At 35.7% G+C, this 72,089-nt stretch overlaps 1 non-coding gene across 1 annotated transcript; it reads left to right on the top strand.

Moving 5' to 3' along the window:
• Nucleotides 1–40,049: 40,049 nt before the first annotated feature.
• Nucleotides 40,050–40,213, top strand: LOC115526982. The gene has a single exon (XR_003972818.1). It is a non-coding gene; the product is annotated as a U1 spliceosomal RNA (small nuclear RNA).
• The last annotated feature ends 31,876 nt before the right edge of the window (nucleotides 40,214–72,089 follow it).

Below are 72,089 nucleotides of genomic sequence, written 5' to 3'. Positions count from 1 at the left end.
CCAGCGAAGAAATTGAATCGGTTATCAAAAATCTCCCAACAAATAAGAGTCCAGGACCAGATGGCTTCCCAGGGGAGTTCTACCAGACGTTTAAAGCAGAGATAATACCTATCCTTCTCAAGCTATTCCAAGAAATAGAAAGGGAAGGAAAACTTCCAGACTCATTCTATGAAGCCAGTATTACTTTGATTCCTAAACCAGACAGAGACCCAGTAAAAAAAGAGAACTACAGGCCAATATCCCTGATGAATATGGATGCAAAAATTCTCAATAAGATACTAGCAAATCGAATTCAACAGCATATAAAAAGAATTATTCACCATGATCAAGTGGGATTCATTCCTGGGATGCAGGGCTGGTTCAACATTCGCAAATCAATCAACGTGATACATCACATTAACAAAAAAAAAGAGAAGAACCATATGATCCTGTCAATCGATGCAGAAAAGGCCTTTGACAAAATCCAGCACCCTTTCTTAATAAAAACCCTTGAGAAAGTCGGGATAGAAGGAACATACTTAAAGATCATAAAAGCCATTTATGAAAAGCCCACAGCTAACATCATCCTCAACGGGGAAAAACTGAGAGCTTTTTCCCTGAGATCAGGAACACGACAGGGATGCCCACTCTCACCGTTGTTGTTTAACATAGTGCTGGAAGTTCTAGCATCAGCAATCAGACAACAAAAGGAAATCAAAGGCATCAAAATTGGCAAAGATGAAGTCAAGCTTTCGCTTTTTGCAGATGACATGATATTATACATGGAAAATCCGATAGACTCCACCAAAAGTCTGCTAGAACTGATACATGAATTCAGCAAAGTTGCAGGATACAAAATCAATGTCCAGAAATCAGTTGCATTCTTATACACTAACAATGAAGCAACAGAAAGACAAATAAAGAAACTGATCCCATTTACAATTGCACCAAGAAGCATAAAATACCTAGGAATAAATCTAACCAAAGATGTAAAGGATCTGTATGCTGAAAACTATAGAAAGCTTATGAAGGCAATTGAAGAAGATTTAAAGAAATGGAAAGACATTCCCTGCTCATGGATTGGAAAAATAAATATTGTCAAAATGTCAATACTACCCAAAGCTATCTACACATTCAATGCAATCCCAATCAAAATTGCACCAGCATTCTTCTCGAAACTAGAACAAGCAATCCTAAAATTCATATGGAACCACAAAAGGCCCCGAATAGCCAAAGGAATTTTGAAGAAGAAGACCAAAGCAGGAGGCATCACAATCCCAGACTTCAGCCTCTACTACAAAGCTGTCATCATCAAGACAGCATGGTATTGGCACAAAAACAGACACACAGACCAATGGAATAGAATAGAAACCCCAGAACTAGACCCACAAACATATGGCCAACTCATCTTTGACAAAGCAGGAAAGAACATCCAATGGAAAAAAGACAGCCTCTTTAACAAATGGTGCTGGGAGAACTGGACAGCAACATGCAGAAGGTTGAAACTAGACCACTTTCTCACACCATTTACAAAAATAAACTCAAAATGGATAAAGGACCTAAATGTGAGACAGGAAACCATCAGAACCTTAGAGGAGAAAGCAGGAAAAGACCTCTCTGACCTCAGCCGTAGCAATCTCTTACTTGACACATCCCCAAAGGCAAGGGAATTAAAAGCAAAAGTGAATTACTGGGACCTTATGAAGATAAAAAGCTTCTGCACAGCAAAGGAAACAACCAACAAAACTAAAAGGCAACCAACGGAATGGGAAAAGATATTTGCAAATGACATATCGGACAAAGGGCTAGTATCTAAAATCTATAAAGAGCTCACCAAACTCCACACCCGAAAAACAAATAACCCAGTGAAGAAATGGGCAGAAAACATGAATAGACACTTCTCTAAAGAAGACATCCAGATGGCCAACAGGCACATGAAAAGATGTTCAGCGTCGCTCCTTATCAGGGAAATACAAATCAAAACCACACTCAGGTATCACCTCACGCCAGTCAGAGTGGCCAAAATGAACAAATCAGGAGACTATAGATGCTGGAGAGGATGTGGAGAAACGGGAACCCTCTTGCACTGTTGGTGGGAATGCAAATTGGTGCAGCCGCTCTGGAAAGCAGTGTGGAGGTTCCTCAGAAAATTAAAAATAGACCTACCCTATGACCCAGCAATAGCACTGCTAGGAATTTATCCAAGGGATACAGGAGTACTGATGCATAGGGGCACTTGTACCCCAATGTTCATAGCAGCACTCTCAACAATAGCCAAATTATGGAAAGAGCCTAAATGTCCATCAACTGATGAATGGATAAAGAAATTGTGGTTTATATACACAATGGAATACTACGTGGCAATGAGAAAAAATGAAATATGGCCTTTTGTAGCAACGTGGATGGAACTGGAGAGTGTGATGCTAAGTGAAATAAGCCATACAGAGAAAGACAGATACCATATGGTTTCACTCTTATGTGGATCCTGAGAAACTTAACAGGAACCCATGGGGGAGGGGAAGGAAAAAAAAAAAAAAAAAAAAAAAAGGACGTTAGAGTGGGAGAGAGCCAAAGCATAAGAGACTGTTAAAAACTGAGAACAAACTGAGGGTTGATGGGGGGTGGGAGGGAGGGGCGGGTGGGTGATGGGTATTGAGGAGGGCACCTTTTGGGATGAGCACTGGGTGTTGTATGGAAACCAATTTGTCAATAAACTTCATATAAAAAAAAAAAAAAAAAAAAAAAAAAAAAAATGAATTAGAATGAAGGGGGTTTGGGTGAGAAGGGTGCTTCTCAAAACATCCTGTAAGGGTAAATGATACTGTAATGGATGGAAGGCACACCAGGACATTCTTTGAAAAGTGGTGAGAATTGACTGTTGTCCTTGCCTGTGGCATTTTGATTCTTGGATCACTCTTAAGCAAATAGCCAGGAATTCTCCAGGAATAGCCAGGAGTTTTTTCTTGTGCCCTGTCCTAAGAAAAAGTAACTTTAATTCAGCCTGGCTTATACTGCACTGTCATAAATATGCTACACTTCACTCTATCTGGCTAGTGATGATTTACAACTTTTTTGTATCTCTCAGGCCAAAGTCAGCTAGAAAGTTTCACAAGATAATTTCTCCCATATTCTGAATTCTTTAGTCTACTATAGAGCTATCTCAGCACAGCTTTTCAAATAGAAAAATCTTTCCTTTGTTGCTTCAAAAACAGGGACATTAGTAATGTTAATTCTAGGAAAAGAGAAATACTAACAGACTGTAACGATAAGCAAAGTAGTAGTTACCAACATGGAAATAGAAGAACAAGAAAAGTAACAATAACAGTAGAAATGACTAAAGACAAACCTTGCACAATAGAAGATATAAGCAGAGTGGTTTTTTGCACTACAGTTCCTAGGATTCCTTCATGGTGTGGCTTGAAAATTAATGGGCTCAGAATGAGCCCATCTTTCCTAGGTTACAGAAGTTCCCTGAGTAGTTCAAGTTTACTTCTGTAGATCATGTTGTGTAAACTATGAGAATTGTGGACAGAATGAATGAGAAGTAAGTAAAGCAATAATATTATAGGTTCAGGAATGTCTCTTTCACAATCCCTGCTATTTAGAGGATTTGGGAATCAATTTATGTAGTATTTCTTTCTGTTCATATCTCTGAATGTGTAAATTAAAACCAAATGGTGATCTCTGATGCATTTCTAGTGCAGAAAAGTTTGGACCATGGTTTACACAAAAAGAACAGCAAAGGAATGCATATCCGGTGCTTAGATGTACTAAGCTTTCACAACACAGAATAGACAAGGTGCTATAATGAATGGGCCATATAGTAAAAGAGTACAATAGCCTTAATCCAGTATGCTGGGAGAAAAATCAGCAGTACTGATTAGCATTTGGACTGCTGGAGGAGAGCTGTAAAATGGAAAACAGGTGAGACCATCCCAACTTGGGAGAAGAGAATTTTAAAAGTCCATTGGCAGAGTTACAGAACCAAGAAGCACAGTATATTTTAGAGATAAGACACAGCATTTCCAAATAAGTTTCTATTGAGGCTTTATTAAAAAACGAGAGAGAAAAAATAGTATAGTATATAGTATATAAAGGATGGATGCTCAGAATTTATTTTTCTCTTTCTAGATGGAGAAGTAAACTATTAACATTGAAATTTTAATTCTAGGGGCGCCTGGGTGGCGCAGTCGGTTAAGCGTCCGACTTCAGCCAGGTCACGATCTCGCGGTCCGTGAGTTCGAGCCCCGCGTCAGGCTCTGGGCTGATGGCTCGGAGCCTGGAGCCTGTTTCCGATTCTGTGTCTCCCTCTCTCTCTGCCCCTCCCCCGTTCATGCTCTGTCTCTCCCTGTCCCAAAAATAAATAAACGTTGAAAAAAAAAAATTTAAAAAAAAAAAAAGAAATTTTAATTCTAGATGAGGGCTTATATTTTTCCATTGGGTACAGTTAAAAAAAAGTCATTAAAAAAGAGGCAAAAAGAAAGAAAAACTGTACAGAAAGAAGAGTAAAGAAGAATATCTTGCTCTTCATTAAAACTTGTCCTTACTGATAAAATCCTAACAGCTATATTCCATTTAGTGGAGTACAGGGAGGGAGCAGAGTCTTTCCAATTCATATAAACTAGAAGGAGAAGTCTAACAAACAAAATATTGACTATCCTTTCAAATAGCTCAATTGGGAAATAATTATTTGTGTCAGACATAATATCACAAGGTCAGTAACCTTTCATCCCACAGTGCAATATTTTACTGTGTTTGCCCAAGAAATCAGTTACAATAGACTCTACCATTTGTCATGTACATCATTTGGATTTTCTGAATGTAGGAATAGTTGACCTTAACCATTCTACAACTACTAGAAGTTGAAGGTCAGGCCATATGTCATTGAAAAGAAAATTTTCTCTGAATTGGCAATAAGCTTTTGACTTTGACCTGTGACATTAATGCCATGAAGTAAAATGTTTTCCATCTTTGTGATTTACATAGAAAACACATGTACTTTATTCTATTATACTGTTCTTTTACATCTGCACCAGTCTTGTGCATTTAAAATGAAGTATTCAAGCAGAGAGATTTACTTACTGTTAAAATTAACTTGCTTTTGGAGAATATAGTTCTAGAGCAATTTCTCTTATTTTCTCTATTGCATGTCTGATAGCTAGAGAAACAAATAAAGGTAGCTATCAATGATGAATAATGTCAGAAGCCATAAACATGATGTAGTTGAAAACTGAAAATACTGCTTTTTAAAAAGTCTGCAAATACTTAAGACCCACCCTTCAAAATCTCTTTATATATAAATTATTATCTTTGCTCTGCTTGTGATTTGTTGAAGTGAAAAAAGAGGAAGGATTCTAGTTAAATACCTTACTACATCTAATATATTTAATATCTCATGTAATATTGTCACAGTTTACAATCTAGATATTATCTGACAATTGTTCTGTAAGAAAAACATAATACACTTATATATCATAAGTCAATCAATTTAAGTTTATATTTTGTTTAGTTCCAAACTATTTTTTAGACCTGTCATTTCATTTCATTTCATTTCATTTCATTTCATTTCATTTCATTTCATTTCATTTTCTATCATATCATGTGGGTGTGATAGTATGTGTTTCTTAGTGGAAAAAACAACAGAATATTTCTAAAGGCTGAGCACTTTGAGTAATCAAGGTTCTATTTTTCACCAACCTAGATTTGGAAGTCTCCCATGGAAGAGTATGAACAGAAAGGTAAGAAGAGCATACCTTCTTCCTTATATGTATATATGAATACTTTAAGTACTTCTCCTTTACAAACAGAGATCTGTTTATCACACATGGTTGATGTAACCTATATTTCTTGATTGATAGATAGATAGATAGATAGATAGATAGATAGATATGGATAGATACATACATACATAGAGAAAACCATACCTATATATTTCATATATTTAATGATGACAATAACTTTATCCATTCACTCACTTTTCATTTATTCTCTCCTCTCCAACATGATTATGATCTTCCTCTGGGCAAGAAACATACTGTACTCATCTTTGTGTGTTAATGACTAGCACATACTGGGCATCAGGTAAATGCCTATTGGATATTAGTATGGAAGAAAAAATAAAATTTTATGGTTAGTATCCATTAATTAAGTAGTGCTTCCTAAAATTTCAGTTTTCATAAAATTTCCTCCTTCCAGTTGCAAGGACCTTACTATATTTCAGTGTGCCATATTTGGTGACAAGCTTGGCTCCTATACTTATTATGAAATGAATTATGAGGTGCCTGGGCGACTCAGTCAGTTAGGTGCCCGACTTTTGGTTCTGGCTCAGGACATGATCTCATGGTTCATGGGTCCAAGCCCTACATCAGGCTCTGTGCTAAGCCTGCCTCGGATTCTCTCTCTCTCTCTCTGATCCTCCCCCACTCATGCACACTCTCTGTTTCTCTCTCTCAAAATAGACATTTAAAAAAACAAATTAATTATGAAAGTTTAGGTAAGATATCTAACCACTTGTGTCTCATTTTCCCACATGTAAAATGGACATACTAATTGTACCTACCCCATAGGGTTAGGAGGACTATTTAGGTTAATTTAAGTGACTAAAAGAGTTCCTGGTACATAGGAAGGGCCATGTAAGGATTTGCTCTGATGATAACTAATATTCCCTAGTCTTCTTATCTGAAAATACAAACAAAACCTTTACTTCATAGATTTATTATCACTAAATGAGAGAATACATGTAAAGCAAGTAACAGAATTTCCTGGTAGACTGGGTGTGGAATATAAGATAAAGTAGAGTCAAGAATGATTCTAAGGCTTTTTTCCTAAGCAAAAAGAATGAAGGAGTTGTCATACAGTGAGATGGGGAAACTTGAAGGAGCATTTGCGATGGGAGCAATTAAAAAGATTAATATTAAGAATTTTAGGTTGTAAATCCTATTAAATATTTTAATGTATGTTTTAGGCCAGCAGCTTGATATAAAACAGAAAAGGAAGAATACATATCAATAAACCCAAAATGAAATTACTAATTAATCTATGGGGCCTATATTGAGTTAATTGAACCAACTGTATATATCAGTGGTTTCTAATTTATTAGCTATTTGGGACCTTTTCAGAACCTGATGATAGACACGTACACATACACACAAAATATGCCTATATTTAATTTTTATGCTTCGAAATTTGATTTTATCCACATAGGCTATAAAGACATTGTTGACAAAATTATAATCCTCTCATTCTAATCTTTCATGCAAAATAACACTCACTTGCTGAAAAACAATTTTTGCAAATTGCACAGATAAAATCAAATATAAACTTTATTTCTGCATAAAAGTTAATTTCAATAAACATCTGCGTGGTTTTTTTTTATTTATGTGAACAGCTGAAAATGTGTATGGTACATTCAACTTTTTTAAATATTAAATGATTTCAGGGTTTTTTGTTGTTGTTGTTTTTCTGGTAGTAGGGTTTTAAAACCAAAGTTCACATAAATATACTTTGGCAAATGATATCAGAGTTCTCATACTGCATTTTGCAACATCATTTCAGAATTGTGTCAAGAAGTAACTGCTTTTTCAAAGAATCTGGGTTGAATTTTCACAAATATCTTTGCCCTCAAACCCATGAGGTCATCTGTATCAACTTTCATAAAAATGTATTCCAAGCACTGAAACATTGACATAATTATCTATCTCATACTTCCTCTTCCAAAATGGTGAGTTGACCAAAGTATTTCTAATTTTAACATCATTAATCATGACAAATATAAGAACATGACTCAATCTATTTTTCCCATTAGTAAAGTTAAACTTAATGTCCAAGGTACCTAAGCAAAGAATGAATGTGTTACTACGAACCTGTTACGAGTAAGTTATAGCAGTGAACAACAGAAAAGGAAATTAAGAACACAAGTCATTTACACTAACATAAAAAGAGCAAAATACCTTGGAAAAATGTAACAAACTCTGGAAAACTACAAGATAATGTTGAGAGGAATTAAAGAAGACCTAAATAAATGGGCAGATATCTCATGTTGCTAGATCAGAAACGTTATGTTTAAGGTGGGAAAACTTTCTCAAAGTGATGTACAGATTTAAAGCAATTCGTACCAAAATCCCACTTAGTTTTTCTACAAAATTGGCAAACTAATGATAAAATTCATAGGGAAATGCCAGGGACTCAGAATATCCAAAATAATCAACACGGTTTTAAAATTATTGCTTTACTGGGTGGCTCAGTTGGTTAAGTGTCTGACTTTGGCTCATGATCTCATGGTTTGTGAGTTTGAGCCCCGCATCAGGCTGTCTACTGTCAGAACAGGGCCTGCTTCAGATCCTCTGTCCCTCTCTCTCTCTCTCTGCCCCTCCCCATCTCTCTCACTCTCTCAAAAATAAATAAGCATTAAAAACATTTTTTTTAAATATTGTTATATGAAGTTGATTTTTAAATCATATACAAGAAGAAAAGAATTACAAATTTGGTACTTCTGTTATCAACTTTTATATTTATCTACCTACTTAGCATCACTGGTGCCCTTGTGTGTGTGTGTGTGTGTTTGTGTGTGTGTGTGTGTGTGGGTGTGTGCACGCACACATGTGCATTCAGGTTAAGTGCCTAGTTTTCTTTTATTTCAGTTTAAAGGACTCCCTTAGTATTTCTCACAGGACAGGTCTTCTAATGACAAGTATTCTTAGTTTTTGTTTAATCTGAAAATGTTTTAATTTATCTTTCATTTTCTGAAAAATTGTTTTGCTATAGAATTATTTGTTCATAGTCTTTTTCTTTCAATAATGCAAATAGGTCATTCTACTGCCTTCTGGCTTCCATAGTATCTGATAAAAACAAACAAACAAACAAACAAAAAACAGATGTTACTTTACTGGTATCTTCAAGTGATGAATAATTTTTCTGTTGCTTCTTTCAAGATTGTCTTTGTTTTTAGTTTCACCAGTTTATGATGTCCTTAGCTGTGAATCTGTGAGTTTATCCTACTTGGAGCTCTTTGAATTTCTTTTATATATTGGATAAAGTTTTTAATCAAATTTGGGCAATTGTTAGTTCTTACCTCTTCAAGTATTTTTTTTTCTGTTCTTTTCACACTCTCCTTTGCTTCTGGAATTTCCATTATGTACATGTTGGTCTTTCTGATGGTGTCCTACATGTTTCTGAGTTTCTGGTCATTTTCCTTCATTATTTTTTTCTTTCTGTTTTAGACTGGTTAATTTATCTCAGTTTACCTATTTTTAAGTTCACTGATTCTTTCTTCTGACAACTCAAATCATTATAGACATTGTACTTTTCAACTTCAGAATTTCTATTCAGTTCCTTTTATAGTTTCTATCCACTTACAGATATTCTCTATTGATACATAATTCTCATATTTTCCTTTCATTTTTAGACATTGTTTCCTGTATTTCTGTTAACATGATTATAGTAAGTGATTTAACAACTTTCTAAAACCTGAGAGCGGGTTTGCTCAGAAACACTTTCTAATGACTACGTTTTTGCTTTCCTATACACAGGTCATATTTTTCAGTTTCTTTGCATATCTTGAACATTTTTTGTTGACAACTAGACATTTTACATAATACACTGTAACAACTCTGGATATTAGATGCCTACATCCCAGGGTGTTAGTGACTACTCTTGACAAATTCTGAAAATTCTGTATGCTTTGTCATGTGTGGCCATTGGAGCCCCTGCTTTGTTAGCTCAGCAGTTAGCTAATTATTGAACAGAAATTTACTTAAATCTTTCAAACCAATAAATCTCCCAATATTTGTCAAGGAGTTCTTTCTGTGTTTGGGGTATATACTTCAACCCTCTGGCAGGAAAAGTAGAACTCTACCTTAGCCTTCAGTTCCTGCTGTGATAGATCCTCTAGATCAACCAAAGATGAGAGATGAGCACTCTCTCAGGTCTTCCCTGGGCTTATGCACAGCCCTGTATACAGTACTGACCTTTGAGACTCCCAAGGATATGGGTAAAGCTCTTTAAGGACATCTCATTCTCCCACATTCTGTGTAGGTTTTTTTGATGGGTTATTTGTTAGCCCTACCTGGGGCTAATGACAAAGGCCTAGGGCATAGGGTTGTACACTCAAAGGGAACCCTGACTCAGATCAAATCAACACAAGCCCTGAGGACTAAGTTTGCATGGAACAGCTACACAGGTCAGATAGTGAAAATTCTTTGGGGATAGGATTTTTAGGGAGCTCCAAACTCCTCTTTCACTTTACGTGACTGCTGTTTTCACAGACACTGTAATTGAGAAAGTTTTCAAGGCTACTGTGTAGAACTGGGGAAAAAGACATAGAAAGGGGTATCCATAAAATTGTGTTCTTTCTGTGATTCATTTGGTTGTTTCATTATTTTACTTTGTTTTAATAAACACTTCTCAAAATGTTGCAAACACTTAGCTATTTTACAGCATAATGAAAAGGTACAATTTTTGCCAGAGTTTTCCTTGCTTTTAAGGAGGAGTGGATTTTCAGAGGTCCTTATCTCACCATTCCAGAAGAGGTGCCCATCCCATTCCAAGGGCAAACTATCAGTATGGCTTATTCAAAGATCATACAGAATATCAACCATGTTCCCCTAAGTCATTAGTAACTTGAAAGGAAAACATTTCACTGTTATTCTATCTCAATTTTAGCATATTAATTCTTATTTTACCTTTTTTTTTTTTTGCTTTCACTTTTTGAAATTTTTTTAAATGGTCTTAACCCCTTTGGGAAATGATGTGGGGAACAAAGACAAGTGAAAAATAAAATTTGCTTCCAACATAAAGACCAGTGACAAGTCCTTGAGACAGGCAGAGTAACCTTCCTCTGGGAGCTCAGTTGCCTCAAGGATGACACTTTTCTGAGGTAAGAGGCAATCTTAGCTTAACATTACCCCCACCCTGTAAATCTACTTTAACATATAAAAATTCCTTTGGAAACATCCTTTATGTCTACCTCCTCTCCAAGATATTTGTTGGCAGTCATACTCCAAGCTTATGGCCCCCTGATATACATTTGAAGGGCCTCATGACTGAGCTTTTACTAAATGGTAATAAATGGACTTTTCCTAACAGCAGCTAGCCCCTCAACGTCCTAGAAACCTTGTTTCCAAAATACTGTAGAGACTTACGGTATCCCTAACTCCCTTCCAACCTGAAGGTATATAATTAGTCTCTCTTCACAACCCCACTGCAGCTCTTTCCGTCCACAGCTCCTGTCCCAGAGCTCTAATAAAACCACCTTTTTGCACCACAGACGTCTCAAGAATTCTTTCTTAGCGGTAGGCTCTAAACCCCAACACTTCAAACCACATCAAGAAACATGGATGGAAAAATAATAACAGACAATGATAAAATCCAAAATATAAAACAATTATAGAATTCAAATGTTAAAATATGATAAAGTAGTTTTCAAAGTTTGCAAATTTCTTATAAAAGTTGTATTAGCTGAATCATCCCAGTGTCTACTAATTTAATAATTAAGTATTCTTTTGGCTAATATATGGAAAAGGCAACTATTAACTTGTGGTCTATGGGGGAAAGTTTCAGCATTTTTTAAATAAAGGGTTAAATTGAACTGCAGGTAATAATTCACATTTAGGAATTTTTAAAAATTCTACCATCATGATTTTATGATTATTTATGTTAAAAATTTTTAAATAGGTGTTAGATGTTCACTTCTTTATTTTCCTTGCTTTATTTCATTTAAATTATTTTATCATCCTCAGGGCACCTGGGTGGCTCTGTTGGTTAAGCATCCAACTTCGGCTCAGGTCATGATCTCACAGTCCATGTGCCCCACCGTAAGGCTCTGTGCTGACAGCTCAGAGCCTGGAACCTGCTTCAGATTCTGGGTCTCCCTCTCTCTATGCCCCTCCCCCATGCATGCCCCACCTCTCTCTCTCTTTCTCAAAAATAAATAAACATTGAAAAAAAATTTTAATTATTTATCATCCTCATTGAGGATCTTCATCCTCTTCCTTTTTTGGCAATATTAAATACAAATCAGAAGAATGATTTACATTATATATTCATTTTCTCACAAAGAATAGTTTTTAAATGGTTAAAGGACATTTATTAAATTTTCTAGAAATAAAAATGCTTATCTTCTTTAATCATATTACTATTATATCATCAGATCATGAAACGGTTTTTATTTTAAAATATAAACACCCTTTGTTTTTTCTAAATTTTATTATCCACTATAAAATGGCAAATAGTTTCCAGAAAAAAAGAAAGTAACAAAGCAAGGGGGGGCTGGTTTAATAATTATGTCTGAGGTTATGAAAACAAGGTACTATAAATATACCATACTAATTAATGCAAGATGTTAATAACAGGGGGAACTAAGCAAAGAGCACATAGTGTAAGGGTTTATGGACACTCTGTACTTACCACTCAATTTTTCTGTAAGCCTCAAATGGCTCAAAAAGTAATCTTTTAATTTTCTAAATGTATTAGTAGATATTTCTGACATAGTTATTACAAAAACAAAAAATCTGTAGCAAGGAAATAATAAATAGTTGGCATCTTCAAAAACTGGCAAGTTTTTTTGGAGGAAAATAAAACTTTTGCACCCTAAATAGATTACTTTCCAAACTCTAAAAATGTCATCGTACAGAAATGCACGTCAGAAACGTTCTTTTGAGTTCCAACTAAAAGTGAGTCTTAAATATACTCTTACTGCTGCCTCATATATGTGAGCAATGCATAGTAAAGAACTTAATCAGAGTTATATTTATTTTGTATACTTGTAATTTTACTTTAGTGCTACATGTCAATTTCAAGATGCTGCATGTCAATCACATGACATTACAATAAGGTTTCTACTGTATAAACTATATGATTATTTTAAAAATGGAAGCCCCCTAAAGCATTCTATCAGAGTATCATAGTCATTTTGAAACCTTATGAAGGAAGAACCAAGGAAGACAAAAATCGACCTTACAGTTGAATATGGATACAAAATTCCTAAGTAAAACATTAGCACACAGGTAGTTTATCTTAGCAATGAAAACATGGTTTCAACTAATGCAATATACCGCATTATCAGATCAAAAGAAGAAAAACATTATAATCTGGTAATGATACAAAACAAATGACGAAATCCAAAAAAACATAGGATGATTGCTACCACTGCTATTATACAGCATTGTTATGATTGTGCCAGCCAATGCACTAAAAGAAGAAAAATAAGATATGTCAACACTTAAAAGGCATAATTTAAACCATTATTATTCACACACAAAATAATGCTAACAGAATGTTCAAAAGGTAAAGTTAAAAAATTAAAATTTATAAATGTCTTACACACACGCGTGCACACATACACAGACTTGTAATGGCACAACCAACCGCAATTGGAACTTTGTAAAATTCTATTCTCAGTAACAAAATAATTAAAGCATTAAAAAAAAAATAACCAGTTGAGGAAAGCTACCATATTCTTCTATGAGAAGATTCAATATTATAAAGCTGGCACCAGTTACTCTATGCCCTTGTATAATGTCCTCCCCTTGACTGTGGACTGGACCTCATTATTCATTCTAATGATCATGATGGGCTGCCACTTCTGAGATTAGATTAGAAAAGACGGGCTTCTATTTTGCTCATTCTCACTCTCAGCATGGCTGGTTCTGGGGGAACTCAGCAGTCATGTTGTAAACTAACTTACAGAGAAGCCCATGTGGCAAGAAACCAAGGGCAGCTTTTGGCCAAGAGCAAAGAGAAAATAAGGTCCTCAGTCCAACAGTCCATGAGGAACTGAATCCTGACACCAGCCCAGAAGCTGATCTGACCCCAGTCTAGCCTTGAGAAGACTGCAGCCACAGCTGGCACCTTAAATGCAAGTTTGTAAAACACCTTGAGGCAGAGACATCCAGAAAAGCCACGCCAGCACTCCTGACCCACAGAAACTCTGAGAAAATATTTCTTTTGATTTAATACACTTAGGATAGTTGTCTTAAGTTGCTAAATTTTGAAGTAATTTATTATATAGCACCAGATAACTAATATAGATTTCAATATAAATAGAGTAGAACTGTTGATGGAATTTAGAAAAACTAATGAGAAATTACCTCTAGAAAATGTTAAAGAATTATCATGATAACTCTGATAAGAAGGGCAGTGGGGAAAGATTGCTTTCCTACCATATATTTTAAAAGTACAACTTTAAAAACAAGATACCTCTTGGTTGAGGAAAAGACAAGAATGGAATGAAAAAACAAAAGCTATATATGTGTGGACAATGGAATCATTTAAAATCAGGAGAAATGATAGATAATTCAAACAATATCTGCAGGACAAATGAATTTCCTCTAAGAAAAAAAAAAGGTGACTAAAAAACCCAACATCATTATGTATACCAAAAAGTAATTCAAGGGAGACTGAAGTGCTAAAACATATAAAAGGAAACCATATAACTTTTTTAAATGGTGAAGTTCTTTCTGAATAAGACCAAGAGCTAAAAGACATAAAGGAAAAATTGACATATTTAATGACATACAAATTTAAACCTCCTTTGAGATTAAAGTTACTATTAACAAGCTTAAAACAGGAGGACCAAACTGAGACAAAATATTTGAAAAATATTAGACAAACTATAAATTTATTCCACAAAAGAATAAGAAAGATAACTCCAGAGAATATTGTAAAAAGCAGTACATATGCAGATCTTCCTCGACTTACAATGGGGTTACCTCCAGATAAAGCCATCCTAAATTGAAAATATCCTAAATTGAAAATTCATTTAATTCACCTATTCTACCTAACATCATAGCTTAGTCTCATCTACCCTAAGTGTGCTCAGAACACATCTTAGCCTAGAGCTGGACAAAATCATCTAACACAAAGCCTATTTTATAATAAAGTGTTGCATATCTCAAGTAATTTATTGGATACTATACTGAAAGTGAAAAATGGACTGGCTGTATGGGTACCAAAGGGGTGTAAGCGTATGGGTTTTTCACCCTCCTGCTCCAGGGGCTCATTGGGTGCTGCAGCTGGCTGCCACCACCCAACACCATGGGACAGTATCACAGCATCATGCTGCTTATCACTAGTCTGGGAAAAGATCAAATTTCAAAAAGTAAAGACGGTCTCTAATGAATGTGTATTGCTTTTGCACCTTCACAAAGCTGAAAAATAGTCACTTGAAACATCATAAACTCAGGGACCATCTGTACATATTATATGTATGTATGTACATATGTACATATACGTAGATTGTGTATTTGTGTAAACAGTTGACCCTTGCTGTTCACAATTCCCTATTTGAGAATCTCCTGCTCCCTGAAGTTTATTTGGAACCTCAATATCAAACTTCAGTAGGCTTTCACAGTCATTAGTGGACACACATATAGCCGTGAAAAAATTTGAGTCTCCCTGTATGCACGTTCCCAGCTCAGGTCAAACAAGGCAATGTTCTGCTTTCTTTTTGCACTCTCGGACAACAATGACCAGAGGATGGAGATAGCAGCAGGCAATGCAGTGGAATCCAAGAAGCTCTGGCTCTGGGACCAGTTGACCAGGATTTGAAACCCAGCTCTGGTACCTGTTAGTGCAGCAGCCCCTGGCAAGTCACATAACACTTTCGAACCTCATTTTCTCTTTCATAAAAATAAAGAGAAAATAACCTACCATGGTAACTGAGTTGTTTCTTTGAATTTAAGATTAAGATTATAATCTATGAGATTATATAAGTATCTCTTTGTGTGTGTGTGTGTGTGTGTGTGTGTGTGTGTGTGTTTCCACTAAGAACAATGGCTCAGTATTTGCTAATTCAGTGTTCGCAGGGACTTTATAGAACATAACTACCAGGAATAACAAGAATCAGCTGTGCATGTATGTGTGTATATACAATTAACATATAAAAATATTCATCCTCACCAGTAATAACAGAACTGCATGCTAAAATTATACAGAGTTTTACTAGCAGATTAACAAAAAATAATGGTCAGTAATATAATGTTTTGATGAGGATCTGGAAGAAGTAGTACTTTTACTAACTCTTGCAGAGAGGGATACAAACTAACACAAACTTCTCAGAGATAATTTGAAAAATATCTGGCAATTAGGAAAACCCATCAATTACTTCAAAATCTATCTCACAGACATAAGGATTAATTTAGGCTATAAATAAAAATTAAGATCATCCACATGACTATCAATAGGAAAATGTTTTAAAATACTTAGTCCCAGCAGCATCTGGGAGGCTCGGTCAGTTAAGCAAAAGACTCAAGTCATGATCTCAGGGTTGATTTTATCTCAGGTCATGTTTGCAGAGTTCCATGAGATCTAGCCTCACTGTTAGCATGGAGCCTGCTTGACATTCTCTCTCCCTCTTCCTCTGTCACTCCCCCACTTGCACATGCACACACAAACACGCACGCTGTCTCTCAAAATAAGCAAATTAATTTAAAAAACAATAATAAAATAAAATAAGATACTTAGTCCCATCCACATTCAAAAATAGTATGAAAAAGTAGGGGGGTGAAATACAAATAAACTGATGTACTGATGCCCATTTTATTTCAAGTGAAAAAACTTGTTTTCAATTTTACGTAGATTATATATATGCACACACATATGTAATGTGTACTTCTTTCATGTACATGTGTACACACATACATTTAACATGCAAATATAGATAAAAATATATTTATATAAATATATACAGAAAGACGTGAAAGGATGCCCTCCAAATTGTTTCCAGTAATTACAGACAGGAGGATAGTGGAATCTTACTGCATGAGGGTAGGCAATGACGTCAAGGTTTTATTGTTGCTTCTGTGGCTGTTTTTCACTTAATACTATTATTCTTGGATATTTTTATTTCTTTAAAAAGAGCATGCATCCTTGTATTATTTTTAGAATTTAAATTTTATTTGTTACCATTCAAAAATTTCACCCAATTAAACATATCACAATTTTTAGTTTTACTTATAATTCTTAGCCTAGATTTGTAAAAAAACTTTTTCTATCAATATCCCCACTGCTTACGTTGTATAAAATTGCCTGGCTACATTTCAGTGGAAGTGAATTAGTTCCCTTGTCTCTATAAGGAAAACACTATAAAGACAGTACAAAATCAACTATGTACTAACCTGTCCAAAATTTTCTAAACAGTCATAATATATTTCTCTCATAAATACTAAAGAATCTTCTTTGATTTGTTCAGAAATTTTTAGGCATTTGGCAACTCTGTTCAAATTTAAGCAAAGCTTACAAAACTGATATGGTTTACTCAGAGGGTATAAATTATATCATTAGAAACAGCACTGGCTTTATTTTTCCCTATGAAACATCATATCATACATGGCAACAGAAAATATGTTATTTTCCAACCCCCAAAGTAACTATTATGTGTGTCTACAAGATCATTTAATTTATTTTTAATGATTCGAATCTTTTCTTAGGGTCAAAGTCATCTTTTATATCAACTTGCTTTTACAAATTAATGTTTTGAAGGAAACAGTAAAAGTCAAGTTGCTTGGGAGTACATTAAATTATATGCTAGTTAATAGTGTTAGAGAGATGGCTTAAAAATAAATTGCCCATAATACCTTTTAATAAAAGCACTAAATGCACTTTTTTTATTCTATGTTAAAAGCAGATGCCTATTTGGCACTGTTTGGAATCCCATTTGCCATGTATATTTTGATTAATATTATGCTGGGTAATCTGCTCTATGTGGTCTAGGTTCAGTAACCTCACTGTAAAATAATGAGCCTTCAAGAATAAAAAATATGCTCACTATAAAGTTGCATATTCTGAGAAGCAGTGAACGTATTCAAATGAAATGAAAAAATGAGGTTTTCACCCAGTAAATTTGCTCGAAGTGAAACTTACATTTCTCAATTTGTATTTAGCTGTCAGTCTGTGCACTAAAAACTGGACGAGCTATCAACCTTTTGCATACGTTTTCTATAAATACCTTTTCTTCTCTGATTCGACTGCCATAGGACTCTGCAGAAGCAGTGGTCTTAAGGGAGCTTACAGCAACTGGGATGCAGCCAATGGCAGTGAGTTCCCACACTAAGTGGCATCTTCAGAAAAGGACCAGCACTCATATTTTATGCAATATGTAACATGATTTACCCAGGGTTGTCAGAAGAGATGAATTTCAGCCAATGCAAGGTAATGAATAGTAATATATGCTGCATATATTTGACTTATAACCCTTGGCATTTCGAAACAAAATTCTTTTGAAGAATTCATTTTATACGTCATAAACTTTTCTACTGTTTTTCCTGTTTGGGCTGTCTTTGTCATCAGACTTCTCAGGGAAGTATTATTCAAAATTGTAAATGAAGCAATATTTTTTGAGAATACTCGAAGAGTCATGCAAGGCGATTCTGGGAAGATGGCGGCGTAGGAGGACGCTGGGCTCACCGCGCGTCCTGCTGATCACTTAGATTCCACCTACACCTGCCTAAATAACCCAGAAAACCGCCAGAGGATTAGCAGAACAGAGTCACCGGACCCAAGTGCAGACGAGAGGCCCACGGAAGAGGGTAGGAAGGGCGGCGAGGCGGTGCGCGCTCCACGGACTGGCGGGAGGGAGCCGGGGCGGAGGGGCGGCTCGCCGGCCAAGCAGAGCCCCCGAGTCCGGCTTGCAAAAGCGGAGGGGCCTGACGGACTGTGTTCAGACAGCAAGCGCGACTTAGAGTCTGGGAGGTCATAAGTTAACAGCTCTGCTCGGAAAGCGGGAAGGCTGGAGGACAAAGGGAGGGTGAGCTGCGGAGCCCCCGGACGACAGAGCTCAGTTTGGCCGGGAACAAAGGCGCTAGCCAGCGCCATCTCCCCCGCCCATCCCCCAGCCAAAATCCCAAAGGGAACCGGCTCCGGCCAGGGAAATTGCTCGCTCCGCGCGAACACCCAGCTCTGTGCTTCTGCGGAGCCAAACCTCCGGCAGCGATTTGACTCCCTCCGGCTGCCACAGGGCCCCTCCTGAAGTGGATCACCTAAGGAGAAGCGAGCTAAGCCTGCCCCCCCTCCCGCCGTGCACCTTGCCTTCCCACCCCAGCTAATACGCCAGATCCCCAGCATCACAAGCCTGGCAGTGTGCAAGTAGCCCAGACGGGCCACGCCACCCCACAGTGAATCCCGCCCCTAGGAGAGGGGAAGAGAAGGCACACACCAGTCTGACTGTGGCCCCAGCGGTGGGCTGGGGGCAGACATCAGGTCGGACTGCGGCCCCGCCCACCAACTCCAGTTATACACCACAGCACAGGGGAAGTGCCCTGCAGGCCCTCACCACACCAGGGACTATCCAAAATGACCAAGCGGAAGAATTCCCCTCAGAAGAATCTCCAGGAAATAACAACAGCTAATGAGCTGATCAAAAAGGATTTAAATAATATAACAGAAAGTGAATTTAGAATAATAGTCATAAAATTAATCGCTGGGCTGGAAAACAGCATACAGGACAGCAGAGAATCTCTTGCTACAGACATCAGGGGACTAAGGAACAGTCACGAGGAGCTGAAAAACGCTTTAAAGGAAATGGAAAACAAAATGCAAACCACCACGGCTCGGATGGAAGAGGCAGAGGAGAGAATAGGTGAACTAGAAGATAAAGTTATGGAAAAAGAGGAAGCTGAGAAAAAGAGAGATAAAAAAATCCAGGAGTATGAGGGGAAAATTAGAGAACTAAGTGATACACTAAAAAGAAATAATATACGCATAATTGGTATCCCAGAGGAGGAAGAGAGAGGGAAAGGTGCTGAAGGGGTACTTGAAGAAATAATAGCTGAGAACTTCCCTGAACTGGGGAAGGAAAAAGGCATTGAAATCCAAGAGGCACAGAGAACTCCCTTCAGACGTAACTTGAATCGATCTTCTGCACGACATATCATAGTGAAACTGGCAAAATACAAGGATAAAGAGAAAATTCTGAAAGCAGCAAGGGGTAAACGTGCCCTCACATATAAAGGGAGACCTATAAGACTCGTGACTGATCTCTCTTTTGAAACTTGGCAGGCCAGAAAGAATTGGCACGAGATTTTCAGGGTGCTAGATAGCAAAAATATGCAGCCCAGAATCCTTTATCCAGCAAGTCTGTCATTTAGAATAGAAGGAGAGATAAAGGTCTTCCCAAACAAACAAAAACTGAAGGAATTTGTCACCACTAAACCAGCCCTACAAGAGATCCTAAGGGGGACCCTGTGAGACAAAGTACCAGAGACATCACTACAAGCATAAAACATACAGACATCACAATGACTCTAAACCCGTATCTTTCTATAATAACACTGAATGTAAACGGATTAAATGCGCCAACCAAAAGACATAGGGTATCAGAATGGATAAAAAAACAAGACCCATCTATTTGCTGTCTACAAGAGACTCATTTTAGACCTGAGGACACCTTTAGATTCAGAGTGAGGGGATGGAGAACTATTTATCATGCTACTGGAAGCCAGAAGAAAGCTGGAGTAGCCATACTTATATCAGACAAACTAGACTTTAAATTAAAGGCTGTAACAAGAGATGAAGAAGGACATTATATAATAGTTACAGGGTCTATCCATCAGGAAGAGCTAACAATTATAAATGTCTATGCGCCGAATACCGGAGCCCCCAAATATATAAAACAATTACTCATAAACAGAAGCAACCTTATTGATAAGAATGTGGTAATTGCAGGGGACTTTAACACCCCACTTACAGAAATGGATAGATCATCTAGACACACAGTCAATAAAGAAACAAGGGCCCTGAATGAGACACTGGATCAGATGGACTTGACAGATATATTTAGAACTCTGCATCCCAAAGCAACAGAATATACTTTCTTCTCGAGTGCACATGGAACATTCTCCAAGATAGATCATATACTGGGTCACAAAACAGCCCTTCATAAGTTTACAAGAATTGAAATTATACCATGCATACTTTCAGACCACAATGCTATGAAGCTTGAAATCAACCACAGGAAAAAGTCTGGAAAACCTCCAAAAGCATGGAGGTTAAAGAACACCCTACTAACGAATGAGTGGGTCAACCAGGCAATTAGAGAAGAAATCAAAAAATATATGGAAACAAACGAAAATGAAAATACAACAATCCAAATGCTTTGGGACGCAGCGAAGGCAGTCCTGAGAGGAAAATACATTGCAATCCAGGCCTATCTCAAGAAACAAGAAAAATCCCAAATACAAAATCTAACAGCACACCTAAAGGAAATAGAAGCAGAACAGCAAAGGCAGCCTAAACCCAGCAGAAGAAGAGAAATAATAAAGATCAGAGCAGAAATAAACAATATAGAATCTAAAAAAACTGTAGAGCAGATCAACGAAACCAAGAGTTGGTTTTTTGAAAAAATAAACAAAATTGACAAACCTCTAGCCAGGCTTCTCAAAAAGAAAAGGGAGATGACCCAAATAGATAAAATCATGAATGAAAATGGAATTATTACAACCAATCCCTCAGAGATACAAACAATTATCAGGGAATACTATGAAAAATTATATGCCAACAAATTGGACAACCTGGAAGAAATGGACAAATTCCTAAACACCCACACTCTTCCAAAACTCAATCAGGAGGAAATAGAAAGCTTGAACAGACCCATAACCAGCAAAGAAATTGAATCGGTTATCAAAAATCTCCCAACAAATAAGAGTCCAGGACCAGATGGCTTCCCAGGGGAGTTCTACCAGACGTTTAAAGCAGAGATAATACCTATCCTTCTCAAGCTATTCCAAGAAATAGAAAGGGAAGGAAAACTTCCAGACTCATTCTATGAAGCCAGTATTACTTTGATTCCTAAACCAGACAGAGACCCAGTAAAAAAAGAGAACTACAGGCCAATATCCCTGATGAATATGGATGCAAAAATTCTCAATAAGATACTAGCAAATCGAATTCAACAGCATATAAAAAGAATTATTCACCATGATCAAGTGGGATTCATTCCTGGGATGCAGGGCTGGTTCAACATTCGCAAATCAATCAACGTGATACATCACATTAACAAAAAAAAAGAGAAGAACCATATGATCCTGTCAATCGATGCAGAAAAGGCCTTTGACAAAATCCAGCACCCTTTCTTAATAAAAACCCTTGAGAAAGTCGGGATAGAAGGAACATACTTAAAGATCATAAAAGCCATTTATGAAAAGCCCACAGCTAACATCATCCTCAACGGGGAAAAACTGAGAGCTTTTTCCCTGAGATCAGGAACACGACAGGGATGCCCACTCTCACCGTTGTTGTTTAACATAGTGCTGGAAGTTCTAGCATCAGCAATCAGACAACAAAAGGAAATCAAAGGCATCAAAATTGGCAAAGATGAAGTCAAGCTTTCGCTTTTTGCAGATGACATGATATTATACATGGAAAATCCGATAGACTCCACCAAAAGTCTGCTAGAACTGATACATGAATTCAGCAAAGTTGCAGGATACAAAATCAATGTCCAGAAATCAGTTGCATTCTTATACACTAACAATGAAGCAACAGAAAGACAAATAAAGAAACTGATCCCATTTACAATTGCACCAAGAAGCATAAAATACCTAGGAATAAATCTAACCAAAGATGTAAAGGATCTGTATGCTGAAAACTATAGAAAGCTTATGAAGGCAATTGAAGAAGATTTAAAGAAATGGAAAGACATTCCCTGCTCATGGATTGGAAAAATAAATATTGTCAAAATGTCAATACTACCCAAAGCTATCTACACATTCAATGCAATCCCAATCAAAATTGCACCAGCATTCTTCTCGAAACTAGAACAAGCAATCCTAAAATTCATATGGAACCACAAAAGGCCCCGAATAGCCAAAGGAATTTTGAAGAAGAAGACCAAAGCAGGAGGCATCACAATCCCAGACTTCAGCCTCTACTACAAAGCTGTCATCATCAAGACAGCATGGTATTGGCACAAAAACAGACACACAGACCAATGGAATAGAATAGAAACCCCAGAACTAGACCCACAAACATATGGCCAACTCATCTTTGACAAAGCAGGAAAGAACATCCAATGGAAAAAAGACAGCCTCTTTAACAAATGGTGCTGGGAGAACTGGACAGCAACATGCAGAAGGTTGAAACTAGACCACTTTCTCACACCATTTACAAAAATAAACTCAAAATGGATAAAGGACCTAAATGTGAGACAGGAAACCATCAGAACCTTAGAGGAGAAAGCAGGAAAAGACCTCTCTGACCTCAGCCGTAGCAATCTCTTACTTGACACATCCCCAAAGGCAAGGGAATTAAAAGCAAAAGTGAATTACTGGGACCTTATGAAGATAAAAAGCTTCTGCACAGCAAAGGAAACAACCAACAAAACTAAAAGGCAACCAATGGAATGGGAAAAGATATTTGCAAATGACATATCGGACAAAGGGCTAGTATCTAAAATCTATAAAGAGCTCACCAAACTCCACACCCGAAAAACAAATAACCCAGTGAAGAAATGGGCAGAAAACATGAATAGACACTTCTCTAAAGAAGACATCCAGATGGCCAACAGGCACATGAAAAGATGTTCAGCGTCGCTCCTTATCAGGGAAATACAAATCAAAACCACACTCAGGTATCACCTCACGCCAGTCAGAGTGGCCAAAATGAACAAATCAGGAGACTATAGATGCTGGAGAGGATGTGGAGAAACGGGAACCCTCTTGCACTGTTGGTGGGAATGCAAATTGGTGCAGCCGCTCTGGAAAGCAGTGTGGAGGTTCCTCAGAAAATTAAAAATAGACCTACCCTATGACCCAGCAATAGCACTGCTAGGAATTTATCCAAGGGATACAGGAGTACTGATGCATAGGGGCACTTGTACCCCAATGTTCGTAGCAGCACTGTCAACAATAGCCAAATTATGGAAAGAGCCTAAATGTCCATCAACTGATGAATGGATAAAGAAATTGTGGTTTATATACACAATGGAATACTACGTGGCAATGAGAAAAAATGAAATATGGCCTTTTGTAGCAACGTGGATGGAACTGGAGAGTGTGATGCTAAGTGAAATAAGCCATACAGAGAAAGACAGATACCATATGGTTTCACTCTTATGTGGATCCTGAGAAACTTAACAGGAACCCATGGGGGAGGGGAAGGAAAAAAAAAAAAAAAAAAAAAAAAAAAAGGACGTTAGAGTGGGAGAGAGCCAAAGCATAAGAGACTGTTAAAAACTGAGAACAAACTGAGGGTTGATGGGGGGTGGGAGGGAGGGGCGGGTGGGTGATGGGTATTGAGGAGGGCACCTTTTGGGATGAGCACTGGGTGTTGTATGGAAACCAATTTGTCAATAAACTTCATATAAAAAAAAAAAAAAAAAAAAAAAAAAAAAAAAAAAAAAAAAAAAAAAAAAAAAAAAAAAAAAAAAAGAGAATACTCACCTAAGACTTCCTTTCCAGGCAACACTTGAAATACGAAAGTTAGAGTGTAAAAAATGGTGGGTTTCATTAAGTCAGAACCTAGAGAAGAGAAAAAATCCAATGGGTTGTTGTTTGTCCATGATAATAAGAAATTTGTTAATAAAGTTTAACGCTCTTTTCTCTCATGAAACAGGATCTTTTAGAAACATAGAAAAATAATTTTGCTACGTTTAATTTTACATATCTGGAATGAAATTAAAAGGCTCAGCTAGCATACAGATATATTTTTTTTGTTCAAGGCATAACACTATCCATTAAATATAAACATAGCTACTTCCCAGGTTACCTTCTTTTGATCTAATAAACACTATGTTTTAATGGTCATTTTTAAAGAACCTAAGGAACTTTGCTGTTGTCCCTCAGATGACTGTTATGCGATAATTTGGGTAGTCCCATATAGCTTTGCATTTTAGTTTACATTTCCTTCTTTGTTTTTCTCCCAACACATAAACACACAAATATTTTTAAGAGATTCTCACATAATATGTTGATGACAAGTAACTAATTAATGTTTAGCATCATATTATAATCATACATAAAACACCTATTTTCAAATCTTCCATCCACATTTTCATGTGTATATTTTCAAATAATATCCATAGAGAGATTTCAACATTTGGTTATGTTCACAAAACACAACAGAAGTGAAGGAATGCCCCATCCACACACATACATACATTATTTTGCTAAATACACATACACTTTCCATGCAATATGGACACTGCCCCTGAAACTGTGCCTGCTTTCTCCCCAGTGATTCCATTCTGAAGTTTCTCCTGGCATATCCTTTGGAGTTCACAAACGAAACTTGAAGCTGGCCCCTGTAACAAGGCCCCAGAGACTTTGCATTTGCAGTAGCTCCTTACATCTCAATAATAGAAAACAAGACTTGGGAATAGATATATCTTCTCAATCTTATGAGGAGTGTGAAGGCCACTACTTGAATTATTCATTGAAGAGGGAATAGGAAGATTATGTGACCACAGCCCACCTTTGCAACTGAACGTTTTAACATCATTATAAAAAAACATGTATTACACATTTGTTATGGTGCTGAGCCAGGCACTGTGTACACGGAATTTATGAGAATTACCCTCCATAAATATTCAGTTAAGACATAACCGAATATCCGTAAGACAGATAATGAACATCTACTTATGTAAATTATATAAATATCTCCATAAATATGCTAACCAGAGGTGAAAATGTATACACTGTATTCAATTAAACAAGGGATTTGGTTTTTGTTTATTTTTTTAAATCGCCTTTTCTAGACCTGAAAATAACAGAAGGAAGATTTTAATAGAGGAGTCAGAACAAATAATAAACTTCCATATTCTCCAATCTTAATCAGTTTCCAGGCCCACAAGTTTTATACACGATGAGTATAAATCATTCCTAATTCCACCATTGTTAACATGAAAATGTTTTGACATAGGTCACCAAGCCGACTTTGTAACTTCCCTGCCAGAAGATAAATTCGAAAGGAAAATGATGAAGACTGTCCCTGTGTTGACACTCAGGTTGGCTAATGGTTTTGTTCTTCCTATTTAGCTAAGTCATGAAATGCTATTCTTAGAAGGACAGTACAATCCCTCCAGCATATATATTCAAAGATCATTTTCATAATTTAATAAGGCATTTATTTAAACCCTGGCTATTAAGCCAGACTGTTTTTTTTTTTTTTATTCACGCACTTTATGTTGGTCACTGCTCTGGGCACCAGAGAAACTGAGATGATCAAGACACAGCCTCAGCTTTCGATGGGCTTCTAATCTACTAATCAGAGCACAGTCATCAGCCACATAAGTGGATAGTTATAATAAAATACTCTGCATGCTGTGTTGAGAGAATTCAGAGAACGATCCAACCCAGACTAAAGATTTCCAGATTGTATCCCACAGGACAATCACAAGCTACAGAGATAGAAAAAAAAAAGGCGGACTGTAAGGGAATGGTGGGGAGTTGTGGGGATAAGAGGAGCATCAGACAGTGAGAACCTTGTGAAAAGTCTAAGGCACAAGGGAATTGGGTCTCTTCTAAGAACTGCATGTAGGGGAGGTTAAGGGAATGGGAAAATATGGTTGACAAGACACCTGTCATGACAAGCCTTGTATCTAAAGAAAAGGTTTAAACTTGATCCCAATAATAAGGGAAATTATTAAAGACTTTTAGGTGGGAGAGGTGATCATAAGGCTCTTTTAAAGAAATAACTCTGCTAGCAGTGTCAGAGGACAAACTGGAAAGGACAAAGGATCAGCTAGGAAAACTGGGATGGTAGGATGGGCTTGCGGCAGGAAAAGACTGAGGTTTTCATTTTCCTGTGAATCTTGGTCTTGTTAAGAGTTATTTCTACAGTGTGGCAGTCAGATTTTGCACAGTAATCTACAAAGCATGTAAATACCCAACATAAGGATTAGCATTTGTCATTTTGACTAGCACAACTGGCAGAGCCTGGGAAAGAGTAAGCTTTTATAACCAAGAAGACTACCCTGTTTCTCAATCCAAATAAAAATATTAGCAAAATCTTACGGCCAAAGATAATGAATATGAATGTATTGTCATCCAAAATTCATTTATTTAGATGAATCAATTATCTCAACTCCTGAATATTTCCCTAATCTGTCCCCAGTGGAAAGAGGCAAATTTGCAAGAATGATAGCAGTCAACTTTAGACATACACTATTACCTGAATGACATCACTTATTCTTTGTTTGTTAATAATTAGAAATACTAAAATAATTAGAATTAATCACCTGCACATACTGAATGATGAGTTAGTGTGTAGGGGCTACCTCAGTGGGAGCATTTGAATTTTGGCAAAATGATAAAAAAGAACAAGATCCAAAAGATATTTGGGGTATTCCCAGGGTCAGATTGTGGGTGGACACTAGTACCCCATTACCCTTCTTGACTGCTTTCTTGAGTCTAGAAGCTACCCGGAGATGTCTGTACCAGAACAATAGTTTAAAATGGCACTAGTAAAGAACTCAGATGGAACATTATCTTTGGCCCATCTGTATAGTATCCTAGTTAGATTATTTGTACTTTGGGTAATAAAACTTCTCTTGTTTATATGAAAGGTTATTGGGAGTATAATCTTTATTTTCAGAAAACCCATAAAACGGGGGAAAAAAACAAACACTCAGGATACGAATAGTTAAACAAAAAGACTAAAACCTAATGTTTTAGCAGAAAACAGCTGAAAAAGAAAATCTTCTGTGGGTAGGTAGGTATATTACTATACTACCCTAGGATTAGAACTTTGTTGACCCCAAGTCAAGTTGAGTAGTCAGACCACTCCCCTCTACTTACTGTATTTTCATCCCTTCTTTGCAATGTCTCATTAGAGAGAAGATAATAGATGATGATGATAGATAGATAATAGATTGATTGATCAATAGATAAAGCATTAAAGCCCATCAAATTCAGGTCAATGGGAAATTAGTCAATTGTGAGATAGATCTGAAGAAATTACAGAGATTGCTATAGGATAGAGAAAATTTAGTTAATAGGAAGTTTATGAGACATGGGTAAAAAGAAAGAGAAGGTTCAAAATTCATCAATGAATTCTAGGAAGAGAGGAATTCAAGACAAAGAAAATATATATAAAATGTTGGACAGGCAATAAGAATTTTTCAGAAAGACATAAACTCCAGATACATTAAGGACAATAATCCTCAAGCGGGGTAAATAAAAATAAGCCAATACCTAGACTCACCATAGTCAAATGTATAACACAAAAAATAAAGATACTATTTTAAAACCTAGTAAAAAAAAAAAATTCCCAATCGCAAGTAAATTGAAATCTGGTTAACAACAACAGGGAAAGCCAGAGTCAGTGGAACAGTATATTTAAGTGATAAAACAAAATAAATGAGAATATAATTCTATGATTTCAGAAATTATATTTCAATAATAAGTGCAAAGAAGAGCATTTTTAGATAAGCAAAACTGGAGGGAGTTTACTACAACCAAACCCTCACTAAAGGAAATATGAAAGAAATAAAATCAACCTAGAAAAAATAATGAACATATGGGTAAATCTAAAATAATGTTTATGGTATATGTAACAATAATGTCTAATTTAAGAGGCTAAAATGGAAAAAAATATCAATATAGTACAAAAATCCTGGATGATAGAATCATATAAGAAGAGAGGGAGGATGATTGAAGTTAAAGCATTCTGAACTTTCATTTAAGAGCTAGACTGCATATTGCTCTGGGCTGATGGCTCAGAGCCTGGAGCCTGTTTCCGATTCTGTGTCTCCCTCTCTCTCTGCCCCTCCCCCGTTCATGCTCTGTCTCTCTCTGTCCCAAAAATAAATAAAAACGTTGAAAAAAAAATTTTTTAAATAAAAAAAAAAGAGCTAGACTGCATATAAACAAAATCCCACTGTATGGTATCTACAAGAAATCCTTATAACCATGGTATTGAAAGGTAGAAAGTAAAAGGATGGGGGAAATAATACTCCAAGAAAAACTGATATGACTATTTAATTGCTGACAACACAAACTTTAGGGCAAAATAATTAGCAGAGATAAAGAGAAACTGTATATATAGATAATATGCTATAACTTACCAACAGGATATGAATCCAAATTGGTATGCACCTAAAAACAACTCAAAAAATATGTAATGCAAAAATGAATGAATACAAGGATGACAAATCCTTAATGAGAGATTTTAACCCAACTCTCTCTATATGGCTGAAGTTAATAAGCATGCAATCTGCAGAACTGGCAAAAGAATGACATAATAAACCCAAGGAAAACAGAAATAAGGAATCAATAAAGATATCACGAGGACAAGAAGATGGGTAATTTACAGCATATTCATATGATAGAGTATAGTGGTGTATATGATAAACTCCTAAGAGAAAAAGGAAGGACTATATTAAATTTGTACTAATCACAACAGGAAAGGAACACATGATCAGGGAGGAGAACACAACAAACTTCAAAGGTGGTAGGTACATAGTTATGTGCTTTAGGTATGCTATTTGGAAAATATTAAATACTATATATGAAAAGTTAAACTAGGGTGTCTCATTCTCTGACTGCCCATGCTAAAAACAAAGTACATTATCTGTAACAATATTATGCACTTATATTTTAACATTGTATTCATTAATTTTATCAGGTCTCATTTCCTCAACTAAAGTATAAGCCTGCTTTACTCTACATTGCCTTGTTCAATTACTGACTCTTGGGCATGAAGGTCCTCAATGAGTAAATGTCATTTGATTTACTTGCCAGATGGTGATATGTGATAATATTAAGGATACAGTTGTCTCATCTATCTCTATAGCATTTAACTCAACTTTACATTCTGAAATTCTTAAGTTGTTAATTAACTGTGCTTAGCATTCCTGTTTTGCATATTACTCACTACCTTCTTTCCAAGGTTCTAACTTTAATATGCCTTTTCATATAAACAACTCCATCTCCAGAATGATTGTGTCCTGCATAAAACCACCTAAGCCCTAAGTAATTAATTTACTGTGGGGCTAAGCACATCAGGTTAGTCTATTATCTTCAAAGAGCCATGGAAACAAGAGCCCTCAGTTTCACAATTTGTTGAGCTGTAACAGAACTTTTCACTGAGGAAGGAAGGAAGGAAGGAAGGAAGGAAGGAAGGAAGGAAGGAAGGAAGGAAGGGAAGGAGGAAACTTTACTAAAATAAATGCATATTTAACACCTTCCACAGTTTCCACTTACAATGGCATTTAAACCATTATTTAGTGCAAATATTTTCCTTCCCCTATTAACTCTTTTAGATGTTTCCAAAATGCTTTCTATTATAACTGTGGAAATATTTTTAATAACAGTGATATGAATTTTATCTACTCTTAATTCCAAATAAAAGACAATGTTTAAAAATACTTTTTCAATTTTGCCATGTAATAAACAATTATTTCCTCTGGTATTCTTAGAGAATTCAAAACTCTAAGTGATTATCAGTGAGAGATTATTATATAACTGGACTGACAAAACTATTAATATGGTTTTCCCAAGAGACTTTGACAAACATCATCTCTGGATGATTAATTTATTGTCCTATAAATTAATTTATTGTCCTATAATTTGGGGAATGTTTAACTTATTCTCTCAAACATTATAGATTACACTGTTTAATTTCTGAATATGAGAACCTAGTAAATTTATGATTCTTACAATGGCTACAGTGCCCCTGTGATATCATCAGTAAATCTTTTGATACTTCTAGGTCTATTTCATTATGAACACAAAGAGGATTTTTAAATAAATTTGGCTTGTAATAGATAAATCATATTGTACACCCCAAATAGAATTATTTTGAATGTAACCATGCTAGACTTCTTTGCTAAATTTACCTTGTCTTCTAAACACTGCAATAGAAGAATCATTAGCATTTATTATTACTTGCCTTTATCAATAATATTGTAATGTGTTTGGGACATTATAATAACCATTTAAAAACTGTGCATATATAATTGTGCCTTCTGGTGTCTGGTGCATCATAGGCAATTAAAAGCAGTAGGCTTATTTTACCTTCTTATTTGATTTCATCAAAAGTGCCATGCCGAGGGGCGCCTGGGTGGCGCAGTCGGTTAAGCGTCTGACTTCAGCCAGGTCACGATCTCGCAGTCCGTGAGTTCGAGCCCCGCGTCGGGCTTTGGGCTGATGGCTCAGAGCCTGGAGCCTGTTTCCGATTCTGTGTCTCCCTCTCTCTCTGCCCCTCCCCCGTTCATGCTCTGTCTCTCTCTGTCCCAAAAATAAATAAACGTTGAAAAAAAAATTAAAAAAAAAAAAGTGCCATGCCGATGGCTTTATCTTTAAAGTTATACTCTTTCTCTTTCCCAAGATCTCAGTGCTTAGTGCATCTTACACTTACTATCTGTGCTTTATTTTTTTAAGATTATTTTTTAGAGAAAGAGAGAGAGCAGGGGAGGGGGAGAGAGAGAGGGAGATAGAGAGAATCCCAAGCAGGTTATGCACTGACAGCACGGAGCCTGATGCAGGGCTCCAGCTCATGAACCATGAGATCATGACCCGAGCTGAAATCAAGAGTCAGTCAACTAACTCAGCCACCCAGAGCCCCCTTCCATGTTTTAAGTAGGATAAATCTGATATACATGAGAATCAATAGTCTATATTTCACAGTATGGGTTTTAACTGTAAATTTTGGTTTTTTAAAATGTTATTTCTATGCTATTAGGCAGGAGGATAGCTCTACAGGCTATTAACAGAGTTGTGCTAAGCATAGTATCATTTTGGTCACTACCAAAATTCTACTGGCCACTTTTCATTACCAAAATGAGTATGTTAATGATGAAACACACACATGTGGATAATGATATGTATATATGAATATGTGCATGCAGGTTGAAGGAAGTGCTCAGTCCTACAGTTTCATGGATGCTTCCTAATATATGGAGATAGATATTGTGCCCTAGTAACTTTTCACTCTATGTGCTGGTTTCACTCTTCATCAGGGACCAGTGTTAATAGTCTGAAGCTAATGAACAAAAGGGTTCAGTCATAATATGGACTGATTATTTCCATGACGGTCATGATCAAAGACTATAGTCCTCAACCACAGCCAAACATTTCACAAATGCACACCATACTATTTTAAAGGAAAATAGATACAAGATATACGGTCTCAATTTATTTTTTTTAACTTTTTATTTTTTTTATTTTTTTATTTTTTTTATATATATATATGAAATTTATTGACAAATTGGTTTCCATACAACACCCAGTGCTCATCCCAAAAGGTGCCCTCCTCAATACCCATCACCCACCCTCAATTTAAATGTTCCTTCCTCAAGGAAAATAACTCTTACTCTCACCCCAAGATAAGATTTCTATGCTGTATATCCACAGCTTTCTATTATTCACCTTTCATAGCACCCATAACACAGGAAAGGAATTGCATGTTTAATCATTAACTTAGTTTGGATTCTTCATAAGCAGTCTGAGATTGGATTCGTGGATTATTAGGAGTAAGCTGTCAGATGAAACCTGTATGGGAATGAGGGAGCAGGACAAGGAAGAGAAGCAAGTTAAGCAAAGTTTGAAGTTTAGCTTCAGCCTAATCCCACAGGGGAGTTCTGGAACATGAATTGTCCCACAGAATATATCCAGCCTTGAAGAAACGTTATTACACTTTTAGACACAGTGTCAGTCAGTCATTGCCTACAGGCTGCCTAAAGACAGTAGAGATGCAAAGGCTTAATTCCTAGGCATCTCCAAGCAAGACGGCTCCAGTATCCTAAGAGCAAAACTCTGGAAAAAGTTACAGATATGAGATATTACAGCAAAATTCTACCGTGGCAGTTGGAAGGAAGGCACACCGAAGGAACAAAATGGTTCCCAGGCACTCTAGGCAGGGCACCAATGAGTCTGTGGTAATTGCCTTTCTTCTCTAAAAGTATAAGCTCACTAATGACAGAGGAAGTTTCAGTTTTGTTTAAGGGCTGAATGATACCAAGTGCATACCATACACTTCAGAAATATTTGTAGTAAGAATGCATAAATAAATGAATCAATGGAATTATTTGGCAGTTAGCAAATCATATTTCCACCTACTTTAAATTCACTACCATCTTAATGAGAAATGGCACCATAGGTGGATTGAAGGCATTGATAATCAGGTATATATGTGACTGTAGAGGAAAGCTCACCAGAATAAAATACACATGATACCTATTACGGTGTCCACACTTGTTACTATGTTTTTCTATACAATCCTTATTTTTTTTTAAATCTATCCATTCAGTGTTTAGGTTAGTATATTACTTTTGTACATAAGTCAGAACATAATATGGTAGTTATCTAGCAAATAGTTAAACAGAAAGGCAAGAAATCTAAGAGTCAAGGAATTCTATTAGCTTGTTATTTTAACACGTTAGCAAGCCAATGAGTTAATGCTGATTAGCTTATGTGATAAACCTATTACTACCACTATCAGTGATGTATGGCACATGTGTTTATATATTTGCAAGATTAATGTAAAATATTTTACACTGTTTATTGCCTAGCTTATGTCATAAACATTTTGGTTTTCTATACGTCCTTCATATTTACAGTAACAAATATACATACACACATACATTCACATATGAATACATGCATATCCTACAGATTGTATGTTGCCAAAATATTTTATTATGGCATTCTTTTCTTTTGTTCATATTTTGCTGTCATCGTTAAAGCTACAATGAACATATTTGTATCTATTTGTGCTTCTGTTTGATTGCTTAATTGGGATAAAATTAGGAATGAAAATATGATATTTAAGTCTAAGCAATTTATTTTTTTTAACTTTATTTATTTATTTTGAGAGAGAGCAGGGGAGGGGCAGAGAGAGAGGGAGAGAGACAATCCCAAGCAGGCTCCATGCTGGCAGCTCAGAGCCTGACAAGGGCCTTGATCACACAAGCCATGAGATCATGACCTGAGCCAAAAATCAAGAGTCAGATGTTCAACCAACTGAGTCACCCAGGTACCCCTAAGTCTAAGCACTTTAATTTATCTGCCATACTGTTTTTCAGAAAGGCTGTACTAAATTGCTAAATTAGCAGTAATGAATTAATATGGTCATTTCCTCTCAATATAGCCAGTATTGGATGTTTTGGGTTTTGTTCCCTTGTTTTTTTTTTTTTTAATTTTTTTTTTCAGCGTTTATTTATTTTTGAGACAGAGAGAGACAGAGCATGAACGGGGGGAGGGGCAGAGAGAGGGAGACACAGAATCGGAAACAGGCTCCAGGCTCTGAGCCATCAGCCCAGAGCCCGACGCGGGGCTCGAACTCCCGGACCGCGAGATCGTGACCTGGCTGAAGTCGGACGCTCAACCGACTGCGCCACCCAGGCGCCCCAGTTCCCTTGTTTTTTAATTTTACTATGTAAAACACTACCCTATGAATGCTTTATTTTGCCTTGTTTTGGTAACTAGAGAGGCTAATACCTTATTTGTCAGTTTTATTGCCTCTTTTACAAACTATCATATTGTTTGCCCATTAATTTATTTAGAATGTCAAATCTTTCTTACAAATTTGAATATAGATTACCATTATCATGTTGAGGAAAATATCTACAACTTATATAAAAATAATATTATTATTTTATTTAGGTTTTATCTTTTTCCCAGAAAATTAATATGCATACATAGTTTTATAACTTCTATTAATTCAAAGAAAAAATGTTATTTTACCGCAGAGCTATTATTCTATTCCATTAGTTGCTACTTTTTCTTTTGTTTCATGCTCATTTTTAACTATTTAATGAACTTGCCATTTATTTTAAATTAAGAGGGTAAGGTGGAAATAACATTTTTCCACAATTGTTCCAAACACACTTATATAACTGCTTTAATGTGTTTTTTTTTTAGAAAATTTATGTTATCACACAATAAGAATTGGTATATAATTATTGATATTTCAGATCTCTACCTTCTATTCCACTTAATGTCTACAATGTTGCACAATTGTAATATTTTATGTATTGATACTAAACAATATGTTTTAATGTTTGATGGGGCAGGTCACTTTTTTATCATTTAAATATCCTACATATTTTCTCCTAACAAACAGTTTCCCAATTTACCTTTATGAAGAATTATGTTACAAATTTTGGTGCATTTAAATTTTATTTTATATTTTATATAGATTAATTAAAAATTGCATTTTTGGAAATATATAGTAGCTCCTTGCAAGAATTGGCTCACTATGTCCAATTATTCAAATTTTCAAATGATAAGATTATGCAGTTTTCATATAAAGTCTCACCATACATTAAAATACAACTTTATCCCTAAATATTTCCTATATTTGTTATCCTGAGGAATCTCTCCCTCTTTAAAATTATATTTCCTAGTTGATTAATTACTGGATTATAGAAATACAAGAAAAATTATATATTTACATTATGTTTAGATATGTATTAGTTTACGATGGATTTACATGGATGTTCTAAGTGTATAATTTCATATATATGTATACATATGTATGTGCATATATATAAATACACTCCTGGTCCATACTTATTTCTCATTTACTTTTCTTTATATTTCCATTCTCAAGGAATTTAAATGTTTTATTAATAACAGAGAAGCGTTACTCCTGACTTTAAAGTTAATCTATTCCCTTTAAGACCCTCTGAAAACAGCTATTTCCCCTTTTCTGTTAAAAATGTATACACATGATTCTGAAAACTCTAAAACATTGGTGAAAGACATTGAAGATTACACAAACAAATGGAAATTATGTTCCATTTTCATGGAATAAAAAAATTAATCTTATTAAAATGTCCCTACTACCAAAAGTGATCCTCAGATTCAATGCAATCCCTATCAAAATACCAATGACATTTTTACAGAACTGGAAAAAATAATACTAAAATTTTTATGGAACCAAATAGCCCAAACAATCTTGAGAAAGAAGAATGAACCTGGAGTTATAACAATCCCAGATATCAAGATAAACTATAAAGCTATAGTAATCAAAACAGTATGGTACTGGACAAAATAGATACATAGATCAAGAGAACAGAATAGAGTCCAGAGATAAACCCACACTTACATCGTCAATTACTCTACAATAAAGGAGGCAAGAATATGCACCTTCTTCAATAAATGGTGGTGGGAAAACTGGATAGCTACATGCAAAAGAAGGAAGCTGAATCATTTTATTATATCATACAAAAAAAATAAACTCAAAATGGATTAAAGGCCTAAATGAAACCTAAAGCCATAAAACTCCTAGAAAAAGACATAGGCAATAAATTCTTTGGAGGCTTACCATTCATTCATGTCTCCTCAGGCAAGGGAAACAAAACCAAAAATAGTCTTGGGACTACAGCCAAATAAAATGCTCTTGCACAGTGAAGAAAACCATCAACAAAACAAAAAGGCAGAATATATAAAGAATTTATATAACTCAACACCAAAAAAAAATCTGATTAAAAATAGGCAGAGGACACGAATAGACATTTTTCCAAAGAAGACATAACAATGGCAAACAGGCACATGAAAAGATGCTCAACATTGCTCATTATCAGGGAAATACAACTCAAAACCACAATAAGATACATGGCAATCAAAAAGAATGAAATCTTGCCATCTGCAACTACATGGATGGTACTGGAGGGTATTATGCTAAGTGAAATTAGTCAGAGAAAGACATATATCATATGACTTCACTCATATGAGGACTTCAAGAGACAAAACAGATGAACGTAAGTAAAGGGAAATAAAAATAATATAAAAACAGGGAGGGGACAAAAGAGAAGAGAGTCATAAATATGGAGAACAAACAGAGGGTTACTGGAGGGGGTGTGGGAGGGGAGATGGGCTAAATGGGTAAGGGGTATTAAGGAATCTACTCCTGAAATCATTGTCGCACTATATGTTAAGTTGGATGTAAATTAAAAAAAATAAAATTAAAAAAAAAACCATATGACCTTACACCTGTCAGAATGGCTAAAATAAAAAGACAAGAAGCAACAAGTGTTGGTGAGAATGTAGAAAAAAGAGAAGCCTCACGCACTGTTGATGGGAAGCAAATTGATGCAGCCATGGTGGAAAAGAGTATGGAAGTTTCTCACAAAATTTTAAATGGAAATATCATATGATCCAATAATTGGACTACTGGGTATTTACCCAAAGAAAACAAAAACACTAATCCAAAAAGATAGATGCACTGCTGTTTGTTGTCGCGTTATTTACAACAGCCAAGATATGGAAACTACCCAAGTATGTTATCAACAAATGAAGCAAGATGTGGTAGATGTATAGATACCCACACAAACACAAACATACACACACACACACACACACACACACACGAATATTACTCAGCTATAAAAAAGAATAATATCTTTCCATTTGCAACAACATGAATGGACCTAGAGTGTATTACGCTAAGTGAAATAAGTTGGAGAAAGACAAATACCATACGATTTAACTTATGTGTGGAAACTGAAAAACAAAACAAATGAATTAAAAAAAAAAGCAGAAACAAACCTATACAGAAACAAACAGATGAATGCCAGAGGAGAGGAGGATGTGGGGATGGGCAAAATGGGTGAAGGAGAGTAGAAGATACAGGCTTCCTATTATGTAATAGATAAGTCATAGGGATAAAAAGTACAGCATAGGGAATTTAGTCGATTTTATTGTAACAGCATCACATGGTGACAGATTGTAGCTATACTTGCGTTCAGTCTGGCATAAAGTATAGATTTGTCCAATCTCTCCCTTGCACCCCTGCAACTAATGTAACATTATGTGAACTGCACTTCAATTTAAAAAATACAAACACCTGTACACTCAGACATACACATACCCACAGTCATGCATAAATGTTGCTATTGATTATAATACTGTTTTTCCATTTAGCAAAGAAGAACTTTTATATTGTAGAAGGCATTTATTAGGATTTGGTTTCAAATTTTAGTAATTACTGTTTAGACATCTATTAAATTGTTACATATTATTTTCTTATTTACTTGTTGATGTGGTATAATGTTAAATTGGTTTCTGATACTGATATGGATCTCTGGATATCTAAGAGGAAAAAATTTCCTAGTTCTTAATGGAGTAGTATTCTTTAGTACAGCAATAGAATTCAAATTCCTAGCACTTTATATCAGTGTCAATCTATCATTATCAGGGAGATGAGTAAGTTGTTGGTTTTTGTCATAAATGGGATAAGGAAGTATTGATGAAGGGTGAGAAACTAGACACTTCAATAAGTTATTTTAAAGAAAGATAGATGAGAAATGATCACAGGGGTGCCTGGATGGCTCAGTCAGTTAAGCATCTGACTTCAGCTCAGGTCATGAGCTAACGGTTTGTGAGTTCAAACCCTGCATCCAGCTCTGTGTTGACAGCTCAGAGCCTGGAGCCTGCTTCGGATTCTGTGTCTCTCTCTCTGCCCCTTCCCTCTCAATTTCTCTCTCTTTCTCTCTCTCTCAAAAATAAATAAAACATTAAAAATAGTTTAAAAAAAAGAAAATAAATGATGCCAAAAGGCAAATATCATAGATAAGCATTTTTCCTAGGGCAAGTCCAGTGAAAAACAGTCACATTATAGTTGTGTTAAATTTTAATAGAGGATGAATAAAATCATCAGGGATATGTTCAACTAACCATCTCTGTAACTACCGACAATGAGCAAGAGACAGTGAGTCCTTTATTTTTATTTCTTTTTTGACAGTGAGTCCTTTAAAAGCAGAGTGCTATTTCATTTATTGTTGTTGAAAATAAAGAAAAGGATGCTTTGGGAAGCTGGTATTTTATGATTTTATTTTAATTCTTTTCCTACTTGGGGAACTACTTGAAGTAGCTCATAGTTTCTATAGTAAATTACTTGGTTCTTATCTGCATAAAAATTTAATTACTGATTTATTCTCTAATTATCCTAAAACAGAAAAAACATTCTGGATTGCCCTAAAATGTGTGACATGACTCTGAACCCTCGCGAGTAAAGTGGTCATCACTTTGTTGATATCTTAAATTCCTATCTCACCTTTGAAACGCGTTTGTAACATATGATCTTTCTTGACTCTACCTGCAGGCTTGTTGGCAATGTTCCCCCCACCCCCACACTCGGCTGTACCCTTGTTTCTGATCAGTGTAATGGAAGTACACAGAGATGAAGGAAAAAAAACAACAGAAATTTGAATCCTAAGTCTGTTCCTTACTAACTGTGTGAGACGGAATGACTCACTGAAGGATTTCATTTTCTCATTTGCTAACTGGATACTACTGCTTGCCTCGCAGGGCTGGTGTGAGTCTTTTATGAAAGAATGTGCGTTAAATCTCAACAAAATTAGTTCATCTTCACTGTATTCTAACACGTTTAATGTTTGTATTTATATTCGTCATAAAATTCTTCTCCTGTTAGAATGTTTCGTCCATCTACTTGAGGTCAAGGACTATGTTTTATTCATCCTTGTACCTCATGTTTGACTCAGTGAGTCGGGGAAATCAATTACTGTGCTCCAACCTCTGGGAATCAGAAAGACCAGAAAGTGCTTGCCCAGTTAATTCTTAAAGCTCGTTTAGATATTTGTTGAGAATACCTCCTGCAGTGCTTGTACCTTCTGTGTATTACTCCAAATACACAGGCATTAGTCCCTCACTAAGTGCTCATTGAAAATGTTTGCAAGAAAATAAATTGGTTTTGTTGCCTCATTCCAGTTTGCAGAAGATACAAGGGATACTTTCTATGACCTAATTATAAAACGTTTTTATTCCTGTGTGTCTGATGTCTGTTTAGTGTCAACATCAGTCTGGACAGTGGCTCTCAACCCTGTGACTTTGAGAAAGCTCCAGAAGCCTCCATTATGGGCAAATCCATGTGGAGCTGTGATACACAGGTGTAAAGCTATAAACTGACTCATTTCCACTAAAGAAAATGGGCCACTTGAAAGTACACTCCAGGGCATAAATCCACTCCAGAGAGACCATCCTTGCACAGTCCAGGCTGCAGCTGCTCTGGAAGGTTTTCATTCTAGGCCAGTCCTGTCCTGAGATTTCTAGGAAACATTTATGTCTTGGTCCCTATGCCACTTCCAGTCTTCTGTCATGTATCACAGCCTCAAACGAAACGGCTCTAAGACTTTGAAATCTCTAATAAGAGCTATGCCAGGTTAAAAAGCATTTCACTGAATATTTACATGGCAGGAGGGTTACCATGATCACACAGGTGGTTTTCCCAGGGTGAGGCTCATCCATTGCACTCTGGATGTACTGACCTCTGTGATTTCCTCAAACCTGGGAAACTTGCCCGCAGGATTTGTGATAGTAGGGGACTGGAATCACACTGCCCTTTAAAAAGGGGGGGGGGGAGAAGGCATTTTCTTGAGGCAAATACAAACATTTCTTGGCCTACATTTCAAAGTTGGGAAGACTGGGTTGAAAGAAAACCAATACTTGCGTATCGTAGGTAATGATTCATGCCAAATCATTAGGAGAAATAAACAATTTCCACACAGTACCAAACAATCGTTCTTTGGATTAGGATGGCAATACTATGAAGAAGAGGAAAGGTAAGTAGTGATTCAGGTAATGCCAATATTATCTTGACTTGATACAGCTGTTACTACTATTGTTTCTAATAGATAATTAGAGCATCAAGACATTAAGACACATTCATACTTGTATACAAAATGGAGCTCTGCCTCTGTAATTTTCTGCCTACCTTAGAGTCAATTGGTTATTATTATCAAAAGCATTAAAACTAGTTCTCTGTTTTGCCCATCACCTGTAGCAACCATACCATATTCTTCTCCCACAAATAACAGTCCTTCTAAATGCCCAGAAGATTTATGGCATTAAGGCCATACAAGTGCTCTTGTACATAAAAGGGCCAGTATATTCTCATATTCTCTGTCTCTCTGTCTCTATGTCTGTCACACACACACACACACACACACACACACACACACACACACACACTTTCCTTCACATATACTCATGCTTTTCCTTTTTTTTTCCTTAGGAAAAATAATAGGTATTAACAAGGATTAACTTACATTTTTTTTAAAAAAGGACAAGGGAAATCTATTTGCAAGTTTGAAATGCATTTTGATTATACCTAGAATTGTTTACACTATTTCCAAGGGATATCATCCCCAAAGCATATTCCACAAGAGCATGGAATTTTTATCATTCTTTTAAAAATATTCTACCAAATAATTTTCTGTCAAATTATTTTAAATGTTTTATTTATAAATTTTACCTTGTAGCATAATTGATTAGTAAGTGCAACATTTAGTGTTCCACCATGTAAAGGAAATAATGATTTTACTTACCAAAATTAATGCTAACCAAATTAATTATGTAGTCCCTAGTTGTGCTTTAAAATATTGGTATCAATCCCTGATAGAAAACACAAACATATTTTCTGCTTTTCATAAATTAATCAATTTATGTTAAATAATTGTCATTAATAGGTTTCTTTGTATTTCAAATAAGCATCTACCTACTCAGTACACTAGCTGGTGAAAAGTCAGTTAAAAGATAGTCCTGTGAGGCTAACGTAGAAAACTGAATGAATCAATATATATCATCTTGAAATGGAAAATATGAATTAAATGTTACAAAGTAGGAACTCACAAATTGGCTAGAATGTCTATCACAAGAAGTAATCTATTACAAACTAATCTGGGCCAACCAGATGTTATCTCTATTAGAACTGAATAATCAGAAGAATTTAATCATTTTCCAATGAACAATTATACAATTAATTGCCTCTCTTGACCTTTCAGTTACGGTTAGACTCTCATTGATGAAATCTTCATAAAACAATGCCAATAAAAACCATATTTATACAGGGAGCTCTGAAAGAGATCCCAATAGTCAGCGCTGGAACCATTTGAGTAAAAATAAATAAATAACAATAATATTGGGTTTTAACAAAGAATAAGATAATTATCCTTGAGTCTGTATTGATTTTATTTTTTTTATTTTCGTACTTAGAATTTTCATGCAATAGTATTGACTTTTTTCTCTTGATAAACAGTTCAATAAATTTTAACATATGTTATGGATCTGTGTAACCACCACCACCGCCAGGATACAGAACAGTTCTATCACACCACAGAATTCTCTTGTGCCATCCTTTTATACTTACTTCCTCCCCTGACCTTATAGCCAGAATCACTCATCTGTTCTCTACGGTTGTTTTTCTTTTCAAAATTTCATACAAATGGAATCATACAGTATATATAACCTCCTACAAGTGGCTTTTTTTCCCCATTCTGCCTAATACCTTGCTGTATCAGCGGTTTGTTCGTTTTTTGTTGTTGCTGATTAGTATCCCATTGTATAGATACGCACAGTTTATTTATCCATGCAACCACTGAAGGACATTTGGGTTCATTCCAGCTGTGTATTTTTGTTTTGTTTTGTTGTGTTTTTACAAATATGAATAGAGCTGCTATCAATATTTTTGTACAGATATTTGTGTAAACAGTGGTTTTCTATTCTCCAGGCTAAATAGCGAGGAGTGGGATTGCTGGGTCAGATGGTAAGTGTATGTTTCACTGTATAAAAAATTGCCACAATGTTTTCAGAGTGGCTGGCTATACCATTCTACATTCCCACCGCTTTGCACGCTTGTCAGCCCTTAGTAAAGTCAGTATTTTTTGTTTTTTTTAACTTAGTCATTCTCATAGATGTGTACAGTGGCATTGCATCATGATTTTAACTGGCGTTCCCCTAAAGACTAACAAGGTTGCACATATTCTCTTGTACCTTTTGCCAGTTGTATCTCTTTCTGCTTGTTCAAATCCTCTGACCAACTTTTAAAGATTGTTTTCTGATAGTTGAATTTTGAAAGTTCTTCATATATTCTGAATACTTTTCACTTGTGGATTGTTTAATCTACAAATATTTTTTACTCAATCTATAGTTGGTTTTCATTTCCTTAAAGTGTCTTTCACAGAGTCAGGATTTTTTTTTTAGTTCTGATAAAGTGTAATTTATCTATTCCTTAAAACTTCATCTACCCCCAGCCACCTAAATTTTCTCTTCTATCTTCCTCTAAAAGTTTTATAGTTTTGTGTTTTACATTTAGAGCTATGATTCATTTTGAGTGAATTTTTGTGTGCAAAATGTAAGGTTAGGCTGAGGTTCATTTTTTTTTCTGTTCCTTTCATCCAGTGTCACACTGTGTTGTAGCTTTATATTAAGTCTTAAAATTGTAGCTTTATATTATGTCTTAAAATCAAGTAATTACTCCAAATCTATTTTTCTTTTACCAGGGTGATATAATAAATATTTGAATAAATAAATGCAGAAGGAGTCCATTTTTCTTACAGTAGTACTGGAAAAAATATAGAAGAAATGAGAAAAATATAAAATCACCAGTAGACCACCACAGTAGTTATCACGGTAAGCAATAGCCACGGATGAATACTAAAATTTTCAGTCAGCAAAACCTTAAGGAGAAACAGGGTAGTTGCATGGCCTCTAGGCATCTCCCCAAAATATTTATGTTACTATAATAGTTTGAACATATATTTTCAAACTCTTTGATACTCCTCCTTGAAGTAGGTGGAGCTTAATTTTCCTCCTCTGGAGTATTAGCTAACTTTAGTAACTCACTTATAACCAGTAGAATATGCAAAGGTAAAAATCATAATTTTACACTGGAGGAACCTGGAAGATAGCACTTCAACCAAGTGACCATGGTTAGCATCACCGTAATAAATCACACTGATATTAGGTACTCTGATACGATGCAATGGAAAGGGCACATCACGTTTGTGGTGTACTTTCCAATAATGCATAACCTCAATCTAATCATGAGAAAACATCAGACAATCCCAAATGGCTAAAAAATACTCACCAGTACACTTCAAAAGTGTCAAGGTCATGAAAGGCAAGAAAAGGCTGAGACACTGTCACAGATTGGACAGGACTATAGAGACATCAAAGACTAAATGTGACAATTATATTCTGCACTAAATGCAGGGACAGTAAAAAGAGTAAAAAACACATAAAGTCTATAGTTTGGTTAATATTATTGCCTCAATGTTAATTTCTTAATTTTGCTAAATACACCATGGTTATGTAATTTGTTAAGATTTGAGAATGATTTGTGAAGGGCATAGTGAATTCTCAGTGCTTCTTTGCAAATCTTCTGTAAATGTAAATTATTTCAAAACAGAGTCAAAAAATGTTTCCCTTTGTTCACTTATAAATACCAAAGCATTAACAACCAAAATATTGACATTATTTGTGTATATATCCTCTATTAAAGTAATAATCATAATCATACCGAATATTTTCACTCACAGAAAACTTACATATTTTTTTTAATTTTTTCATTAAGTTAGTAGCATTGAGTAGTGAATAAGTTCATACTGAGTATATGTTCTGCTGTTAGAGACTGTACTGTATACTTTTAGAAGGCATACCTATTGCTTTTCCAACATTTTCTCAGAGTTGCTTTCCTTTGATAAAAATGCCTTCAGGGGACGTCTCCTCCCTGCTCTCAGTTCACTTGGCTTTGTATGGCGCTGTTTTAGGGTAGGCTTTGTATGGCGCTGTTCAAGGCTGGACTTTCAAAGTATTCCATATGCTTGGTGCTAATGGCATCGCATCAGATTTTAACTCGCATTCCCCTAAAGGTTAACAAGGTTGCTCATATTCTCATGTACCTTTTTGCCAGTTGTATCTCTTTTTGCTTGTTCAAATCCTCTGAGCAATTTTTAAAGATTGTTTTCTGATCATTGAATTTTGAAAGTTCTTCAAAGGATTCTAGGATGAATACTTTGCTTTTGGAGGTGCAATCAGAGATAATCCTGGGACAGTTTTTAAGTGCCTGGAAAATAACTATCTCTCATTGCACTTAACTGTTAGAGTTGATATAATCTTAATCATGGAACTATTGGAACCCATGAGATGGAGATGAAATCAACACAAAGGAAAGCAGAACCAAAAGATGTGGAGAAAGAGAAAGAGAAATACCTGATCTTAATAACATTATTTAAGTTATTTAAGTCATAATAACATTATGACTAATGAATGTGATGGAAAACTGAACTCAGATTTTTCATTTTTATGAGATAATAAATTCCTTAATTCACATTTTATAATTTGGGAGGGGGTGTTAGAATTAGGTTTGCTTCAGAAAAGTCCCTCAAAATTATTAATGTAAATGTTAGATAGATAAACCTGAGGTACTTATTTGTAGTCTTAAATAAAGTAATAATGATTTATTTTGAACTCTATTGATTAATCCCATACCCATTCCATTTAAAGACGAAGTAGAAAATGACAACCCATCTATTCTTTCAGTTACACACAACTGTAATTCAGTAGCAGATATTTGAAGAGAGCCCAAGACACATATCCTGATAAAGAATAAAGCAATCAAACAATGTGGTAAAATTATTAGATAACCGTATGTGTAATATACAATAACTAGAGAGAATATATTGGATAGCATCCAAAACGAAATAAGCCCCAAAAGACTTAGGGAATTCAAAGTCAAGAATCTTAACACTCTCTATGGGATATAAATAAACTTTGCTTATATTTCTAGACCCAAATTAAAGAAGAAGCTACAAAAATAGAGGATTTTATAGAAGACTTTAAGCAAATAAACCCATGCCTCTGAACTTGTACCTCTACCTATATACTCAGTAGAAATGTCATGGATTAGGAAGAGCGTGTATATCCCATCTGCCTTCTTGTGCAATCTACAACTTTGGTTGCATACAACTTCCCCAATTAACCTAAAACATACTGAGCATATCACTCACAATTGAAAGTGTAAAAGGAACGGGCTGCTTCCATTCTTATTCCATTTTATGACATAATTAACAGGAAAGCCACCCTTTTGAGAAAAGATCTCCAAATTGAGGATATAGCTTTAGCAGGCCTTTAAAAACCCTATCAGGCAGAAGATTATAGCCATCACATGCAGGTGACATGATTTTAAAACCAAGAACCATTAGATTTTGTTCGCTAAATCATTTTAGCACACCTGAAATTTCCTACTCTTGACCAACTCCTTACCCCCCCCCACCCTTATTTATCCAAAAGGTTCACAAATTAAGTTGCATAAAACTCTACATGGAAGATTTACAAGGGCACAATAAGAAAACTGGCAGATGTTCTTCCATTCGCTCTTTGAGCAGGAAGGGCATGTGGAAAAGGCACTGGTTTGAATGACATTTGAAGTAATGGCCTGCCATTCTGCTGGCACTTTTAGTGTTAAGCAAGTGATCTGCAAAGTAAAGTGGATTCACAGTTAGAGTCAGCACCAGTGCACAGGTCGCCCGTAAAAATAGAAGATTCCATTATTCTTCAGGCTCCCTAGAGGGAGCAAGGTCTCCAGCATCATTACCAGGACTAAATCTGACTTTTCTACCTCCCCTAATTTCCTCCTAGTAATTATAGGTCAAGCACTCTTTTGTAAATTATAAAACCTTTGTTCTTATCAAAAATGAATAGCTGAGGAAAAAATTATAAAAAGAGTCCAAGGAAAAAAATTTCAATTAGAAAACCAAGCTAATTTGGTATGACCAAAGACTGTCAGGCATACTGACAGTGCTCTATTATGCAGTCATTTGGGCTCTTTCAAATTAGTTATGTTAATGTCCTGTGAGTGAATGTAACACTTGGATGGGACAAGATTTCTGCAATTAATTTCTGCAGTCAGTGGAGAGACAAGCAAATTTATTTTCCCCCTCTCTGGGAATTGGTAGTGGAGGGTGTGAGGTAGCAAAAGTGCATTTAGGAACAGAGTACAAGCTAAACACAAGCCCTAAATAAAGCAGAAACAATGGGAGCCAATGCCTCCTCATTCATTCAATTGACAATGTTTTGCAGCTTAAACCTGTTTTATTAATTATGTTTGACATTTCCTTAATTAGTTTCATTTACACCAAATCAATCCCTACTGCTGTATGGCATCATTTATCATTTTGAAAAATTTGCATACTGAGTGCTGACTTTTCCTACTTAATTATACATTAAAAGTGTCAAGCGCACTTGCTGCCTGGCATTATCTGCAGCAGAAAGGTTTGTGGCTGGACGGTGATGGTATTAATCATTAAGAGCCCCCAAGTGCTGCTGGGTAATATCTGGGGAGTAGAGTGACTCTCATTTTAACGCTAGAGAGCAGAAGTGCTTTTGGAAAATGACCCAGAGCAAAAACAAAATAAATGACCTAAAACATCCGGTGTACTGTAATGTTTTGCTCTTTCAATAAAAATATGCTTTGGTGGGAAGGTTTATTGTTAACTATTCATTTTCTGTAAATTTAAATACTATGAGTCCAACAGTCAGTAAATATGTGACCTCTGCTATGACTTGAAAACCAGACATTTTGGTTGAATATATATGGTGGCTTGGTAGGATACATTCCAATATATACCCACTCAAATGTGCTCCTTTACAAATGAAAGCTAGAAAAATATAGTATATCATTAATACAGTGATTGATGTTGCTCATTTCTTTTCTACTTATAACTTTCAATGAATAAGCAACAATTTTTCATTGAACAAGGAGCATAGTTGAATGTAGAATATGCCTAAAAATCTAATACTCTAAAAGAACTTCATTTGTACAGTCTAACAGTTAGATTTCAATATTATGGAATTTTCGGTGACGAAAAAATTATAAGATTACAAATGTTAAGCACAAAGCATGACTGTGAGCCACAGCAACAAAAGAGTTAACAAGAACCTGTTTGTAAATTGTGTATCAACTATGCCTTCCTTCATGTCAGAACCCAAACTTAGTGCATTTAATATTCAAATTCATTTTCAAATGCTTGCCCATTAACATAATATATGCCACTTTGCAAGCCTGGTCAGAGAAATCTGTAACTAAATAATTTTCAAGTTTCCTTCATATCAGATGCATTATATGCAGTGTGAAATTATTTCCCCACTCTATCCCTTTGCTGAACAGCAGAAAACCAACACACAATATAGTAGATATTACTGCAAGTGCATTACATTCTTTAGGAGCTACTATATATGCAGGAAAATTTATAATTGCTAATTTTAAGTGAGCATTTAATTGCATAGCTTGTGTATAATTGTAAGGTTAATATGCAATTGCAATACAGCATTACTTAAAACTCAAAAAAGAAGAATGTATATGGCACAAATGTATTTATGCAAATACTATAAATAACTCATTTATGTTTTCAGTTAAATATGCTGTGTTTTTAATGATGCCATCATTACATGTACTTGCTTTGTCTCATACGAAAATAACTCAAGAACGGAAAATATACATCTAATTTAAATATTTAACACCAAAATGATCCATATACGTAGTGACAATTCAGTTAAATTTTTTAAATAATGTTGAAACCAAGAGTACAGCTTTTATATATCTAGCATCTCCCAAATTTTAGATCTTTAAATCTATACTTATATTCTTTCTTGCCCTTTCAAGCCATGGTCCTTCATTCCAGTTACAAATTATAAAAGGGCAAATAGCTTTTCTCATCATGAAAGAATAATAAAATATCATAAATAGTAATGATGATAATGATAATAAGAGATAGCATATTTTAATGCTTATTATGTCCCAGGCACTGTGCTAAATGCTTTATATTTATTATCTTTATCCTCACAATAATCTGATTAGGCAGATATATGATTACCCCACTAAGGCTAACAATTTCAAGTAACCAGTCTAAGGCCACAGATCTAAGTAGCAGAGCTCAGAAAAGATTGCCCCTCCTAAGACCATGTTCCCAGGGACTTTGCTTACATATGTTCATAATACTCCACAAACTTCTAGAGCCGTGTGTGCTGTGGTGAAAAGGAAATCAGCTTTTTAATGTTTATTTATTTTTGAGAGAGAGAGAGAAACAGAACATGAGTGGGGGAGGTACAGAGAGAAGGGGAGACACAGAATCTAAAGCAGGCTCAAGTCTCTGAGATGCCAGCACAGAGCCCGACACAGGGCTCAAACTCACAAACTGCAAGACCATGACCAGAGCCGAAGTCAGACGCTTAACCAACTGAGCCACCCAGGCACCCCAGGAAATCAGTTTTTTTATTCAGACTGATATGCTTAAATCCCAGTCTATCACTTAGTAAGTATATGACTTTGGACAATTTACTTACATTTTCCGGGCTCTTTTTTCATCTATAAATTGGGATCAATGTACCTTTTTCATATGGCAGTTGGAAAGACTTTTGTCACACCAAAGAACTTAAGTGTTAAAGGTGATCTTCCTTGTTCCTTTTAGATGTGAACACCTGTTCACACCTGACCCTTCACTAGATTTAAGTTCTTCTTAGTCAATGTTGTTAACCATGCTTCCCCAAACAACCCGAACAAAGTTGGACACATTGTGAAAACTCATAATGGTCCATAAATGATTCTGTGTGAGAGAACTGTTTTATAATGTTGAGTCCTGCAACTGATCCCCTCTCACTGTCAAATCATCTTCCTCCCCTTTAGCCCTCACCTAGAATCTGTTTGTTTGGGTAAAATACCCAATGTACCTAGAATCTGTTTGTTTGGGGAAAATATTCTCTGCTTTATCTCCTCCACTGACTCTCCACTGCATTCCTAATTCCATAGTCAGGGCCAGGGCACTTCCAAGGCTCATTCACCTGTCAACTTGCTTAGTGGAAACTAGGGTGATGGCAGAGGCTAATACATGTCTATAATCTGGTCAGAGCTAACTGAAAGAGTTAAACTCAGAGGAAAAAAATCAAGACTTGACTGTGATTGTTTACAAACAGCATGCTCTATATTATAAAGCTATGCAGTGGTTTTAACCTAACAGCTGATAGCCTGATCCAAAGTCAAAGACAAAATCTACCCAGAGTATTTAATATTTTCCAACATCTGGGGAGATATTTGATATTGTAAATCTTAAGAAAATAAAAGCTAGAGCACCTGGGTGGCTCAGTCAGCTGGGTGGCTCTTGATTTCCGCTCAGGTCATGATCTGAGGGTTCACTGAGTTCGAGCCCTTCATCAGGCCCTGTGCTGACCGCGCAGAGACTGCTTGGGATTCTCTCTCTCTCTCTGCCCCGCTGGTGTGCTCTCTCTCTCTCAAAATAAATAAATAAACTTAAAACAAAATGTAGATGCATATTTTTCTTGGCACTGGATCTTATTACATATTTTTAAAAGAAAAAAATCTTCAATATGTGAATTGAAATTCAAGTAATCACAGTTTGAAATAAATCTATGCACGTATGAGTCACATAAGCATAGAATTAGATTAAAGATACACCCCACACTGCTTACTTGCTTCATTATGTGGAGTAGCTCCAGACACATGTGGCCTTTCAAGAATACACACACACACACACACACACACACACACACACTATATATATATATATATATATATATATATATATATATATATATTCTACAGTTCCGAAACTCTCTACTTGTTAAAAAATTAGCAAAACTCATTTACTTGGCTCTTACAGGATTCATTAACCTTTGTCTTCTTTTAAGAAACCAGGAACTATTCTAAAACTGACATTGTCATTAAAAACCAATAGGAAGTTACCATTTTTAAATTAAAGTCATTAGATAAGTTTTCAAGAGTTAAAAAAAGATTAGAAAAAAAATTCAAATGAGAAAAATAATTTTGCTTTGGGTGTAAAAAGGCCCCAAGAGGAATTCCTCAAGTTTTGTTGGAAAGTACTCTTTTGTGATCAGAATATCTATGAAATTTCAACCCAGAGTGTTTTTAAGGATTTAACTCTTTCATGCTTCAAAATGAAACAACTCTTTCACAACAATTGTATGATTATCATGTCACACAATAAATAAAAAATACCACACAAGAGGCCAAGGAAAGAGTTCGAATAATATATTAATATTTCATGATACATTAACATTTCATTAATTTGTAATTATATATTGATATAATAATTATACTTCCACTATCATCAAGGAAACAGCAATATTCCTCTAACCTGTTTTTTCAGAATATAATTCTTTATGAAGTGAAATAAACAACTTACACATTTTCCTATTGTCCAAATGCTTTCATGTTTATTCTAGCACTTTAATCTAGATCCATCTATACCATAGCTTCCCATGGAGAAAAATGGCATGTGTAGATGAGGAACACCTAAAACCTCAGAGTATAGATGGTATTATGGAAATTTTAAAGAACATGAAGTTAATGCTAACCATAGCTTCATAACCACCATTCTCTAACACAGTAAACTTGGAGATATTGTATGTGACTTTGGAAAATAATTTCTACTATTTCTCTTTTGGATTTAGTTAACCAGAAAAATCACATAAACTCTAGCACCATAATAATAAGTCTACCATTAATTCCCTGTATTCCTTTCACAATACCCTGCCCTACTTCCTAATATCTTCCTTTAATATTCCTATAATAATTCCTTCAAAGAAAACATCCTCTCTCTAAGCAATTCCTGCCTACTCCTACTTATATATCTATCACCAGATTAATTTTCTGGCAATACTACTCATTCCACAACTTCCATCTCAGAAACACTCTAACTTTACACTTTAGCTGCCAATCACTATACATACCCCTCAAGTTAAACTAATCTCCCTTAAATATCTTCTGTTTCCCATATCTCTGAGGTTTTTAATAAACCTTTGCTCTAACTTGGAGTACTCTGCCACTTGCTAACTGCATATCCAAATTTTACCAATTGTATTCTCCTCAAATGAAAGTTCCCTCTACTTCTGGTTACCTACAGAATTGCCAACACTATAGAACAGTATTTCTAATTTACCCAGATATGGTTTGTATCATTTATTGTTTGTATCTGTTCTTTTCCAAACTACATTTTAAGTTTCTTGGAAGTGGATACTATTTTTTTTTTCATTGTATACACAGAAAGGTCATGGCCACCAACACTGATATTCACTGTATTCTCATCTATACTATGAGTTCCTTAAGAGATAGTAGAATGCTTAGAAAATTTCCTGGTTCACATTCAAGATTTAAGAAATTCTGTTTGAATATTAAACAAAACAAAACTTCTCTTTTGATCTATTATTTTTCACAAGAACAGACAAAATTATTATGCATATACAGAGAAAAATAAATAAAGCAGACTAGTATTATAAAATATTTAATCCTTCAAAGAACTTGCCATTTCAGTAAATCCTTAAGGAATTTCACTTAGAATTCAAGCAACACATTATAAATTAATTTTTATGTAATTAAATATGTAATTTTAATATTCTAAAAGTGGAATGCACCTGCATTCAACCTTTCAAAAATTAAATATCTATAATCACAAGAGAAAACATGGAATGACTTTTTTCAGGGGGGCTGACTTGGAATGTTTATAACTATTGACTGTTTCAATAGTGATACACAAAATCAGACACTTCTGAATAAAATACTTTCAATGGATACAACAGAAATCAAGAGCACAGCATCACAATTGGGAAGCTCTCAAAACACTTAAATGTCAAATTGTGGATGCGAATAGTTTAAATGTTAATAATGGCAGGTTATTCGATACAGTTCAGTCTATTTCTAAATTTCTGAATCTGCAAAAAGTAGATGCAAGTAGTTGGCAGTGAACCTTGTCCCAAGAGGTAAGACTAACAGGAGACTTGCTGCTATCATTACAGGGATTTGGCAAATAACGTTTTGTTGGACAAATAAGCAGTAGTCCCACATTACAAAAAAATTAAAATTAAAAATGAGAGTAATGAAACTGTTTTGACAGAGTTTTTTTTTCTTTTTGACTGAGTATATAGCATGTTAAAAATCTAACATTATAAAAATGAAAGGATAACCTTTTTTTATTCAAGGGACTTGACATTCTTTCTTCTCTAAATCTGATGTATGAAAAGTGGAAGAATGAGAAGAGAGAGAGAAGAAAAAAGAAAAAGAAGAGTATCAATGAATGTTTACTTACATTTAATTAAAAAGTTATTGGCCTGTGGGACACCTGGGTGGATCAGTCGGTTGAGCATCCGACTTCGGCTCAGGTCATGATCTTGTGGTTCATGAGTTTGAGCCCCGCTTCAGGCTCTGTGCTGACAGCTCAGAGCTTGGAGCCTGCTCTGGATTGTGTGTCTCCCTCTCTCTACCCCTCCACCACTCACCCTCTGTCTCTGTCCCTCTCTCAAAAATAAATAAACATTAAATTTTTTTTCAAAAAGTTATTGGCATAAGAAATATTAAGGCAAAAGTTACATATTAAAAAATTAAGGTGAAACATTAAAGTTACTTTTCAATTGGGAATTCAAGCTTGTGTTTAAGTGTGCATCATTAGTTTATTTAAAATTCCAAAACCATTCCTCCCTCTTAGGCATCTTTTTTTTTTTTAACATTTATTTATTTTTTGAGAGACAGAGAGAGACAGAACATGCGCCGGGGGGGGGGGGGGGGGCGGGGAGAGCAAAGAGAAGGAGAGACACAGAATCGAAGCAGACTCCAGTGTCTGGGCTTACACAGGGCCTTACACAGCTCGAACTCAGAACCAGGAGATCATGACCTGAGCCTTGAAGCTTAACTGACTGAGCCACCCAGGTGGTCCAGGAATCTTTGTTTGCAGACAAAAGAATATCCACCTCAATGGACTTGAACAAAAAAGGGAAGGTATCAATTTACATAACTTAAAAGTCCCATAACTAAGAGTCAATGTCCTCAAGACTCACTCTTCTCTATCCCTGGTTAGCTTTGTTCTCTTAGACTTCAAGCAGGTTCTTCCTATGTAGTGACAAAGATGGTCAAAGGTGACACTATTGGACTTAACAGTACTCTAAATATCTCAGGCAAAAGTCCTAGAGTTTTGAATGTTACAGTTTGGGTCACATACCTAGTCCTGAACCAATCAAAATGGTGGCAGAAAAATGTAGTGTTCATTACAGGCAGGTCTGCGCAGTGGGCCAGTCTGAAGTGAGGGGCAGGGTCAGCCCATCTGAACCTTAGAGAATCAGTTCAATCCACCAAAAGAAAGAGATGAGCCCCTTCTGCCAGAAGAAGGGCTACTGAAAACAAAAACCTACTGTACATTCTACTTTCAGGAAGAAAAGTTTATACCAATAATATGAAAATATAAGCTAAAAGATAACTTTACGCCATAAGAGAGAAAAACTAAAAATAAATTATGGGAGATTTGCTACAATGTGTGTTTTAAACAATTAGGTGTATGTATATAATCAACAAATATACATATACATATGTATAAACATATCATAAAATCTCTAAGACTATTACCACTTTTCCAAGTATATTAAATATAGCAATAATAAATATCTATGCTTCCACATTATAGTTTGGCTTGCGTGTCAGTATCATAAATTTACTAAGTTCTGAATCTAGTTTAGGAGTATTGATCAAAACAAAGTATAATCTAGTCTGTTATTTGGCATGGTCAAGAAATAAAGCATTAAAAAAAAATTACCATGAATTCCTTGTATGTGTGGGAAACGGAGTTCTCAACTCGAGTCATTGTCTTCCACCTGTCCCCCTAAAAACAGAAAATAAAGCACCCTCCCTGTACCAGGATGTAGAGACATCCCTATGACCAGAGACAGGGAATTAGAGCAAGATGGCTATATAAACAACCTTTGTTACTTTTTACTAATTTACCGCTACCATGTCCCAAATTCTGTTTAGAATTCCTTATTAATTGAAGCTCCCAAAGTTGAGTTTTCTTTGTCCTGCCAAATCCTCACAGATTCTTTCCCTTTGTCTAAAAAATATAGAAACTACCTGCCTTAGTCATTTATTTAGGTTTCAATTTTAGTATTGGGCCTCCGTGTGCAAGTAATAACACTTCAGTTTTTTTTCTCCTGTTGATCAGTCTTATATGAATTTAATGTTTAGTTTAGCTGGAAAACCTTGTCGAGTAGAGGAGGAATTTTTCCTTCCCTGCAGTCTCCACAACTAGTAAGTGACAGAAGCAGGATTCGAATGCCACTTGCGACTGAAAAGTAAACAGCCTGAAACACCATACATCACCTCTCAGTGTTTGGGATATTGTAGGTGCTCTGTAAGTAGCAACTGTTCTTATCATCTGAGTTCTCACAAATATTGATTATTGTTATCCTAGAGACATGCAGAAATACTGATGAGCAAGGTATTGTGCATGATAAAACAATTTACTTCATATATATTTAGAGTCATGTTAATAATTGACAATTTAAAAATATTTGAGGGGCACCTGGGTGGCTCAATCGGTTCAGCGCCGGACTTCATCTCAGGTCAGGATCTCACGACTCATGGGTTTGAGTCCCACGTCGGGCTCTATGCTGACAACTCAGCAACTCATGTTATTTTTAATAAAAATATTTGGTAACATGGCACAAGCGTTTTTCTTTATTTTTTTAATTAAAACTGGACTTCAGCAATACAGTTTAAGATCACATTTTTTCATGTTTAGTCAGTTTTTTATAGTTTTTCTTTTTTGTTAAGTTTATTTATTTATTTTTGAGAGAAAGTGTGAGCAGTTAGGGGCAGGGAGAGGAGACAGAGCATCCAAAGCAGGCCCTGTGCTGTCAACCCAGAGGCCCGTGTTCCAACCCACAAAGATGGGATCATATTCTGAGCAGAAGTCAGATGTTCAAGTGACTGAGCCACTCAGGTGCCCCTAGAGTTTTTCTTTAAGAGACTTTCAGATTTGGTAAAAAAAATTCATTGAGACCTAACTAATTCAGAGACCAAAAAGCACTTACACTCCCTCTAATGGTTCATTTACTTTAAATGGATGAAATTTGTCGGTAGCACTCCTTGTAATGGAAAAAAAAGAAAAGAAAAAGAAAGAGAAAAGTCCTTCTCCTTTTACACTTCTAGAAACTGTCCTTTTAAATCTTTATGAAGAGATCAGTTTCACACAATAGCAGTAGTACTCTGAGATATTTGTTTTAGACTCTTTTTACCCAGCATGGCTCTGGGGGCTTGGGGTGGGGAGGTTTGTGTGAGTCAAATTCTGTTACTAGGTTTTCATTTTATTTATATTTCCATTCCACAGTTATGTTTTACTTTTTTCCAGTTTTGCTGCAGTACATTTCACAAATACAATTGTAAGTTATTTAAAGTGTACATATATTGGTGATTTGATATACATATACCGTGGGAAAGGATCCCCCCATCTGCTTGATGATCACATCCACTACCTCACATACTTATTTGTAGGTGCGTGCGAGACCACTTACGTTCTCCTAACAAATTTCAACTATATAATAGTTACCAATGATAGCTGCCATGTTTTATATCAGATTCTCAGAACTTAGTCACTTTCTGGCTAAAAGTTTGTGCCTTTTTACTAAGTTTTAATAAAGGAAAAAAATACCGTTTCTCCCCGGCCTGCATTTTGGTCTAAAATCACCATGGTTCTATGTGACTCAGATCTCATAGAATCGGTGACTGCTTCAAAGCCATCAGTTGATACAGTTGGTCTTGGATGTTTAATTAAAGATTCTAATCAATTATTGCTTTATTACCATATATTATTATGAGTTGTTTTTCTTTTAGAAGTCATAAAAAATGTGCTAGAGTCATCCAAAGGTTTTGTAGTTTTAGAATTGAACATTATAGACACAACTGCAATAATAACTTGAGACTTCTGAGCTTTAAATTGATTTTAATAATTGTACATTTTATAAGTTACATTTCAGCTGATCAGTTAACCCTTTAGAAAATGATATATGAACCGAAGAGTATTATTAGACTATTATTTTTTCATACATATATTATTCACTAAGATATTAAATTTAGATTTTAGATGTTAAATTATTTTGATAATGTAAGCTTCAGATAAAAATTTCAGTTGAACAAATATCCCCTGAATGGCAAATACTCTTAGAAATCCAATCCGGTATATTAAATTTTATATTACTCATATTCTTAGAGTTCAGAATCTACCTAAGATAATCATGTTGGTCTAAAATAGTCCCTAGGGGCGCCTGGGTGGCGCAGTCGGTTGGGCGTCCGACTTCAGCCAGGTCACGATCTCGCGGTCCGTGAGTTCGAGCCCCGCGTCGGGCTCTGGGCTGATGGCTCAGAGCCTGGAGCCTGTTTCCGATTCTGTGTCTCCCTCTCTCTCTGCCCCTCCCCCGTTCATGCTCTGTCTCTCTCTGTCCCAAAAATAAATAAACATTGAAAAAAAAAATTTAAAAAAAATAAAATAAAATAAAATAGTCCCTAAAATACTCTTAACCTTCATGAACCCTAAGTTTTCCTTTGCTTATTTTGAGCAACATTTATTTCAACAAGATTCTCTTAAAGAGAAAGGAGGCAACAAACTTCTTAATATTTATTCTAATCCAAATAGAACTCTCTCTCTCCCTCTCTCACTCTCTGTGCACATACTGGCAAACACATAAGACTCTCTTCCTACCTTACTTTTTGTCCAGGAGAATCAGTTCTTATTAATACTTTAAGCCTAAAAGAGATAACACATTAAACTTTGTATTTATAAGCTTTTTTTGTTGTTGTTAACTGCTTTTTGGCACTAAAGTTAAAGAAGCTAATGCCAAATTCTCCATTTTACAGCAGCTTGTGCAGATTGCCATTTTTCCTATTTGAATTTAATTTTTATACTGAGAGGAATATGTTGTTAAAAATCAAAACTGATTATTATTAAAAGCTTTTAGTAAAATTATGACTTGGGGAGTGCCCCCTCTCCTGGCACTACCCTGAGGTGACTCACACAGCCTGCTGTGGAAGGCATTAGTGGGCTCCCGCACACAGGCATTCTGTGGCAATCATTCTTTTCAGAGCACAATTTGTGGGTCTCTGTGAAATGCAGCTATTGGTGGTTCTGCCTGTACTCAAATGAAGTGATATTGAATTTCTATTATGCATGTGCCTTGGAAACCTCACAGCTCTCCATAAAGATTTTATTCACACAGCAGATTTGTTGTGACTTAGATAGTTTCAGACAATTTTAGATTTGAATGGACATGGCAGGATCTGACAGTATAAAAGAAATATCAGGAGAAAGAAACATGTAGAACCAAATGATATATTAAGCAACCTACAGAACAAAGCACAGAGAATGCCTGTGATTGTAGTAAACAAAACCAGAAAGTGCGTCTTTGAAGGACCTCTCATGGGGGCTCAGCTTTTTATATTGCAGATATGAGTTGGTGATAGAACTTGTCAACTCCTTTCATCCTACAAATTAAGTTTTGATAAAGCCTTGTTCCTTATATAACCTTCATATTTTTGAAATAAATTGCTCATAATAAGACACATTCTGGTTTTCATATATACTTCCAATGATCTAGGTCACAAATACAAAATGGAAAATAAACACAATTGCAAACAAGCATTTGTTCTTCAACTAGAATTTAGAAGAGTTAATTAGAAAAAGAAAAAGAGTAATTTTTTAGTGAAAATATAAAATATGGAATTCAAATAATGGCAAAACAGGGGAGAGAGGAGTTAATATATTTAGGGCAAAAAATGATTTTAATATGAAGTTTCCTTCATTATTGAGAGTGCACTATGCATCAGGCATAATTTAGAGACTGCAGAAATAACACTGAATGATGCAGATAATATCCCTCATTTCATGGAGCTTGTTTACTAATGGGAAAATGGTTAATAAAGAAGTAAATAAATTAAAGAAAGAATAATTCTAGGTAGTAGTAAAGGCTATGAAGAATTTAAATAGACTGGTAGGACAAAATCTTTCTGGAACAGTTGGCAGGGTGTGAGGAGGCGGCTACTTTATCTTTGGTGACTAGGGAAGGCCTCACAAAAGAGGTGACGGGAGTTGAGACATGAATGACAAGAAGAAGTTAGCCATATGAAGGCCTGCGGGCAGAGCATTCTAGATTGACATACAGCAAATGCAAAATCCCTTCTTAGGTTAATGTTCTTATCAGATGGTATTTCTTCAGATTCCACATATTTACATTACTCTAAAAATAATTCACTTCTGGACAGTATGGAAATTCCTCAAGAAATTAAAAATAGAACTACCATATGATCCCTCCATCCTACTTCTGGGTATATATCCAAAGGAAAGGAAATGATTATCTCAAAGAGATGTCTGCACTCCCATGTTCACTGTAACATTATTTCACAATAGCCAAGATATGGAAAAACAACCCAAGCATCCATCAATGGATGAATGGATAAAGAAAATGTGATATAGATGGATGGATGGATTAATGGATGGATAGACAGATAGATCTACACACACACACACACACACACACACACACACACAATGTGATACAAAATGTGGAACACTTGTGTATCACAATGTGATACAACAAATGGAACATAAACACACACAGTGGAATATTATCTAACCTTACAAAAGAGGGAAATACTGCCATTTGTGGTGACATGGATAAATGTGGCTAAATAAGTCCAAAAAAGACAAATACTTCATGGTATCACTTATATACAGAAATTTAATAAGCAAATAGATAAATAAATGAAGTTGAACTCACAGAAACAGAGAGAATAGTGGGTGGCAAGTCCTGAGGGATAGGTAAAATGGGGAGAGGTTGATAAAAAGGTACAAGCATTCAGTTATAACATGAGTTAATTCTGAAGGTCTAATATATAACAAAAATACTACCACTTATAAAATAAATTGCTAAGAGACTAGAACTTAGCGTCCTCATCAAAAGAAGAAAAAAGGTAACTATGTGAGGTGATGGATGTGTTAATTTAGTAGATTACGGGAATCTCTTCACAATGTGTGCATAGATCAAATCATCATGTTGTTCCCTTGAAATATACTTTTATTTGTCAATTATACCTCAGTAAAGTTGGAAAAAACATATGAGCGCACATACAAAGCTTCATTTTGGAATAAAAGTTGGATAGAGCTCATGGGAGAAAGAGATGAGGATGTTGGTTCACAACCTTGTCCAGAGCTTCCCTGGTGAAATCTGAAGCTGGCTCTTGTACTCACAGGGCAGGAGAGACCGAAGAAAGAAGCAGGCCACTCCAGACTGGGAGGTGGCAGTTTTAAATTGCAGCACAGGGAACTTCAATACAAGGTTTGTCTTGGGTGGCAGCAAGACAAATGTATACCTACACCCACCTGCCAAAAGTTTATTTAAAAGTTTATAAAGAGGCCTTAACTGGGTTCAGTCATGCAAGGACATGTCCTTGGAGCAGCCCCTGAGAGCAAAAAAGGTGAGTAGAACCCACATTTCTAGGAGAGGGAGTGGGGGTGAGGAGCCTCAGAGTACCCAGGTCCTGCTCATGAATCAATCAGCGGTCTTTTCTTTTCAACAAGGTTCCCCAACAGAAGAACAGAAAGAAAAATACCTAGTAGGCTACATTAGAAAGAGCCAAAACACAACCGTCCCCATAGACATTAAGAACTGGATATACCTAAGTAAAAAATCAAGATAAGCAGCACATTTAATCATATACTTTTGAAACTTTAGTTCTTACCCCAAATCAGTTACCTTTTTTTTTTTTTTACCATAGTCATTCTCTATTTTTACAAATGAAGTTAATGCATTTAATTTCTATGAGCACCGTTTTATTTGAATTTTTTACAATCTCAAAAGCACCTTAATGTTTCTACAGAAATCTTTCCAGAACCAGTCTCAGAAATCTCTTCCCTCTAGCCCCTCTAGCCCAACTTCCCAATGTTCCCTGGATATCCAGGGTCTCTCATGTTCTTTTCTTTTTTTAATGTTTATTTATTTACTTTGGGAGAGAGACAGAGAGAGAACAGGGGAGGGGCAGAGAGAGAGTGTGAGAGAGAATCCCAAGCAGGCTCTCTGCCATCAGCACAGAACCCCACACAGGGCTCAAACTCACCAACCGAGAGATCATGACTTGAGCCGAAATTAAGAGTCAGACAATTAATTGACTGAGCCACCCAGACACCCTAGTCTCTCATGTTCTAAGGGAGAACTATATTATGTATCATTCCATACTAAGATGTTAGCAGTTTACTTACCATATTTGAAAAGAAAATGAGAGGAAAGTATAATACAGACAATACAGAGTAGCATATCTACATATGGTAATTCAATAATCCAGTAACCCTGGTGAAGTTATTTCTAAGTGAAATACCATTTTATTACCCTTCCATCAACACCACTTTTCTGCCTCCATGTAAACCTGCCTTGACCTGTAAACTTGGGATGGGCTTTGTTCCAGAAACTTTCAGATAAGCATCATCATTCTGTAGGACCTGTGGAATATTCAAGTTTGCACATAAACTCAAATGTGAATTAAATGGATCTACAATATGTACTTGAAGTTTCCCTTGAAAGAGCCTTTACAGCAAGGTATTGTTATAACTTCAATAGTCTGTAAGCTCTTTGAGGGCAAAAACATCTATTCCCACTAACATAGGATTTGGAATTATCAAAGAAAAATTGCACTGGATAAGTTAAATAGGGAAGGCCGATCTTAAAAACAAACAAAAAAAAAAAACACAAAAAGTATTGCAATAGGGGAGAGAGACTGAAGTCAACTGTGCTGAAACAAAAGGTGGGAGAGATTCTCAGTAATGCAGTAGCTGGTGGAAAAGTATTGGAAGGTGTTACGGGGGTGGGGGGTGGTTAATGCGATTAGGCATTGTATCTGTAAATTAGCAATGATCAGTGTTAGGTTCCTACCCTCCTACAGAGACTGGAAGATAGGAATACTATCTGTCTAAATGATTATATGTCAAAGAGATGGCTGCCAGGTCCTTGAGAAAGACATTCCTGAGATGTAAAACTGGCAAGAGGCTGAGAGAAGATTTAAATATCAAAGGGGCAGAAAAAGAATTTATAATTTAAAGTTTTCTAAAGTAAATGGTCCAAAGAAGGGTAGGCCAGGGACTATAGTCCAGAAGAAACCTATATGACATTTATTCAAGCTGAGGGGAAATCTTAAGGCCATCTGTCAAAATGTAGTTTTTGTTCAAGAAAAATTGGCTGAACAAATGAATGAATGAAGCTTCTAAATATTTTAGGAGTCTAGTGGATTTTGAAATCTTTCAACCACAACATACCTGAATATATATGTATAAAAGAAACTCCCCCTTAGATTATTAATTCCAGAAAATCTAAATCTAAAACTTTTACATAATTTTATTTCTGCACATTATAATACTCAACATATAATTTTTACTGATGGTAACTAATAATATAAATACAAACACAGTATCGGAAGCTCAAACTTTTTAGTTTTCTACTAAATGCTTGTATGTATTTAGGCTTCATCTTTTTCTTTGTCTTGCTGTATTAATTTCTTTTTTTGGTTGGGTGTTCAATTATGAGATGTTTTAGGACCAGGATGATTTCAACTCTCATTTGAAATGAATTATTTTCAATGAAAGTTAATGGAAAGGAAGAAACTCACTTTATTAAAGCGATCACTCAAGCCAAGAGTATTTTATTTGCCCTTCTCCACTGAGAACTATGCCCAATTACTTAATTAAATCTGAAATTATCAAATAGAGTACACTCTCCAGGGTTCAGATAGTCAAAAAAAAGGAAATAATTTGCATTTTCTGTTCAAAATTGAAAGATGTTTATTCTGGAATGTTAAGTCCTCCTTACAGTATCAATTCATTGTTTCTTAGCCTGAGAGTTAACCTGATGGCAGGACAAGGAAAAAACCCTAAGAACAATTTCCAATCACCTTCCTACCTGATTTCCAAGGAACAGAACACTGTGGGCCTGGACCTTCAAGCTCTACCCTCCCAGTGGTGCATCTGAGAAAAAATTATGGTAATCTCAAAATCCTATTGAGGCTTAAAGACATTTCATCAAGTGAAAAAAAAATTGAGTAAAATGCAGAAGGTTTTTTTTTCTATTTAGGGGAACTCAGGTTTATGTGAATAGATCTCATGTGGGGAGTCTTTTGAAGCTAGGGACTTCAAAGCAGATCACAGACTTCCAGAGGGTTAATCACTTAATGCAAGAGAGGGGAGATGGAATTACCACCATTCAGTCAAACTAAACTTATCTTTTCTTTTGAGAGAGAGCAAACAAATATCCATCTTTTAGTTCCCAACAGTACTCCAGTTGAACACGTGTTTGTGAGCAGGCTTTCCTTGCAAGCTATTTTATATAAATCACAATGAAAAGAGATTCCAAATGTCTACTAGTGGCATTTGATGCACCACTTCATTCAGAGGGCATCATCTTTCCCCAAGCTGCAAATCTTAGGTTTTGAATGTTAAAACATGCTTATTCAATGCAGAACAGACTACCCAAAAAAGAGCAGCAAGATTATATCAAGTTAGGGCAGGAAAAGCTGGACTTTCTGACTATAAAAACAAGAAGTGCCTTCTATGCTGATTAAAGCTCTTTAAAGTTAGTAGAAATCATCTAGAATGTCTGGAAACTAGTAGGAGATAGAAAGGGTGGGTATTATTTCTACCAAACTTGCATATTATGGTCAATAATGTTTGTAACAAAAAAATCAGTGGCACCTGTGTGGCTCAGTCAGTTAAGGGTCCAACTCTTGATTTGGACTCTTGACAGGTCATGATCTCAGGGTCATGGGATAGACCCCGTTGTTGAGCTCCACACTGAGTATGGCGCCTGCTTAAGACTCTCTCTCTGCCATTGGTCTTCTCCCCCACTCATTCTGTCTTTCTCTCTCTCTCTCTCTGTCTCTCTCTCTCAAATTAAAAAAAAAAAAATCACATGGCATGATTAGAAATGAACATGTAGAAAATCAAGAAGACTTGGGGCACCTGGGTATCCCAGTCATTTAAGCATCTGACTTCGGCTCAGGTCATGATCTCACAGTCTGTGAGTTCGAGCCCTGTGTCAGGCTCTGTGCTGACAGCTCAGAGCCTAGGGTCTGCTTCGGATTCTATGTCTCCCTCTTTCTCTGCCCCTCTCCTGCTCATGTTCTGCCTCTCTCTCTCTCTCTCAAAAATAAATAAACATTAAAAACATGTTTTTTTAAAGAAGCCTATAAAAAATAAGGCTACATCTTCCAGCTTCACAGTTCAGTGAAATAATAATGGCAATAGTAATAGTAATATTAATAATAGGACTTAATCAGAACAACCTCAAACAAGTGCTTGGATAGGAGCTGAGGTAGGCTGTGGGTGGACACCATCTTTATGATTTACAGTGATGACTGTGATGTCTCTGGTCCCTCAGATGATCTTCCTGAAGAATGTACTTAAGTTTAATTATACTTCATAAAGACTGCCTGATGATGACCAAGAAAAGGAAGACAAGTGTACTTAAGATATTTTACTGCTGGAACTGTAATAGAAAGGAAATTGTAATGAAAATAGTAGTTTGTGATAATGTAACATACAATTAATACATATGGATATTATTTTATGTTTATAATTTACTATGCATAACTGTATTATGTATTACATATAGAATATAAATGAAAATTAAAGAGGAAATGGAGTAGAAATCCTGTATCTGATACTGACTCCATATATGTATTACTAGTTAGGGTAAAGGACAAACTATAGTAATGAAGACCCAGATAATTCAGTGGCTTAAACAGGATAAAAGTTTACTTATCTCTTACCGAATAGACCAGATATGAACATTCCTGGCTGGCTGGCTGGTTCTTTTCCACAAGGTCATTTGAGGGCCAGTTCCTTCTAGCCCTAGGTGTTGACCTTATTTTATTTTATTTATTTTTTTTAAACTTTTTTTTTTCAACGCTTATTTATTTTTGGGACAGAGAGAGACAGAGCATGAATGGGCGAGGGGCAGAGAGAGAGGGAGACACAGATTCGGAAACAGGCTCCAGGCTCTGTGCCATCTGCCCAGAGCCGGACGCGGGGCTTGAACTCACGGACCGCGAGATCGTGACCTGAGCTGAAGTCGGACGCTTAACCGACTGCGCCACCCAGGCGCCCCGGTGTTGACCTTATTTTAACACACAAAAAAGAATCACCTACACATCCAAGTTTTAGCCTGTGAAAAGAGAAAAGAGACAACCCAGCATATTCCACCTTGTCTTTTAGGGAAATGACCTAGAAACTGCAAATATGGCCTCTGCTTATACCCCAGTAATCCAAACTCAATCCCATGGCCACTCTTACTGTGTTAGTTTGCTGGAACTGCTATAACCAAGTACCAAAGACTGAGTGCTTAAACAATAGGAATTTATTTCCTCACAAATTTGGAGTTTAGAAGTCAGAGATGCAGGTATCAGCAGTGTTTGTTTCTTCTGAGGCCTCTCTCCATGGCCTGCAGATGGTCACCATTTTCAGTGCCTTCATTTGGTCTTTCCTCTGTGCATGTCTCTATCCTAGTCTCCTTTTCTCATAAGGATACCAGTCATATTGGATTAGGACCCACACTAACGATTTCACTTAAGGTTAATTACTTCTATAACAAACCCAATCTCCATATATAGCCACATTGTGAAATAGTGGGGGTTAGAACTTCAACATACAAATTTTGAGAGGATATGACTCATTCCACAATACATAGCTTCAAGGGAGACAAAGAAATAGAATTTGTTGTTGGTGGCTATTTAGCTAGGTAAAATTTCATTCCTACTACCAAAAAGAAAGAACACAAAATAGATATTAAGGAAAAGTTATCAGCATTTGTGACATTATTGTAGAATCAATAAGTGAAAGGCCAAAGAGATATGAATTAAAAACTCACCAAGAAAAAAAAATGGGAAGGATATGTAACTGATAATGCAACTCAAAAGCAGTTGAACCCAACGAGAGAAATGTCTGAATACAAAGGCCTGGTTAAAATTAACTCAATTTTAAGAATAGTGATTCCATTTCAAGTGGGGAGAGTATAATTTAGGATGAATGTAATATCTGAATAGGATTCGTAAGCATTAAAAGAAACTGATTTCTCAGGATGTCTGACCAGTCTCCTTTGACCACCACAAAAAGTGGACATGACTGGGCAACCCACAAATAGAATTGTATCAATACTATGGCTCTCCTTTTTTTAAAAAAATGTTTAATGTTTATTTACTTTTGAGAGAGACAGAGACAGAATGCCAGTGGGTTAGGGGCAGAGAGAGAGGGAGATACAGAAGCAGAAGCAGGCTCCAGGCTCTGAGCTGTCAGCACTGAGCCCGACACGGGGCTCGAACTCACGAGCTGTGGGATCATGACCTGAGCCGAAGTTGGACGCTCAACTGACTGAGCCATCCAGGCACCCCTAAGGCTCTCCTTTTTTATCTTTAAACGTTAGATCATGCACACAGAAGATTCTCTCTTAATCTAGGAAAAAAGAAAAAGGTTTACTAAATGAAATTAAAGCCCTATAGATGTCAACTTGCTATGTGAGCAAACTATAGGGATTTTTTCCTCACAAGAATTATTGGATGTACACAAGAAGATAGAAGATGATAAATAAGACTCTTGCTAATTTTATATTTCTGGCTAAATTTTGGTGTTTTGTTTTTGTTTCTCACTAAACGCTCAAATGTGCTCAATGATTTCTTTTTTTAAAAAGTCCCTATGAGGGTAAGTCTCAAGTATAATTCAGAAACATACATATAACCTTCCTTTCTTGTTCTCAATTCCCATGGCAGTTCTATACTGTGAAACCATAAACATGTGAGCACAGTTACAAATTGTTAATTTATGAAATTTATTTGAGTGGATATTTGCCAGTTTCTTTCTGCTGTGACTCATGTTTGGGTACATGCCAGGAGCACCCCTTGCCTTTTACTTTACACATACAAGAAGAAAATGGGAGCATAAGGCACTTTTACTAAGAAATATTGTGATTAAAAAATAGTTATACAGCAAAAAACAGTTGCAAACACATAGTATCATTCATTGCTAATGAGTTAAAAGGATACCACAGTGCACATATAAATCACTATACAGTATCTTGCAGTTTATTTAAATTCATTGTGCCTCATTATAACTGAGCTATGCACCTTTAGGTCTGAGTTGATTAGGAATGCGATAGCTCAGAATAGCTTTTAATTCAGAGAAACATGGCCTGACCTTTACCATAATCCTGTGTGAAACACACTATAGTTTAGACATTAATAATGATGCTACCTCTTTTTCATACTGGTGAGATGCTACTTAAAATTTGGTATTATTAGTTAACAGGCTCAGGCCAATACATCAAAACCAAATTACCCTTCTGTGTATAACTACAGTACTTAATTCTGAGTTCTTCATCTCTCATAACTATTACTTCCTCTTTAAAAATGCTAAAAACCAAAATGTAATAGTGTCAAGTCATAGCAATAAGTCACAGAAACAAACTAAAGGCACTCCTCTTCACTCCCCATGGACTGCCACTGTATGCGGTTCAGGCTTTGTGCTTCATGATATACGTTTTAACAGCTAAGGCATTGCTTGTCTTTGACCTTTGTCTCTCAATTTAAGAATGCCATTCCTTTAAATCACCTTCTGGTAAGTCAACTAGTACAAACAATAGAACTTTCTTACCATTCTCATTCAGATACAGTAGAAAATGCAAATCACGTGTTTCAGTATCCATTTTCTTTAAAAAAATCATTTATAGTGTTTATCACTAAAAATACAGTAAATAATAAAGTAATATTTACAGAGTTGAATTGATCTACTAGCTCACCACACACTGTACTGAAAAATAACATTCCTCTGTGACACTTGTTTTTACCCTGTGCATATTTGCTTCCCACTCCCCAGAGGCAACTTGTGACTCTTAAATGTTTCCTCTAGTATTTTTAACTCCTATCCCCCAAATAACATGTTTATATTGCAAAATCTCAATATTTCCATTTTACGTATTACATGTTGGCTTGCTATAATAAAGAATAAGATATAGCCCATTTAGAACATCATCCCCCCAAAACTAAGATTTCTCTTTATTGTCAGTCCTGAGGATTTCTTCTGTCACTCCTATGTCCAATCCCCTTACAAAGAATCCTGGTTTTTTTTTTTTTTTTTTTTGAGTTAGGATCTTCCTTGTATCTGAGAAACAGAAACTCAAAACAAAATATCAAATGTAATGAGATTCTACTTAGCACAGGTGAAAGAACATTCCAGGGTATAGAATGACCTTCAGAGCTCACTGTTTTTCCATACTTGAATTTCCCAGGACACATGGGAAGAATCAAAGATGGCTACTGAAGCTCTGATTATTATGCATATACTACAAAAAAGAGGTAGGAGAAGCCTTTCAAACACTTGAAAACACTTCTGCAAGCTGTGCATACTACCTCTACTTCAATCCCATAAACAGAACTTAATCACATGGCCACACCTATCTGCAAAAAACCCCAGGAACTTAAATCTTTATTTTAGCAGTTCTGTTCCGAAGAAATACAGAGGAACAGCATTATGGGCTACTCAGCCATACTAGGTCATCTTTCTAGATTATTTTTTGTTTGCTTATTTTTCTTTCTAGATTATTTTAATGAAACATATTGAAGGAACTTTCTGAGAAAAGAAAGACTAGAGATATATTTTTGAGACCTTGCCTCTTTTAAAATATTTTTATTTTTGTACTCTCATAGTAGGCTGAAAGACTGGCTGGGATATAAAACCAAATTATAATTTGTTGTAGAATTTTGAAGGTGTTTCATTGTTTTCTAGATTTCAGAGTTGATATTGAGAAGTCCAAGCCCATTCTGATTCCTAATTCTTGGTCCATGATCCTTTTGTATTCCACTCTGGGAGCTTTTCGGATGGTCTCTTTACTCTAGTATTCTAAAATGTCAAATAGCATGCATTATGTGAGTTTCATTCATTAGTTTTACTCAACACTAAGAGTAAAACTTTCTTTCTTTTTTAATTTTTTTAAACACTTATTTATTTTTGACAGAGAGAGACAGAGCATGAGCAGGGGAAGGGCATAGAGAGAGGGAGACACAGAATCCGAAGAGACTTCAAGCTGTTAGCACAGAGCCTGATGAGGGGCTCAAACTCACAAACGGTGAGTTCATGACCTGAGCTGAAGTCGGATGCTTAACCGACTGAGCCACCCAGGCGCCCCAAGACAGGATTTCAACCTGAAAATTAAAGTCAACTCATTCTGGGAAATGCTTTGCCTTATTTCTATGAAAATTTTATCACTTCTTCTTTTACATTTCTCCTCTGAAACTTGTACCCTGACATCAATCAAAATGATCTATGTTGCGTTGCAGTTAGAAAGCAAACCCAAACATCAGTGGTTTAACACAGCAGGAGTTTATTTCTCCCTGAAATAAACTGGCCTGTTGAGGGCTTAGCTCCATGTTGTCTTTACAGAGGCTGGGCTGATAGAGTCCCCAACCTCCCAAAGATCTGAGGACTGCAGTAGGGGAGAGGTAACATGGCAAGTTACACACTGATTGTTAAAAAAACAAACAAAAAACCCACCCAGAAGTAATTTGCAACATTTCTATTCCCATTTTATCAGTCACAGAAAGTCACATGTCCACGCCTAAAAAATATGTATTATGTACTCTTCAGTACCTGAATTCTTTCACTCAGCCATATGTTGGTGAGATTCATCAATAATACTGCATGTAATAAAGTGATTTTCATTATTTCAGGGTTGTACTTGATTATAATGACTATACCACCCTTTATTTACCCATTCAACTATTATTGGACATTTAAGTTATTTCTAGTCTTGGACTATTAAGAAGAAAGCTAGTATAAACTTCACTGTGCCTGTCTTTTAGTGAAAAACATTGAAAACGTAACAAAAGTTATTAATTTTAATACATTTCAATTTTTAACTTCTTAATAGTTTAATGGTTGGTGCTCTTTGTGCCTACTTAAAAAATCTTGGATTATCCAAGTTATGAAAGTATTCTCCTAAGTTTTTTCCCCTAAACTGTTATATTTTACTGCTCACATTCAGGTCCATGATCCATCTCAAATCAATTTGGGTATACAGTGTACAGGAGAGGTCAAGATTTTTTTCCATTTGGATAACCGACTGAGAAGCATCATTTATGAAGGCCATTTTTTTAGAAGTGGATTTGCACTGATGCCCTTTTTTTGTAAACCAAATAACTACATATACTCCAGTTTTCTATTCTTTGACCTTTATTTTCTTTCCAGAATGATTTATTCAACTTTATATTCTAAACCTTATATACCTATATTTTAAATATCTATTATCCCATTTTATTGCCAAAAGCTCTTTCCTGTTCTCTGATACTCCTTTTACATTGTATACTGTTTTTAAATCAGAGATAACATTATAGTCTCTTATCTATGGATCTTATATTTGTGAATATTGGTTATATTTTTTTCAACTTCCTGAACTGACTCAGCCTCGTCTGAGTCCGTGTTTTGGTGTCTTTCATGTAAAAGATTTTCTCAAACATCTGGTGGTCACAGGCTACCCTATGCAATATATATAAAGTCAACTAGAATCTCATGCTAGGTGAGGGGAGCTTACTAGCTGAAGGGTCTCAGTGTACATGGGATTGCTAAATAGAGACTAATATTTTAATAGCTTTTCTTTCCATTCTGCCAGTTTCCACAGAGAAATCTTCTGCTAGGAAATGTAAAACTGGGACTTGACTACAGTACCACCATGCTCAACAGTATCTGCTGTCCCTAAATTCAGAGTTCCTCTGGTTAGTTCTCTAAAAAGAATAAACACTCAGACCTCTACTAAAGAGGAGGAAGAAGTATGCTATCAGTTATTTAGAGTGGGAAACAGAACAAGTCACCTGATTGCTTTGTATTACCAACTTTCAACATTCTTTGTTTCTAAACTACCACCATTGTATTCCATACTCTAATATGCCCACTGTTGTCAAACCCTAGAGTCTTTGGGATAAATAGGATCATTTCTTGATTGATATCCACCACAGAATGTGAACTAAGCTTTCAGATTTTTCTGGTTTGCTTAGTAAGTTGCCACTTGTCCATTTACCTACGTTTAAAAATATCACATTGATCTCCATTATCTGCTATTTTCTATCCCCCTCTCCACCCATTCTCTTTTGCCTTATAGGTTTATGATTTTTTTTCTGTATTCTTGCCACCATTTTAGTGGTATTTAGGTAGAAAACCACGTTTTCTACATTCTTTGTCTGATTTGGATTCACTGTTGGCTCTCTTTGGTGCAAGATAAATTACATTCTGGAAGCAAAACAAAACAACAAATCGGGTGTTTCTATTAAATTGAAAGTGAAAAATAATTAATCTCCCTGCCTAAAGTTCAACAAACTTGAGTTTATCTATTTTTTTCTTTCACATTTAAAAAGTATCTAAATAGCTTTGCAAACACTAGCTCCCAAATGCCCACACTGACTGTATTCAAAACATATGACTTTATTTTTAAATAAAAAGTTATAAAATGTTAAATTATATTGAAAAAATCATCATTTTTTTAACCTTCCAACAGAACCTCTTTTTAAAGTTTTCTTGAATATGACAGTGCCCTCTACAATTTCTTCTTAAAAAATAGATTGTTTTTATTGCCATTAGAATTGCATAAGCCAGTCTAGCTGCCTAGGCAATTTTCTCCTTTCATCACTACTCCTTGTCTTATCCCTCCTGGGAATGTGCCCCGGAATGCAAATTTGCCTCCACAAATAGACAAGAAAATGTCTTAAGACTGATGTCAAAGAATAGCTGACTTCTCTAACTAGCACTACCATTTCAGATCCATTTTTATTAAGATACAAATATCAAACAGTAAAATAACATAAAGACAGTAGATACGCTATTTATTAAGTACTGGTTTTCAAATGGGGTAAGAGGGAGGCTGGTAGAGGAACCTTGGCTACTTGGAAGAAACAAGAGCAACACAACTTTGTTGTTTCAGAAGTGTACCCCACTCCTTTCTCTACTAATCACCTTGTTATATAAATAAGACATTAGCTCTGAAAAAAAAGGAACTTTGCCTTGATTGCACACCACTTGAACCAGAACAAAACTCATCTTAGAGTCCCAGTCCAGTGTGCCAGTTTATTTCCATTTGTGAACTACAGACATTTAATATTTTTTTCTCTTTTCCAATTATTCTGACTAGGACTCCCAGCATAATGTTAAAAATAATAACAGTAATTTGAATAACTATGTGGTTCTTGCATCCAATAGAAATGTTCCTTATGCGACCATATTAGTTATGATTCTGGCTTAGAGGTTGAGATGCATATGATTTACATGTTAAAACATTGTCCATTTATGCATTTTGTTAAGAATTATTTTAAACAACAAATGAAAATTTTTCAGCACCTTTGGAAAAGAAGAATATAATCCTTCTTTCATATGTTAAATTATAACACAATTTTTTTCAACCATCTTTGCATTCCTGCTAGAGATCTCAGTTGATTGTGTTTTATTGTATGTTTAGCAATGTTTAGCTAAATTCCATTTGCTAATATTTAAGGATATTTTATTGACATTTACTAGTCTGTTACATTCCTTTTCAGTT

This window comes from Lynx canadensis, chromosome A1, assembly GCF_007474595.2.
Source record: "Lynx canadensis isolate LIC74 chromosome A1, mLynCan4.pri.v2, whole genome shotgun sequence".
Lineage (NCBI taxonomy): Eukaryota > Metazoa > Chordata > Mammalia > Carnivora > Felidae > Lynx > Lynx canadensis.
The sequence above is the reverse complement of the archived record's forward strand: the minus strand, read 5'-3'. Positions and strand labels throughout refer to the sequence as shown.